The sequence below is a fragment of the Xenopus tropicalis genome, chromosome 2 (assembly GCF_000004195.4).
Source record: "Xenopus tropicalis strain Nigerian chromosome 2, UCB_Xtro_10.0, whole genome shotgun sequence".
Lineage (NCBI taxonomy): Eukaryota > Metazoa > Chordata > Amphibia > Anura > Pipidae > Xenopus > Xenopus tropicalis.
Genome location: NC_030678.2, coordinates 142060615 through 142121987, shown reverse-complemented (window position 1 = coordinate 142121987; position 61373 = coordinate 142060615). Strand labels below are relative to the sequence as shown.

Sequence of the window (61373 nt, the reverse complement as noted above, 5' to 3'; positions counted from 1 at the left end):
ATAATATTACATTTTAACTACATCAGAGAAAACTGAGTAAAGCAATAGTGTTGAAAAAGTTGACTGATAGGTAGATCCACAACTATTGTGCTATTTCCATATTTCTTCTTTAGCAGGGAGTAACAATATAAACCTCAGACCTAGTGGCTGCCGGGGCCTGAGTATAGGACTGACATACAGTTTTTTTGGCAATGAGAGGGGGGGGGGGCTAGAAACCTCTACTTATGTCCCTGCTATTCAGATCTCTTTAAGGCATTCATGTACTAAAGTTCAGAAAAACTGTTTATAACTCATTGCCTTAATGCTGCTAATTGTTAGATAATTAGATGATCCTGTATAGCCTTTAATTTAAGTTTTTGATTTTTTTTTTTACTTGATTTACACGTTTAATTTGCTAAAATACTATACAGTAAAGCTGTGCATGGTGTCTTGCTCCCCTGCAAAAACATATTGCGGGGTGGGAAAAAATTGAACCAGTTGGGAGGAAAAAAATTAATATATGCCTCCCCTACCTCTTGCACACAAAAAGATATAGGGCTTATTTACATCCAATATTAGCGGAGAGGGGAAATTAGAAAGGGAATTTTTAAAATTTCGTATAGTTGTGCTCTCTGCTGCTTAGTCCGTTTTGCCACCTCCAGACCAGAGGTAGCTCTGCGTCAATATGTGCTGCACGCTTGCACTAAAGAAGCAGGAGCATGGGTTACTTTTGTGCCAAACACTGGAAATGACGCCAAATAGACTAGCAAATCGTCAGCCAAATTGCGTTTGATTGACCGGAAAGCGTGAGCACAATTGTGGTAATTTTGAAGTATCAGCCACATTTTCATTAAGGGCAACCCCTCTGGTGACCACATCAATGCTGGAATTTGGGGCAAAATGCTATATAATGAGAAAAAACATAGCTCTTGGGCTCCAAATTGCACTTTGCTCACTGCATATAAATGCCCCCTATAGTTCTACTACTTATGTAGTACTCTGTGACTTTAAATGTGATTAAGAATGTGCAAGCCTGGCGTTTTAATAAACATAGATGTTCTACATCTGTATCAGCTTTTAAATGTATTTTTAATTGGTTTTCCACCTTACTTTTTCGCTTAACTTAGGCAAATTCCTTTTTGCTTGCACAATATCTAAAATTAATTTCCAATTAATTTTAAGAGAAATGACACTTTTACAATATGTTTCTCTAGAATAATCACTTTAGTGTGTTTACACAGTTTCCATTGGCTTCTTAGTGATGCTTTAAAATCTAGGGAACTATGGCAGCCAATGAAATCCAAACTGAGAAGCTCTTATTAAATTGGACATTGGACATATATGCATTCTCCCCCAATCTCATTCAGACCTTTTCACTGAATTTCCCCAGTCAATGCTGCAGGCTACATTGAAGAATATCAAGGACAATGAGAGAGAAAGTTAAACAATCATAGTTGCCATCAGATGGCAGGACTGCTTCCAGCTTAACTTCCTAGCACCAAGAAGAACTAAATTAAATTTTTCAGACCTGTACTTTTCTAAGTTCTCATTGAGACCCAATAAAATGAAAAGCTTGTTATGACGAGGTGCAAGCTACATGTAGAAACACTCGGACTGCTAAGGTAGTAATATAGGAAGTGGATCAACAAAGGTAGAGTCAACTAATCTAATTGCATCATATTCATCTTCGGCACATTGATTTTTCTGCTCATCATGTAGTACTCTGTGACTAAGAATGTGCAAGCTTGGCGTTTTAATAAACCTAGATGTTCTACATATGTAACTCAGCATTTAAGGTGTATCAGTTGGGCACATTTTAAATGTAGTTCAAATGGTTTTTCCACCTTACTTTTTCCCTTAACGTAAGCAAATTCCTTTATGCCTTCACAATATATATATATGTATACTGTATATATATATATATATATATATAATTAATTTTCCATTTATTTGAAAAGAAATGCCACTTTTACAATGTCTCTCTATTTACTGGAAAAATCACTTTATTGTGTTTACACAGTTTCTATTGGCTTCTCAGTGATGCTTTAAATTCTCTGGAACAATGCCAACCAATGAAACCCAAACTTAGAAACTCTTATCTAATCAGGGCAGCCACTTTAATGGTGAAATAGTGGCACAGTACCAAAGACGATTCAAAACTTGAAGATGGAAGGCAAGAAATCTGAGCCTGATCCGTGTGAGCTTTAGTGAAAACACACTTATTTCAGTAAAAAGGGTATAGCAGCCCTTTACATAGACCATAATGTGCACATTTTTCTGGGTAACCCATAGAGAAAGAATATTGAAGCAATCAGTGATTGTATAACTTAAATGCAATCTTACCCCTGTGAAAATATTCTAGGTCTTTTTCTTGAGGACAGGGTCTGACTGTCCTGCCAGACCAGAGATTTTACAGTGGGCACCAGCCCTAAGGGGAGTTGAAAAAGTTGAGTGGATAGCCTGAATCTAAGAAAAGCGGTGCCATATTTTTGGTTCTGTTGTTTGGATACATGAAGACTGCCAACATTGGCAGTGCCAGTATGTTACTAATCTCACTGATCTTTTTTGGGGAATTTATTTTAATATACTGGTAAAAGACTGATAAAAGTCTATAGAGCTGTAAGCCCATGGGTCCACAGAGATTTTGCTCCGCCTTGCTCAGCATGCGGTTTTTTTCTGCAGGCTGAGAAAATCAGATCTGCTCCCTTCTGCACTTGTGTATATGCACTTGAAAGTCCAGCTTCCTCTTGAGTATAGGTATGTGGAGAGAAGGTCCGCCCTAAAATGCCTGCAGTTCACGGTTCAAGCTTGAATTTTCTCTTTCTTGCTTTTTAACACTTATACTTCATCTCAGTTAAGCAGAGATTAATACTGTAAATTATATAAAAAAAAAACAAAATGACAATAGTTCTGGCAACAAAATGGCTGTGCTTCAGGCAAGTCTTATTAATTTGCAAATGTAGGGATCCCCAGATTTGGGCCCTTAGGTGGGTTCCCGTTTAGACAGGCACTAGAGGGTGGCCTTATGTGCTTTGGACACCTAAAGGTGGTCCTAGATGTTTATGTGCTAAAAGAGAGTTTCCCTGCAAGTTAACAGCAACCACTAGATGGCGCTGTGCTAAAAGTATAAAAAGGGGATGCAGCCATGTGCTGTCAAGTCTTTTTGCCTGGGACCCCTTCTGGACAGAGGTGTTTTAACAGACCTGAGTGTTAGATAGCAGGTTTAAGTCATAGGTCACTCTAGGAGCGACATATAGGAGTATTTAGAAAGGGCAGACATAGCCCCACCAGGAGTGAGAGGGGTTAAGACCCCCCAGCAATCAATCTGCTGGAGATCAGGCCCCAAAGTGTCTAGTCAGGTGGATTAATCCACTGCCAGAAGGAGGGGTGCTGAGGGTGCTGAGGCGTAAGTATCGGGGTGAGTCCTTGGTGAGGGTCCGCCTGGCGTGAGTACCGGGGAGAGCCTTAAGAGAGGGTCTTCCGGCAAGAGTACTGGGGGGAGCTCCTATATAGGATCACTTGGTGGGAGTACCACGGGTAACCCAACAGGAGAGAGGTTCTCTAAGAGTGAAGTAAGGAGAAGTGTGCCCTGATTCATGTGTCTCACTCCTGGGTGCTGTCTGTCCTCAATAAAGCTGATTCAACAGGTTTGTTACAATCATCAGTGTCCTGTCTCTTCATCATAAAGGATCCCCAGCTGCCTGGTAAGCAAATACCCCTGGAAGGAAAAAGGGTGCCGGGAGTTGCAGGGAGACCTTAACCAAGAAGCACAGTACAGTATACAGTTTCCCAGGGAAGGGAGTTATAGTTCAACCTGTCCCTGACCCTGGGTGGAGGCACGCCAAATATCAGAGAAGTGTACCTGTCCCCCATAGTAAGCGGGGCTCAGGGCTCCTGTTAGCGCCAACAGCATCAGCAGGAGAAGCACTGTCTAAAAAGTGAGCTACACAAGTCAATTGGATATGTAGGAGCAGCCAGTTGAGGGGGATCACATTCAGGTTAAGGCTGGTGTTAATGCCACAATTGCCCTGTGTTCCTTTATCTGAGCAGGCTATACCAGTGCAATTGAATTACTAAATAGCATGTCAAACACACTTAAAGGGAAACTATACCCCTAAACAGTGCAGAGCTCTATAAAATATATTACATAAAACAGCACATATTAAAAACACTGCTTCATCTAAAAAGACCATTTTCATAAAAATATACTTTTCTAGTAGTATGTGGCACAAATGATCCTCTATGCTGTTGTCTATCATTATTGTTTTGTCCAGATAGACCAGCCCTGTGCTTCATCAATTGCCATGTTTTGTAAAGGGTATTTTTAGATGATGTGCCAATGCAACATACTCATTTAAATACACCAATCTCTCATTTGCATGGGGCCATTTCTAATGATAATGAGAGTGAAACCAGCATCATATAGTATTCATTATTGCTTATAGGATTGGAGACATTTTATTTTATGCAATATCTCCTTTATATATCTTTAATATATTCCTTATTAGATGAGAGATCATACTAATGGTTAATTTTAACTACTGAACTACCTAGTGATCAATGTCACCATGGCTACTGCCCCTCTGACATATACAGTACTTTTGTTATAATGCTTAAAGGTAAATCTATATGATGCTTTAAAATGATGATTGTATGGGAATGGAAAGCAGCGCAAAGATAAGATGCAGGGCCAGAACCAGGGGTAGCAGAAGAGGCACCAGCCTAGGGCACAACAATGTGGTGGGGGGGCGGGTTGATGGGCAGGTACCTCTTCTGTCTACTGATACTAAACTGCGCTGTCCTTCCTGTGCCACACAATGTCATTGCGCATGCACGCATTTCTCCACGCACATACATGTATTGCGCTCGTTTATCCACGCAAGTGCATGGTCTGAGATGACTGGCCTGTCCCTGACGATATGATTGTACGTTGGCTAGAGAAAGTTCAGATTGGCTGGACTAACACACCAATAGAAATGTGAACATGTTTGAAATTCTGTATAAAGAATTATATTTGGTGTATTTTAGGCACTAGAGAATTAGCTGACCAGTTTTTGTAATCAGTACTTTCGCTTCTTCTTTCTACGTTTTCTACGGTACCTAGGGTTTGTGGTTAGACAGTTCTTCTTATTAAAGGGATAGGGAAGATAATTGTTAAAACCACAGCCCTAAGCGTACGGCCTTCTCCATCTTTTTTAAAAAGCAGATTTTTGGGGGATATCTCCACTAATCTATCCAATTTTCCTTTTCACAAGTTATCACTAAAGTTCTTGCCACTTTAGAATTTTTAAATGTATACATTTTTCAATACATGACTAATTGAATCTATTTTAATCAGATTCATTGATTCACTGTATCCCCAATTGTTATCAGAAACTGATTGGGGTTTTTTAGTATTTTGTATTTTCACACTACTGGATGTGGTTTTTGAACTTCCTCCAATTAACTGTTGCAGATTACTAATATTATGGGTGCTGATGATAATATTGAGCACCAGGCCTAGACTGGCACTCTGTGGATTCTGGCAAATGCCAGAGGGGCTGCTGTAAGATGCCACAAACAGTCACTTTTTATTGGGCTGGTGGGAGCTTTTTGAGCCTCTGTGTACTTGTAATGCCAGGGCCTATTTTGAATCCCTGTCCAGACCTGTAGAGCGCACTTTAATTACAGATTTGGCAAACCTGGTTTAAGCAGACTCTAGTGTAAAGAGATTTTCAGATTACTTTGCTGGCAACTGATTCTGTAGGCTTCATTGTTGTAGAATAATAACGTCAGTACTGGCATTATAGTTTCAATTTATAAAAACATCAAAGGATTGTCTTTTTTGTTTGACTAGACCAATGAATGGACAGAGCTGTATTGCTCCCACACATAATTTAAACACATAATTTTCTTCAATTCTGCATATTTTAGGACTTTGCACTTGAGTTCAGATAAGCCTTTATATACTCTTTATACTCATGTATTGCTCCTCTCAAATGCAGGCATCAGTACTCGGGCTTTCCACTGCACTAACCAGTGCTCTAGACTCTAGAATCTGCCCATCACACTACTGCTCATCAAGTTTACATCAGGATATCAATGTTTGTTCCCCTTTGATCAAGTATCATACTACTCTCACTTACAAAACTATTGCAGAGACAAGACACAATCAAGAGGCATTTGGCCACAAAAGCAATAGGGTAGTTGGGCACTGGTGGGGATCAGGCCTGGTTCGCTAGGGTGATTCTGGATCCAATGCTGCCTAAAGACACATTCTTTGTCACCTACACTTTTATCTCTCAGACGGTGTGAAGAGGGGGCTGCATTGTGTGAAGAGAGTGCAATTGTGCCCTTTGCAATAGAAGAGATGGATTTCCAGATAAAAAACCTTAAATTTTGGTTCTTAAAGTTACCATGGCAGGTTTTTTTTTACCCCTGGTAACCTGCTACACACTGCTATGTGATACAAGGTTCTCAACTTGCCTTGTCGCAGGAGTGGCCATGTTGTCTCACAGTCAGTGTTCCAAATCATCCCGCAGATGTTGAGTTGGATTAAGTTCTGCAAGAATGTCATTTTCTTACTAAGAAATGTAATTTTGTAATCGTAATGACATTGGGGGTAACAATATGTTGGGGACTTCCAGTATATTAAATCTTTTTTCCTCCTGACTGGGGAAATATAAATGTATCTGGTACAGATATATTTATAGTATTTCCAATGGCACCCTTGAAGCTTGCGCAGTATAGCAGAAAATTGTAATAATGTGTCTAGGAGTCTGAAGAAATCCAAAGGGAGCCTAGGGAAATATAGGTAAGATAGTAAAAATAGATCCTCAGATTGTACTTAATGATGATGTAAGTGCCAATTTACTTTATTTTATCTGTTTTTTCCTTTGTTTATTTTTTTTTTTCCCAATAAAATTTTTATTGATTTTAATAACAAGAGGGGAAGGGAACAGAAAAAAGAAGGGGGGATGTACATATATAGGTAATTTGCATACAATATTTTCAAGTTGTACATTAATGAACTTATTACTGTAAGGGTGAGGGGGGGGAAGGAGGTGGGGGGGGGGGATCCCTCTAGCGCTTTGTTTATTTTTGTTTGTTTGAAAATGCAAAATAAAAACCTTTAAAAAAAAAAATAGATCCTCAGACCAGGCCCGTCTTTATGGGCAGGCCACAAAGACCCAAAGATCTGGGGGCGGCGTGCTGGCCGCATATAAACTGGGGACTGGTAGGGAGATTTTGACAGTTGTTGAACCTCCCACCCAGTCTTCGGTGCCAGCCATCAGAAAAAGCAGTTTGCAAATGCAGGTTATGCCAGGGGGGCAGGGTTGCAAGTAGGGAGGTGTGTGCAAGGGGCAGAGGTTGTGAGTGGCCTAGGGGCACCCTGTCTTTAAATATGGCCCTGTCTCAGGCCTTTACACTGGTCCATAAAAAAAGTTAGCAAATTGTGACCCCACCCCTCAATGTATAACCCTTTACTTTAAGATTTGCTTTTAATGGAATCATTAGCCCTTTATTTATCCTCCTTTTATTTATCTATGTATGTATGTATGTATATCCTTATATATAAAGCAATACTTATGTACGCAGCACTGTACAGTAAAACAATAAATTAATACACAAAGAGGGGATAATTACAATAATAGATAAATACAAAGTATGATAATAAATACTTAGGCATGTAGAGATCTCCTGACATCTGCTAAACCCAGACTTTTCTAATATATTCAGTTGGTGATATGTCATTAATCACTGCACAGTATGTGCTCCCTCTGCTCAAGAGTCCAGTAGCTGTGACCTTCATACCCCTCCAGCCAACACTTGGAATTGCACATGGTGATGTTAGGTTGGTTTGCCCTGATCTTTAATAAGGCAGATTGGAATGCAGCAGGAAGTGTTGCAAAAAAGAAAATGTAATTTTACTTGGAGTACCATCATTACAGTAAGAGGTTTATGTAATTCAGTATGAATAAGAACTGTAACTCGGGGTAGAAGGGTATAGGTTTAAGTTTCTTAATATATATATATGGCAGGGGTCTCAAACTCGCGGCCCGCGGGCCATTTGCGGCCCTCAGTACAATATTTTGTGGCCCGCACCAACGCCTTCGCAAAAGCAATGAATGGATCACGATTTTTATTGCGATTCAAGGGATAATGCAAGCCTTCATGGACTTTTTTTTGTGAAATCCCTTATGCGGCCCAGCCTCATCCTGACTTTGCCTCCTGCGGCCCCCAGGTAAATTGAGTTTGAGCCCCCTGATATATGGGGAAATGATGGGACAATTTTATTTTATTATGTAACAGGATAACAATTCTGTCATCTGAAAATAAAAATAAAATATTTTATTTTCAGAAAATGCAACTGCCACATTCTTTCCAATGATAGTTTATGTGGGTGAGAGCATAGCTTGTCCTGCAGTAGAAGAAGTTATTGCTTCAGCTACCTTTAGAAGTAAGTTTACAAGATTATTATAGAGGCACTCGCATGCAATAGGCAGGCAGTGCCACCCTGCTGTTTCAGCTATGTAAAAACGCCACCGGCTTTTCGGAGAATGTGTACCTGGTAACCCCACTGTTAAATAATAAAAAAAATTGTGCTATCATAAGTCTGGGTCCAGCATGGAAACTGCTTCCATTTTTCTGACTCAACCCTGATAAAAAGTAGGGGGCAGGGCGGAGTCCAGCATGGAACGCACGGCCACCGTGGAGATGCCTGTGAGACATTGAGTAAGGTTCCTGCTGGCAGCAGCTTCTGGCCTTTGAGAGGAGCTCTTTGTAAGAATTTCACATATGATCTGTGAAAGAAAGGAAGCCGTTTTGCGAGAGGTACCTGAGGGGGCACACTACTGAATAAGCAACAACAGACCTGGCTTATTTATTTATGTCAGTTCTCTGATACAAATCTTGCAGGAGCGACAGGCACAGTCAAAGCTGAATCAAGAGAACATAGAATCAACTGTGCATGCTTCTGAAAGATTTGTGTCGGTGAACTAACAGATTACAATACTTACCGTGCCTTTGTGTTACTCTTGCTGAATTTCTAATAATAAATTCAAGGAAATGTTTTTCTATACACACTTCCAGCATGTCTTATACTTGAGTTATTACAAGTGTAATCTTCATTAACTTTTGGACTTCATGACAGCACATTCTCTTATCGTTGGCATTGGATTGCAGTTTCCACATAAGCACCATGCTGTGCTGTGTTTCCAAGCGTAGGATGTTGGCGTTGTTCCATCCTTTTTTCTCTTTGTCCCGGAGGCCACACTGGGTCATCTGGGAACCAGTAATCACTCACAGAATGTCCCAAGGATTGCTGAAGCCATATAACCAGTTCATCACACTGCATAAGAAAAATTTTAAAGAACTCAGGTACTATACATGTAGTATGTTTAAAAATTCTTAGTACTGTATTAAAATATATATATACTCACCTGTGAGTTTGGTATCAAGGGACACTGAGGATTCAGACTAGTTTGAGACTCTGATCCACTAATCTCCATCTCCTAAGAACAAAAGCACACAAACATTACATATATAATATATAAGTCTGAACGTTCAAAAACATTAAACCTGGGTGCTATCCAAGCTCAGCAATACACAAAATCAAAATATAGATGCACACCAGGTATTATTAGTAAGAAAAAAAACTTAACTTTTAATTAGCATCATTAAAAAGAAAACAGGCTGACGTTTTGGTCCCCATCTTTGACCTTTCTCAAGACCAATATATATATCTCAAAACATCAGCTACACACATAAGCATTAGAAGCATGCACTACATTTTGCAGGCAGCAGGTGTGACTGGAGCAGGAAAATTAGCCCTAGGTTGTCTAGGATTTGTAATATCATGCTTGCTAATATCTACAGGGACAGCTGTTGGGTTTTGTACATAAAGATAGACATTTTGCTTTGTTTCACACACAGATTAAATCAGTAGAGAGCGATTATACTCTGTTTTAATATTCCTGAGGTTTCAAATAAAAAAAGATTTATGTGAAAATTAAATCTGTTATACATGATAAGATTAAAATGGCAAGAATACATAAAATATAAGTGTTTACCTTTGTAAGTGAGCCACAAGCAACAACTCCAAAATAAAGATCAGGCAGCAGCGCAGGACAGCTATGTGCAGACTGGGAACAAATACAGGCAGGGAGGTGGGAGGGGCTTCCCTACAGCACAGTGCAGCCTGTCAGTCAGTGCTGTGACCATTTCCTGTGAGAATGAAGAGACACTCTCACCTCTCATTTCAGCTTGGCTCCATAAGAGTGACGATCTCTCTGCAGCTCTGATATAAAAACACTTGTAGCAGGTAAAATGCATTCAAATCGGTTTTTTTCTGCTTCATTACATAGGTTGAGAAAAGATGAATCATATAACTGAATATGAAGGTTATATGAAATGTCTCCCTTAAGGGAACTTGTGTGACAGTATGTTATATGCAAGAGGGCAAAGGGGTTCTGTCAGATATTTGCCTGGGGGTGTTTTTAAGGCAGTTTGTTACACGTGGTTTTATTGAATTTAAGGATTTGACTGTATGTAAGGTTTGCTCAGCTTCAACCCCTTACACATTACTGATATAAATGTGTTTATAGAATACTTTCTTTTCTGCCCTGGTTTTGTTGGAAGCTCAAGAGTCATAAAAGTCTTAATTTTTCTAAAGTATTTATCACTGCTAGAAGCCTCGTAGTTATAGGTAATTATTGAACAGCACAGCATTCAGATACTTGTTTGCTGCTGAAATACTTCTATATGTATTTGTACAGCCCGGCAGTGTCATTGGTACAAATGGTACAAAATAGGTCCAGTGCCTTCTCTTGAGGGAGGGTGACAGCCAGGTGCTATTATAAAGAGATGATGTTTTAGGCTCTTACACTTCAGGACATTTGAAACAGGATGTCGCTTAAAATCTAATCTTTATCTAATCCATTAAAAACAACACCTATAGTATAAAAGAAACAAACTTTGCACTTGTCCAGAGGTGACCAGTAAATGCAACAGGTTGCTATGGGTTACTAGACCTGATGCAGAATGGCCTATTCTAAGCAACTTTCAATTTGTCTTCATTATTTACTTTTTATAGTTTTTGCCTTCTTCTTCCAAGTCTTTGCAGCTTTCAAATTGGGGTCAATTTTTATTGTTCTATTGTTATTGCTACTGTTTATAACTTGTTTTTCTATTGAGGCCCTCTCCTATTCATATATCAGTCACTCATTCAAACCACTTCCTGGTTACTAAGGAAATTTGGACCTTAGCAACCAGATTGCTGAACTAAAAGTGACATAACCAAAAATAATCAAAAATTGTCTCGAAATATTACTCTCTATATCATACTAAAAATAAATTTAAAGGTGAGCAACCCCTTTAAAAATTGCTGCTTGTGTGCTGTGTCTAACTCCTAGTTACACTATGTGTTACACTATGAAGCAATGATGTGACAGGGCAGAGAATTACAGAGCAGGTTACATATTTGAAAAGTTACAATGTGCTGTGGTCTGGTGCAGGTTCATTTGTTGTTACCCTTTCTTCCATAGTTACTATATAGGTTAAGCATCTCTATGGACCCCGTTATTTGTCTCTGCTCATGCCTCAGCCTTTGGTAATATTTTTGGCTTTCCTCTTGCATGTGGTCACATATGTGCAGTACAGTTCTGCACATTAACATTTCCTTCTCATTTATGCAATGCCGCTGTTGCAAACTCTTGGTCAGTGTGTAAATATCTGAGCCCTTTGTTTCTTTGCCCAAGCTGTTACACTTTGTCTTGGCATTTGCCTGCCTACAAAAAGTATTGCTTATTACAAATAAGAAATCTTGCTGCTCTTTTTCTATTACCGTAAGTTCTCCCAGTTAAATGGGTGATCTGTTATGCTTAACTGTATCCTTTCCCTGTACACCTCACTATAATATTACTTTGCTTCCATAATAATAGCCAGCATGCTTGTATTTTTGTACAGCCTTTTCTTGCTTAGCAATTGGTCTCTTATCTATTTGTACTTTTGGCTTAATGTTTTGCACACCTATCAACAATGCAGGGTGTCCTATAAGATGACTGAACTCTGCATTAGTAGGTAAAGAAAAAAAAATCAAATCACACCATAATTTTCATTTGTTGGATTGGTATGTGGAAGTAAGCACCCATGGATTACCACCCCTAGGACATGTCAAAGGACAGAAATAACTCTTCCTCTTCCATATCCCAGTGTTCTCCATACAGTTCCTGAGTCATATACATCTGATGTTCATCTGATAGGTGCCTCATTTTTCCTGATTGCAATGTTTCAGTTCAAAAAAAGAAAATTCCAGCAAGTGTGATATAAATTTTCTATTTCTCCGGACTGACCATGTGCCAGTGGGCACCCAGGGGATATAGCTTGGCAGGAGCAACAAAAAGGAATATGTTTGTTGATCTGAAAAGAAGGACCTTAAAGTGGCCATACATATGCAGATTTAAGCTTCAAAAAGGGCCCTTCAGGCTGGCTCGGCAGTTTATCTGCTTGTGTATTGGGCACTGTGACTGTTTAATTCTCCTGTTAGATCCAAGACCACATTGGCCTGTTGATGTGGTCCTCATCCTGACGGCCTGTATCCCTGTTGTTATTTAGCCATAGGGCGAAACTATCGGATCAGCCTGATATTGCCCACCTTATGCCAAAAAAGCAGGTCTTATAATGTATGGCCAGCTTTAGGTTCCCAACATCCTAAGAAAATTATAAGGGTGCTGCAGACCAACTCTGGGATAATCTGGGGTTTTGCCTTAAAATTCCCAACCCGGGGGCACTTTTCAACCTAAAAATACTTACAAGTCTATTTTTGGACTGAAAAATACTGGTACTGGTGCCTTTTTTGTGTTCGCCTTTCAAATACATAGGAGCAGAGATGACGTGCACTGAAAAGAGCCACGTGTGCCATGAGCCTAAGGCTTGTGACCGTTGTTGCTAAAGAATCAGGATATTTGTTCTTAAGCTATATAAATTGTTGTTTACACAAGTTTTCATGGAATAAAAACTCCATTCTTCTCAGATCTTTTCCCATTGTTTGTTTTTATTACAGCTGAAAGATATTTTTATTGGTGTAAATACAAACCTGACATAGAACTAAAGATTGAAAAAGCTGAAAATATTGGTAACTATACAGGTGTAGGAATTATTATTTCTTTAATGTTTTTAGAAGCTTTAAGGAAACCTCACATACTCATACATTCCATATGTGTCTGCACTATACCAATGAAGGATACATAATAATACTACCTGCAGCCATTAAGCAGTTATTTGGACCGCTTCACAGTTTTTTCATGTTTTAGTCATTTCTAAGTCTTTCTTCATATTTGCCGTTGTTAATCTAACAGAAAAACTAGCAGTTCTTCTAACGAATGCTGTGTGTCCGTGAAAGATAAAATGAAATTTATCAGTAGGTGTAACCATTGAGCCATTACTGTTACTGTCTGGCTACAGGAATTCAATCATACATCAATGAACACATCCACACCCAGATGGGCACTTGGGCGCTAAATGGGGGCTCTTAGTGGAGTTATGTGACTCTTAGAGGGGTGGTTCACCTTTAAGTTAACTTTTAGTATGCCAGACAATGGTCTTTTCTTAGAAATGTTTCAATTGGTTTTAACTTCTTATTTCTTATAGTTTTTAGAAAGGAGGCCACTGACCCCAGAAGCCAAATAACAATTGCTTTGTGAGGCTACAGTGTTACCGGCCCTCCCCTATTTATATTCCACCTTCTAATTCAAACCACTGCCTTGTTGCTAGGGTTATTTGAACCCTAGCAACCAGATACCTGCTAAAAATCCAAACTGTAGCTGCTGAACAAAAAGCTAAATAATTAAAAAAAAAATAAACCAGATAATAAAAAGTAAAAACCAGTTGCAAATGGTCTCAGAATATCAAGCTATTCATCAAACTAAAAGTTTAATTTAAGCTGAACAACCCCTTTTAAGTATGGAGATGTGTGAATTTGTGAGTGCACAAGGACAGTGAGGCTGTTGTAGATCACTGCTCTCATTACAGTATCTAGTAAAGGAGTTTCTTTAGACTCTCAGATACTGGTTGGTGGAGGCATTGGTTGGGTAGCATAATAAGATTGTTCACACCAGACAGACTCTACACCAGGTGTGAATCTGCCCTTACTTTTAAGTTAGCCCTAACTATTTACTTGTTGTAATATCTTCATAGGTTGGCACCCCAATACCCATGCCTTTAATTATGGTATTAAGGCTTTAAAAACACATAGTTAAAGGGGCATATATGGTGCTTCGGCTCCTCATCTCCCAATGTACTGCCATTCATGCACAGAAAATCGTACAGATATTTGTTTTATATCATTCTTTTTGTGTGCGTGTGGCCAGCATTAGATTTGTTGCTCCCCAAAACACCTTCAACAGATGAGTATGGCTGTGGAGGGATTTAAGTATTTGAAATAGCATCTGGGGAAACAAGCAGATTCTTTTTAAAGAAAACTGTCTGGGTGGCAGGGAAAGTCCTATGTGTCGTGAGAGTGGGTAAACAATTAAGTGAATTCCACAATATGGCTCCTAGGATATCAAATAAAAATTCTTGACTTGCACCATCTTAAGTACTTCCTTTAAGTTTATCTTTTCATACAGTACCTTATTGTTCTACTGTACTGAATAAAAGCAGAGAGTGAAACAGTGGTCAGATGTGAATACCTGACATACCTGAAATACCTGTAAGATTCATTGTAGAGAAGGCTGGCTATCCAAATAAGCAGTCAATTCACTTTTATTTATTTTACATATTAACTGAACTGAAGATAGCTGAATCTGTATGATTTATACTTTCTTAGGAAATAGTGGGCTGAGCAAAGTCTCCATGCTGCCATTCAGCTTCACTTTGTGTTATTTCACCTAATTTCATCATGAGTAGAATTCAGGAGGAAAACTCGGAACAAAATGGGGCAAAGGAATGGAGTAGTCCCAGAGGCAAACAGTTGCTCCTTTGTTGCCAGAGTGCACTTGCATTCATTTTGTCGGTGTGCTGTGATCTCCATTCAGGAATATAAGAATAGAGGGTTTGTAAGAATTGGCTGCAGGCAGGGAAAATGATATGAAGAACGTGATAGCTGGAGAATGCAGTCACCTGCCCGCCTCTTCTCTAGTCTCTCATTAGAATGCATGTGTTCCCTACATCCCATTTTATATCTCAAGTACAAAAGCCATGTTTTTCTACTTTCTCTGCAATGCACCAATATCGCTTTGACTGTTTTAATGGGGTTTTCAGTTGCTGTTTCATTTACAAATAACTTTAAAACCACCAGAATATGCTCGGTTGATTCACATAACAGCTTTGGAAAATCTTTATTAAACAGTCCTGAGTTCCATTGCATGAAAGACAACCTACCAAGGTTTAGTTGAGTAATGACTATGGGTTTACTGTCAGACATATTAATTTTCTGTAGTGCTAAATGCTTGAGGAATAATCTTTGAGTGTCATTGGTGCACAGTTCATTGCAATTTATATAGTAATGGAAGCATTTTACTGAATGGATCCAAGGAGCATTTTTGGGACAAGTTTGTCTTTTGTGTAAGGGAGCTATGGCTTTACTGTGACTGTATTGTATAACCATAAGTGATATAATTCATATATATATATATACTATTTTATTTATTTGTTTTAGTTCATGTGGCCTATACCAAGGATCGTCAGTTGCCTGTAACACCTGCAACAATGTCAGACCAGAATTACCAGCAATTAGATGGTAAGCAGCAGCACGTAAACCTTAACAATAACCTTTATTAAGCATGCTTAGATTGGGTCCCATTTGGCTTCCCATGTTCCCAGTGCACCCTGGAAATCATCACAGTAGCTGAGGTTTCGTGATCTAAGCCTTTTAATCTGTGTTTTTCCAAGTCACACCAGAAATAATCCCTAAACTCATGAGACCATCACTTTATCTCAGAGTGGCTGGCCTTCTGATGGCAGCAGCAACAGGTAAGGAAGGCTGTTACATTTTATTGGGAGATGGGAGTATGGCTGAGCTACTGCAGTCTTGGGAGCTACAAAGAAGGGCTGAGTGTAGCGCAAGTAAGTATTCTTATCAGCATGGGTGCAGACCTTGCAGTAGCAAACAGTGACGGCTAAGCATGGGGCTGTGGTGGGGAAGGTCTGTCTGCCAATGCTCTGCGTCAACAAGATTCTCCTCTATAAAGATTGCAGCACCGCAATTGGTACGAACATTTGATCTTTGTTCTTCTTTAAAAAAAATCTGATAGTGTAAGTCCTGCTTCATGTTTGTACCGTACGTGCATAGTTTGTCACTGTTTACACAGGCTGACGCTCAGTGGATAAATTGCAAATACGTTTGTGTGACAGTGTGTCTCTGCTGGCACTGTTCATAAATATAACTCCCCAATATCCATGCTAGTTCTTTAACTCACATTTTTATTCATAGTTGAATTGCTTGTATTTGCAGTAAATCCAGGGAGAGGGTTTACCCAGAGTTCAAAGAAAATACATATTAAAATGCAAGGTCAGTGATCAGCAGAATTCTTATCTTCCTGCTGACACAAGCCTTGTAGATCACATGCCCCTGGGTTTTGTGAAGCCACCCAAGCAAGTCAGAATCCTGTGTCTGAGCAAAACTATTTACCCCTAAAATTGCAGATGATCAATGAATGTAATACCATTTGCTTGGAGCTGACTAAGCACTGTCCATATCATCTTAGTCAGATGATCTGTTGCTCAGAATTTTAGCTGTAATGCTGCATTCAAGTATTCTGCATCTATATTTATGTGTAGCTTGCACGTGTATAATCTCATAACAAGGGAAGTAACTCACACTTGGACAGACAAAGTTCAGTGATCTTGCTGTTGGGAAACAGGTGGATGGTGCACGTGTCAGACAGAAGTTCTAATGGCGTTGACATTGTAAGGGAGGCCTTATTTGTAGGTTCAGTTGGTAATAAGAACTTCAAATGATTAGATAATTATAGCACATAGGTATTACAAAGTACAGCTTTACATGGCTTTGTATGGAAGACTGAACAGTCCTCCCCTTACACCCGGGAAAACCAAAATCCTGTTTAAATTACTTGTATTTTGAATGATTGATGCACAATGCGGAATATGTTGCCGCTTTATAAGTAAATGTTAATAATAATACTGCATCCAATCTGCATATTTCTTCATAGTTCAAGGGGCGTATATATTATGTTGTGTAAAACTAATTCGCCGAAAAAACGGAGTAAAAAGCTGTGTAAAATAAATGGAAAAAGATCGCCATCTGAACGCCGGATATTACACCATTATTTTCCATAAGTTCCGGTGGAAGAAAAAACGTGTAAAACAATTAAGCCGATTTTACGCCGTTTATACGCCATTTTTACACGGCGAAGCCTGACGATGTGTGGCGAATTTTCTCGCCGTTTTTTACACGGCATAATAAATATGCCCCCAAGTGTGCTATTAATCTTCTAGATTGTTATTCAAACCATTGGTTGATAGGGTAAATTCGACCCTAGCAGCCACATAGTTGCTGGAATTCCTGAAGAACTAATGCACAAAAAGCTAAATTATTTAAAAGCTACCAATAAAATGTTTAAAGTTCTTATCTCTCCAATGCACAAACTGATTTAGGGCAAAGACAAACGGGTTGATTAGTCAACGTGATTTTTAAAAATCCAGATGCCGCAACTAATCTCCACAACGCCTAATTCCATGTACAAGTGGGTGAGTGTGTGAGAAACATGTATGAAGAACAATTCAGCATTGTTTGAGGCACGGTGATTAGACCATGACTAAGTTTTTCAAAATTGCGGCAACTAATCGCCCTGTTTGTCTTCACCCTTACTGTTTGGATTGCGTTAGAGATCCTAACACAGCTTCCTTTTCTCCCTTTTAAGCCATCATTTTAAATAACAAAGTTATCAAAATCAGCCTATTATTTACTGGTGCAAATTTTTTCTGTAAACTTAAATATTTGCTATATACTCATTACCTTTATTTTCTTATAGCTGATGGTTTTTTTTTATTCTATTCCTTAAATCATATTTCATGCCCTGTTCCTTAAGTATGTATGCAGCATTGTACCTATATATTCACAGTGCTTTACATATAAAAATTATACCTATGCTAGCAGCAAAGAACATATGCTTTTTGTTTTTCCCCTTAGAAGATCTGTCAGGTGAAACACTTTCCAAGCAGAACCTCAGTGATACCAGCCCTGAGCCAGCGGTGGAGGTGGAGCCATTTGCCACCTATTTTGATGAGAAGATACCGATTCCAGAGGATGAAACGGTATGTTTACTAAGGAAGTATGGAACACCATAAACTATAAAACAAAGGCATATTTTTTCAATATGTAGTGAATAATGTACCCCTATTAAGAAATTCAAGGATAAATTACCAAAATGTGTTTTGTAGCATCCGTTAACAGTTGATAGAAGCATCTGTGTAATATAGGAGCCATATTTTAATTGTAGCTAATTAAAAGACCGTAAACTCAAAATGCTCATTATAATTAATATTCCGTTGTATTCATGTGTTTTTTCCCCCCCCAGCACTCATGGTTCAGCTTCCGAAAACTCTGGGCCTTCACTGGCCCGGGCTTTCTCATGAGCATAGCATATCTGGATCCAGGAAATATAGAATCTGATCTGCAGTCGGGATCAGTAGCGGGATTTAAGGTTTGTATTCCTTCATTTGTAGAGACACATCTAGAATGGAAAATAACTAGGGGACAGATGCCGTCTGCTGCTCCAGTGTTATGACAATGTCTAAGTTCTTGCCCCCATATGTAATAAAAGTCAATATGTTTGCCCAGGAGCAGTAACCCATAGCAACCAATAAGATGCTTGCTTTTGAATAGGTGACCATTAAATGCTACTTGCTGATTGGTAGTTAGGAGTTACTGCTCCTGGGCAAATTTAGTTCCTTTTATTACATAACCCCATTAGTTTGGTATTGACTGTTGTCGTCTGGTGATTTTCTGTCAGTGCCATAGGGTCAGCTTGTTTCTAAATTTTGCTGCATAGAGTAACTCTGCAACTGTTCTTCATTTTGTTATTGCTGCAGGCATAATAGGGTGTGCATAAATATGCTAGGACTTTAATTTTTTCCTTTTTCTTTTCAGCTATTATGGGTCCTCCTGGCTGCAACCATCATTGGTCTTCTACTGCAGCGCTTGGCAGCCAGGCTAGGAGTGGTGACAGGCCTTCATTTAGCTGAAGTGTGCAACAGACAATATCCAAAGGTATATGAACTTGCACTGCCTCCCCACCTTAGCTCTCACACATCACAGGAGCATATTTCATAGTAAGACATTGTCCAAGGCTCATGAAGCTCCTTTAGTGAGGCTGTGGTAGAGCACATGCTGCCCTCAAGCAGCAGTACCTACTTATACACAAGATATTTTATTCTAATTATTTTAGTTATACAGTAGATATTTCTGTGAGCCAGTGAAACAGTAATTTTAGCTGATTCCCCAACCTAATGTTAGTTTTTGATTTAAAGGGCAAGAGCAGGGTCAGCTGAGGGTAAAAATGAGGTTTACAGCTGCCACCCCTACAAAAATGATTTAACAATTTATTAACAAACCTCTTGATTGATAAATTAATTTTAGGTTTTTGTGTGGAATGTTTACCATGTTTTCCATGTTAGCAACGCAAGAGTAATTTCCTGTTTTTATTTTTATTTTTTGCTAAATATACATGCTTTATAACCAGCTGAGTCAGCTGCACCGAGGCATAACTTTCAGCTGTCTCTCCTAGGTGCCCCGCATTATACTGTGGCTCATGGTAGAGTTAGCCATCATTGGATCTGATATGCAAGAAGTCATAGGCTCAGCCATTGCCTTAAATCTGTTGTCTGCTGGAATGTAAGGACTTTTTATGTTCTTGGTTTTTGTTATTATGATCTTTTAAGAAACTGACTTTACAAAGCCAACTTTTGTGTGTGTGTACGATTTGATTCCTTATATCAGTGTTTTCTTTCTCTCATGACCCAGAATTGGTTAAGAACCTGTTATGCACCACATTTTAAGTGGTATTTTCTCTTTTACATTAATTAATAAAGGGGATCTAGAGGACTCCCATTGAATAGCTTGGGTCCCATTTTTTGTGTCCAAACCCATAGCTTAAGAGCCTCTTCCTTATGCCTCATCTGTAATAATACAGTTTTACTCTGCAGTACCTAATGGAAGTACCCAGACAGAGCAGAGCACTGTTGATTGTACAATGCAAAAAATACTGAAAATATTTTCTGTTTCTGAATTAATTGGTAAAACATAACTTTTGCTTGTGTAATTTCATTTTTGCTAATAGTTTTGTGTAGCTAGATAGATATAGATAAGAAAACACAGGCAATAACAGTCAGCTTCTTGTTTTTGTCCAGTTAGATATTGATAATTTACACTAACATTGTGAATTATATCCAACACCTAACAAACATACAGTATGTTACCCTGTCCAAAATGCCATGTTTACTGTTATGCTTAGGATGATATAGAATACTACAATATTCTGTATTTGCACAGTTTCCTTATATTATTTTTTTTTTACCTATGTGGGAATATGCAGAATAATGGGGAGAGTGGGTGAGAACAGTGATCCATAGCTAACAGTCTTGGGAGCAGATTTATCAAAGTGAAATTAGAGTTCACTACTGAAAAACTCACCCACTTGCTATTCATTCCTATTGGATTTTTAAAAGTGTATTTATCAATGGGTGAAACTTCCTAAAAAGTAGGTGAGTTTGTCTGTAGTGGACTCTAATTTCACACTTTTATAAATCTTGCCCTAAGTGTCAGCTTCTTTCATTTAATTAAATTATATACTTGTAATCTCAAAAATGTTTTTTGTTTTTTTTGTAGAATACCGTTATGGGGAGGAGTGTTGATAACAATTATCGATACATTTTTCTTCCTTTTCCTGGACAAATATGGTAAGAAGGAATTTGCAGATTTCATCTAATGCTGATGCTCACAGGACTGATTCTTGGCCTGCGGGAAAAACGCAGACCAAGAATTGGTTTCTATGCTAGTATCTGCTTTCTTCTTTGCCTGCACCCAGAACCATTGCTTCAGCTGGATGTATGTATAACTTTATTTATAAAGCGCTACAAGGATATGCAGCGCTGTACAGTCTTACAGTATACCCAATTACACACAGGGAAGACAAGTGTTATAATAAATACAAGATGAGAGAGAGCAGTGGGTGTGGATGGTGTAAAAAGACGGAGGTTCTGAGAGGAGCTGAAGAGATGACCAGAAACGTGCTGGGAGACCAGTGAAGAAATGTAGTGAGGAGCAGAGGAGTGAAGGGCTTTAAATGTTAGCAAAAAGATTTTCTATGCTATCCCTTGCTTAACAGACAGCCATGCTAGAGATATTACTTGGGGCTGAAAAGGTTCCCGGATGCAGGCACATGCGGCGGATATCAAATAAAGAATGAAAACGAGTTTACATTTCGGAGCAGATATCTGCCACGTGTACATGTACCAGGGCTTATGCAATGGTTCCAATTTTCTGCAGGCCAACTGTGTAAGGTGGAGGGCCCTTGAGGTCCAATACCCTCTGGGGCCCATGTCCTCCTGCCCAACACTAGCTTGAAATACAGAGCCTGATTGTTTTTGTAAGTGGAATAAGTACCATACTGCAGACCTTAGGTGGCGGGTCTGCCGTACAGTATTCCCCCACACTGAGCCCTGAAGATTATTTACGTGGAGTGCCCAGACCATAGTTATTACCCCGCAGATTTTTTGCATTTGTAATCAGCATTATACTATACTGTACACAAGGTTAAAATCAAACTAATTTGTAAGTAAGTGTTTTGATGTTTTGATGTGTTTTGAAGTAAGGTCTAGCAGTCTGTGTGTGAACAATATAGAGCTTTTCATACGCTACTGTCAGAAGAGATAACAGGTGGCCGCTTGCGTTTTGTCTACCACTGAAACTTCTCTACTTCTTGTTCTGCATCCAGTGGTTTCGTCATATTCTAAAATGATTATCATTATGGGTTGTGAAGCAACAATTTTACACAATACTCTATTTACTTGCAGGTCTGCGCAAACTGGAAGCATTTTTTGGGTTCCTTATTACAATTATGGCACTTACATTTGGGTATGAGGTATGACATTTTGTTATCTTATAAGAGACTTTTACTGCACAGACCAAGTCAAGGCCCAGCCGATCTTACTAGAGAGGTTAGGCTAATGCCACACGGGGCTGATTTTCAACCTGCATGAAAACTGAGGCCGAGAATCAACAACTCCAATGGCATTAGCCTCCTACCTTGCCTGCACCCAGAAGTGTTGTCTCTGCTTGGGTGCAGACAGACGCAGCAGATATTGGCTGTGAAATGCAGCCTCTCACATTTTTTTTGCCAGTATCCGCTGTGTTCTTTGTAAACTGTCTGTAACTTGTTAGCTGCTTAATAGCTTAGTATTGGCCACTGTGATCAACCACTTCAAGCTAAAATAGATAACCACTGCAGTATCTGTCAATAGATTTAGGATTATACTGTAGGTCATGCTTCATTTTAATTGCTGCAGACATGTTTGAGGCCCATATACAGTAGGTAGGACTCATAATAGTCAGAATTCAAATATGCTCAGCCCTGATAAGTTATTGTAACTTGTATATTCTAAATGTTGTTAATAGTATTTTAGTTTTGTTTCTGTGTTTTGTACTTATTTGTCTATTTGATTCTATCTCATAACCCTAATAAAGAGGATGTGAACCCAAAATAACATTTTGCTTAATATAAGGAAATTTAATTCTAAGCAACTTTCCAGTATATATTAATCAAAGGTTGATTTTTAAAGGAGAACTACACCCCCCAGCTATAAAAACCCCCTTAACTGACCTGCCTTGACCCCCCTCACCTGTCGCATATCGCATACTTTGTAACCTAAAAATGCAGAGCAGTGCAGCTGCATACCTGGGCTCCATCTTCTGTTCAATCGTAGAAGCTTCGGGCCTCACTGCCGGCACGCACCCTGCTTGCACATGTGCAGTTGAAGCGGATTTCCTGCTGCCTCCAACTGCGCAAGCAGGTTCGTATCAGCTGAGAGACCTGAAGTGTCTTCAGTTGGTAAGAAGATGTCGGCCAGGTACGCTGCTGCGCTACTCTGCATTTTTAGCTAGCAGTTAGTGATAGGGACAGAGTTTAAACTTAAAAACAATGCGAAAAGGGAGAGATGAGGGAGGTGTAGGCAGTGATAGTTAAGACGGCTTTTTGCGCCCGGGGGATATAGGTCTCCTTTAAAGTTAGACAAATAGTGCTTTCACTAGAATGACATTTTATTTCCTTTTATTTTATGTTTGGGTTTACGTCTCCTTTTAAAGTAGCACAAGAATGCACTTTTTTCATGTCTACACTTGTGGGGCCAACAAGCTCTCTTATCTTTCTTTTAGTATGTTCGGGTTAGCCCCAACCAAGGGGAGCTTCTTAAAGGCATGTTCTTTCCTTACTGTAAAGACTGTGGAGCACCCCAGCTGGAGCAGGCTGTGGGCATCGTGGGAGCTGTCATCATGCCACACAACATGTATCTACATTCGGCTTTGGTTAAGGTATATATATATCATCTATAACAGCTCATTCTCTTCTCTTCATGTGGTTGTATAATGGGAATCTCATTATCTACCTTACAAGGACCAAATATGGAGTAACTTCAATATTGTTGTTTACCCTGTTCAGCTCAAGGAATACATCATAGATTTATGTTCAGCAGGAGGCCAATGGATTGCACATACTTTAAGAAGAGCCTAGAACTAGTTCTAGACTACTAGATCATTCACATGCTTCAGCTCAGTCTCCCCCTACCCTTATATGAAACTTTGAGTAGCTACTGTGCAGTCTAATATGGCATAATCTAAAATACACTATTTTTATTAATATGGGTAAAAAACAGTGCTAAAATGTTCTACAACATTCCAGGTGCTTCAGTTGTATAAATTAAGGTTTTGGGCTTCAATGGAGAATAAAAACTATAATATGTCCACACATAGGTGTGGCAGATTAGTTGTGGACCCAGTTATTAGGTCTTAGGTAGGTATGTTTTGGCCACACATGAATGCCAGATTGCATTCGACTGAAGGAGCATATAGAACTGGTTTGGACTGCTGTATGGAGGTGGTTCCAACCATATGGATGTCATCGGTCAACTTGGTGTTCCACTATTGTACTTAAAACACACAAGAGTTTGATTGGTCACTCATTAAGGCAAGTATACAGAAGTATATGGTAGTCTATTTTGGTCAGGAGGTTTTGACAGTTGGGCACAATGGAAAAAAGAAACTAGGACTGTGAGCAGGTGCATGAATTCTATGTATCTTGTTTGTGAGGTGTAAGGTCTCTCTCTAACTAGTGTCTCTCTTTTTGTGCAGTCCAGGGAGATCAATCGTGCAAACAAGAAAGAAGTCAGAGAGGCCAATAAATACTTTTTCATCGAATCAAGCATTGCTTTATTTATTTCCTTCCTCATTAATGTTTTTGTGGTAGCTGTGTTTGCGGAAGCCTTTTATGGAAAGACAAACCAAGAAGTGGTAAGCCCTACCCCTGACTCACTGATTTTAACCAGTGTGTACTGAATGCATATATACTTATATAGTTATAGTATTTTGGTTTTCCCTGCGATGTTTCAGCTCCGTATCACTGCTACAGGGTTCTCTGTGAAATGTTTCAGGGATACACCCCTTTACCAGACATGTCGGATGAATGGGCATGTCCCTGAAAAGTTACACAATTAAGCAAACACACAGGGGTTACCCCACTCGCATTCAGTCTTGTGTCCTGCTTTTTTTCTAGTTTATGCTGAGGAGGGTACTGATCCCTCATACTGTGCACCAGAGTTTCTTTACCTAAGGGGCCATGGTGTGCTGGTGGATATTTGCTTATAGATTAATCTTAAAATGTAACCATTTTTTAGAATCTGCCAGTAATGATGCCAGTAGTTTCAATGCACAAAATACACAAGGCTTTTAATGCACAACAAACACGATCAGGTATATATGGACACTTCCCCAGAATATCATTACAGGGTGTAAAATACAGCCATAGTGACATGGGGTGGACATGGGCAGTTGCAACGCACTTTTTGGCTCTGGGGGTCAAATGACCAGATCAGCTTGATTTTGCCCACTAATTGGGAGACAAAATGGGATCTTAAAATTACTATGTGCTCTTGTGTATTCTTCAGTGAGGATCATATCTGATAAAATAGTATCAGAGTAAAGGTGGCTGTGCACGGGATCAATTTTATTGCAGACGAAGTGGGAAACTTATTGGTCAATGCATGTGACCCTGCTGGACCTGTTGCTTAAAAAAGGGTTCCTGCTCCCACATAACATTTTACAGCCATGTTGGTGGCTGCTCTGTCTGCATGCTTACACACACACACTACTGTGGTCACTGAGGTAGAGCTTTGGTCCTTATCTAGTCCTAGCTTTCACTGTTCAAGTTCGGTGTTGGCAATAACAGTAGTGTATGTTCTGAGCACATGTGAAGCAGCCATATCTTACCACCATGCCTGCAACTCAGCATTTTGGGCTCAGGTACGTTAGCATTATGCATCTGTTGGTAATAAGGTGTTATAGAGCTGCAGTATTTATTTGTGGTATTCTCTTCCACAGATCTTTTCACTTATCTTGTTCTTTCTTTCCATTTACAGTTTAATGAGTGCCTTAACAAGAGTAGTCCTCAAAGTAACTTATTTCCAAATAATACTGACCCTCTGCAAGTTGACATTTTCAAAGGAGTAAGTATTTTTAAAAGGCAACTTAGTTGAAAGCTGTCTAACAAAATTCCTGTTTGGCTTCTGAATTCTATATGGGTGTAGGAGATAGTGTTAAAAGCCCTCTTTTTAAGCTATACAGGTATGGGATCCATTATCCAGATAGAGCCAAATTATGGGAAAACCATCTCCCATAGACTCCATCATAATCAAATAATTCACATTTTTAAAAATGACTTTCTTTTTCTCAGTAATAATAAAACGGTACCTTGAACTTGATTCCAACTAAGATATAATTAATCCTTATTGGAGGCAAAACAATCCTATTGGGTTTATAATTATGTTGAGATGATTTTTTAGTGGACTTAAAGTTCAAAGATCCATATTATGGAAAGACCCCTTATCCTCTCGAGTAAGTTCAATTTTTGCTTGGTAAACTACCTCTATATAGATCCTCCCTTCCCTTGATAGAAATAGTCACTTTTATCTGGATTCTCTCTAGTTCAGTGTATGACTAGTCATGCTGTATACCGAGGGTCAACCTATGTTTAGATCCCTCACTTATACTACATAGGAAAGCAGGAAATATCTTCTGATCACATTTTCTTTCTGGGGACAGTAGAATCCCAATTTTAAATTTTTCAGGGGACCAGAAAAAAATGGTGGGATTCAGGAAAATGTAAAATCCGGGACAAATGTGTTATGCATTACACATTGGGGAACCACAAGAAATGGTTTAAAATTAGGAAATGTGAAATTGAGGTTTTATTTGTTTATGTGCATATGTGACCTTGTGCAGCAGAGCAAGAGATATGGGCTAATTTATAAAGTATCTGTAAATTTTGCTATTAATAAAAGTTACAGAAAGATATTTTATTCTCTGCTCAGGAACTAATCATACGAGCAAGGAATTTAATTTTCCTATAATTAACACCATTTAATTCAGGGATATTCAGATTGGATTTAGTACCCAGCCATTAAGCAGAATGGTGTTCTGCTTAAAGTAGTTAAGGCTAAAAAAAAATTGCATCAACTGCTTCATCTAAATAGAAGCGTAATTGAAATATACTTCAGTTAGAAAATCCGTACCATTTCTGTAAAAGAGTGACCTTGTACAGCTCAGTTCACTGTTCGTCTTCTCTCAATCTGGAAGCTGCAGGGCGAAATCCTTAGCCAGCCAACTGGTTGAAGTAGTGAGAAACTATCAGCGCTGCTCAGCATTCCAAAGGGTTAGGAAGTAGAGTGTTTCTCGCTACTCCAGCCCGCCGTCAAAGGTTTTCTACATGCAGCTTCCAGTTGGAGAGGAGACGAACGGTGAATTTAGCTACACAAGGTCATTTATTTTATAGAAACAGTACTGATCTTCTAACTGAAGTATATTTAAATTATGCTTCTTTTTAGGCGGATGCAGTTGATGCAATATTGAGTTTATACAAATCTGGTGCACTAAACTGCTACATGTAAGATATACAGATGCAGTATACCCACTGATGTGAGATGGCTGATAAAGATGTGAAACAGCATTTTTTACATCAAATATGTATGCAATCTGTATGTTGTGTAGTCATAGGGTCTCTATGTCCAGTCTGCCATTGGACAGTCAATTCACATTCTTGCCGGTGGGAAGGGATTTTGGGAAGATCGGTCGCCCACGGTACCAAAGATTCATCGCAGGCAACTAATTTTCCCGTGTGCCACCAGCCTAATAGCCTATATTCATAGGCTACAGTGTGCTTCTGAAAGTTTGTGTTTGCAAACACTCCAAAGTGTAACCTTAGGCATTGATAATATGTACCAGTTGGTGTGCCGACTACTGTGGTTTCAAGTACTGCTTTGCTGACGCTCAGTGTAGCAGTTTTGCACTCAAGGAAGAGTACAATTTAGGGGATTGATAATATTGCTCATGTGTGATACGGTTTGTTCATTTTTATCTTACAGGGTGTGGTTCTGGGATGTTTTTTTGGTGCTCCAGCTCTCTACATCTGGGCAGTGGGCATTCTAGCAGCAGGACAGAGTTCCACAATGACTGGCACATACTCTGGGCAGTTTGTAATGGAGGTATGTCTCACACTTTCTCTTTGCATTTGACATGTTATAGGCTGCAGGATATTAGCAGATTCTGCAATAGGGATAACCTTTATTATAATCTAGGTAATTTAGGTAGGTAAATATTGGTAATTTTAGTCTTGCACTTGTGTTCAGTAATCTGATAATACTGGTATCTATTTTGTTCATTAACAGTCACACTGTGGTGCCCCTTGATTACAATGGCAAGTCATTCTTGGCAATTTCTGATATTTGCAGTCACTCTTTTGCCATCTGTGTTGGTCTTTTTTTAAACTTAATTTACTATATGAAATGATGATGAATTAATGGGTGAACTTATAATGACTTTCATTATGCATTAATGTAGACTCAAATGTAGGTGACTGATTAACAAGACAAGCAGTGTTTTAACATGCAGCCAGGGGAAACCTTTGATATTTCCTATGTTATTTTTATAACTCCAGTCTCTCATTTATGTAAAAATATCCAACTGCATGCATTCCTTTCATAAACCTTGTCACCCGGCTCTACATTACCGCCTAACAATAGAATTTTCTCTCTTTAGGGTTTTTTGAACTTGAAATGGTCTCGCTTTGCACGAGTTTTTTTGACCCGATCTATTGCTATTACCCCTACTCTCCTTGTGGCCATTTTTCAAGATGTTCAGCATCTTACAGGAATGAATGATTTTCTAAATGTGCTCCAAAGTTTGCAGGTGAGAGATAATCAGTCTGACAAAGTTTTTTTATTTTTATATTAACAGCTGTTTATAATGCACCAACATACTCCATAGCACTGTACAATTTATTGTTATTATTAACATGTATTTATAAAGCGCCAACATATTCTGCAGCGCTGTACAATAGGTGGGTTACATACATTGGACATGCAGTAACATATAAAGCAATCAATAACCGATACAAGAGGTGCAGAGAGCCCTGCCCTGCTTACAATCTACAAGATAAATGGGTGCATGCATTTAGATCAGTGCTGTACAACTTCTGTGTACCAAGGGAATGTTTCTGACAAGCCAATAATTAAAGCCCACTTAATGCCATGCCCATGTTACCACACCCATTATTATAAAGACCTTAGACATGTGGGGTGAGGCAAAATAAAGACATTATTGAGTCAAAAGTTGCTGATGGGAACTCTTTACCTGGACTCTTTTTTCCAGGGCATATGGTCCTGAAATGGGACGGATGGGTCCCCTATTCTAACATGGCAAAAAGTGCCCAAAATCTTGCACTAATTAGCTCTCATGCTTGGCTTTCAGGAGTATCTAGTAATGCCCATAGGCATTCTGCCCACATATCACTATAAAATTATGGAAAGGGCAGTCCAAGTCGCTATTAGTTTGAAGTGACCTGTGGCAGTCCCCAGCATTAAACAGAATAGTTATTAACCATGCCATAGTGATCACAATTTAAAAAGCTATGAACCCAACTTTAACTTTGTATCTGTATTTTAATGAAGTGTTAATAAACTAATAATATACTAGGAAGAATAGAGTAAACAAAGACAAACAATAATTTAAGTGGGGGCCAGTTTGAAACAAAATGCATTTGGCATAGGACTTCAATAAACATCAGTCTTCAGCTGTGTGTAGAACTATATGACTTAGTCTTTGCTTATATATTATTTGAACTGATTAATTTTGATATTTTAGCTTCCCTTTGCTTTGATACCAATCCTGACATTTACCAGTCTTCCATCTGTGATGAGTGAGTTTGCAAATGGGATGTAAGTATAAACCACTTCATGCTGTGTACAAGGGGGTGGCGGTGTTAGTTTGTTGAAGAAAAGTAATGATATGCCACACTTAGACAAACAGAGAGCCATGCTGGCCATTTGCATTAATCTGAATGACTCTGGGAGTCACTGGTATGGTGTTAAATTTACAACCACACCAACAGGTTTATAATCACACCCACTGATTTAATTACCTGGGGAATAGATTTACCAAATGCAGCTGGAATCTATTCAGTCAGAAGCCAATCGTGTTCACTAATCCTGCACCAAGGAATCTTGTACAGGAAATCCAGAGAAGCTTTAGTGCACATACACTTAAGATTTGTGGAGCACTGTAACCTACATTCTACATGCACTGCATTCACATGCGCCTTAAAGTATGGGAAGGAAGTCCTACTATTTAAAAGTAGGCCAAAGTGTAGGTGTATTGTTAATGGGCTGAAATTAAGTTCCTGCACCAGATGCATTCAGATGTTCAGAATGACACCAGCCGGTGCTGCTGCACTATTTGTAGTGTGTGAGCGCTGGTTCTGTAACTGTTCCCTGTTGTGGCACTGTTAAATACTGTCTGGTATTACCAAGAAAACAGCTGTTATATTTGATAGCTTTCTTTGGAAAGAGAACCATGTAGCTTGGGACTTTGCTAAATCTCATATTTTTGCTAGAATAAATATTTTTGTGGCATTAGGGTAACTGTCTTGCTGCATAAGATTTGGCTTTACTTCAGTGCTCGTGTTCTTCCAGTGGAAGGCGCTGCTTGGTTTACTCCAAAGAAGATCCTTCAGTAAAGCAGTTTGAACACTCTTATCAGAGAACATTAACTCTAGAAACACGGCCAGACAATCCAAGACATTTTTGCTGCCCTCTGCATGCCCAAGAACTCATTAGACCATTTTTTTTTCCTCTGCATGGAAAATCATGTACAACACTGTAACTGTGGGTCACACTAATTTGCTCCACTAAGGAGGCAACGGTCATCTTTTTAGCAAGTTTATTTCTAGCTAGCCAACCATAAGTTATAAGGGCTCATTTACTAATGACACAACTGACACAATTGCATCTGATGCTATAAATCCGTGATCCTCAACCAGTGGCTCTTGAGCAACATGTTGCTCACCAACCCCTTGGATGTTGCTCTCAGTGCCCCCAAACCAGGTAGTTATTTTTGAATTCCTGAATAAAAACAATATTTACTACCAAATAAAGCCCCCTGTAAGCTGATAGTGTGCATAGAGGCTGCCTAATAGCCAATCTTAGCCCTTATTTGGCACCTCCATGAACTTTTATGGTGCTTGTGTTGCTCTTCAAATCTTTTTAAATTTGACTGTGGATCACAAGTAAGAAAGGCTGGGGACCCCTGCTATAAAGTAGCTTTATGAATTTCTGGTTTGCCCTTTTTTGAAAACCTTTCTTTTCTTGAGGTGGTCTGACTGTTTAAAGGTAATTTTGATCATAGTTTCCCAATGATTTTTATTGTAAAGACTGAATTCATGCTGTTGCTCATAAATGTGCCTCAAGTGTTGGGAGTGGAGGCATTTTCACAATTTCACAAAATGACTCAATATACACTTGAGTGTACAAAATCTGACCGTGTATGCCTGCCTTTATTGTAGACATATTTGGCTTTTATAGCACAAAACAGTGCTCAGATAGATATCAAGTCTAATTCTTTTGTTTCCTTTCTTTGTTACAGAGGCTGGAAGATTGCTGGAGGGATCCTGATCCTCATTGTATGCAGCATAAACATGTACTTTGTGGTTGTATATGTCTCTGCACTAGGACACATAGCCTATTATGTGGGAGCAGCGGTGCTGTCGGTTGCGTACTTATGCTTTGTAGCATATTTGGTAAGTAGTACTTGCCTCTTTCAGCATTTATGTACATTCTGTGCCACATGCTTGCGCATATGACTCTGTTCCCAGTTCTGGTCATACTGGGCAAAAACTCCTTACCAATAGAGGAGGTTAACTTCATTTGTCATCTTATGTGGATCACAGACAAGTCAGTTTCTTGTATTTTACTATCACTGTGGCATGACAAAGTAATTTTGTGTTATTCCACATGCGGTGCAGTCATTTATAGAATTAGTGACTACTTTATACATACATACAAGTACACATGGCAGCCTGTGAGCCCTGATTCACTGACAAGAATGGTGTTTTGCTTGTCTTCCAATCCCTTCTTGAGCTAAGCTAATGCCTATATAGCCCCCTTTTGTATACACAAATAATGGTATATGTTCTATAGACATGCTGCAAAATTACATCGTTACCTGTCTGTCTGGGTTAGGGTGAAGACGCATGGAGCTACTAGAAGCAGCTACTTGTCATGGCTACTAAATGCTAGAAAATACCCTGCCATAGAATATACTGAGAATTGCCTCTGTTAAAACACACACATAGAGATAATTATCATTAAATGATCAGCATTGTCTATTTTAGTAGCTATGACAAGTAGCTGTTACTAGTAATTTTACCCTTAAACTGTCCATGGACAAAGCTTATTGAGATAGAACCTTTTGTAGCATTTCTGCAGAACTCTATGATTAATTATTTTTCACATTTATCTGTTTGCTTATACCAAAGCTGCAGATGTATGGAAACATTGCTGTATCAGCAATTCAGATCTAAACAAAAAATTTCTAGGACAATGTTCACCTCAATTTTCACCCCAGACTGGCAGATTTCTGGCAAATGCCAGAGGGGCTGCTGTAAGACAGTCACTATCTATTGGCTGGTGTCGGGGCCACTGTGCAAACAAAATGCCAGGGCCTATTTTGAATCCCAGTCCAGACCTGTTTCACCCTCTATTACCTTTAGGCCTGTCTTAAATGAGCATCTAAGTGAGCTAATAGGCATTTTCACAATTATCGGCCTTTCTAGAAGGGCCAGACCCACATTTTGGGAACTACTGATACAATTGGTTAAACAGTTGAAAGTCATTGAAGCATATTGTAGTATGTGATGAAACTTATAAAGGAACCTGATTATGCCAATATCATACAGCTTTTGGAAGAGCTTTTATGATCGCTTTGTGAATATGATCATATACTCAGAATAGTGGAAAAACAGCACTCTGTAAATCAGTCAGCTCACAGCTAGAGTTACCACCTCACCCCCTTAATACCGGCCACATATAGAATCCACATCCCTAATGACTAATTAGCATTTAATTTAGATGCATGCTGCAGACTAAACTGATTTACGTGCAGCCATGCAGCATGCTAATACTATTACGAACTGCACTGGTGCAACGTAGCACCTTTATTAGTGAGTGAATCTTTGCTCATCTAAAAATTATTAATAATTTATGTACATCTCATGCAATGTAATGAAACTGTATAATATCATAATATGTCTGATTGTATATGTGTTTGTGCTTTTTTCTGTCCTGCAGACATGGCAGTGTTTGGTTGCACTGGGCCTCTCATTCCTTCAATGCGGCCAGACGGTAAGCATCCATCAAATTATGCTTGCCGAAGATCAGCCAAATCTCTCTGTTAATTACTAACAAAGTGTTGTTTGTACGAGTATGGCAAGTAGCCATCAGAGCCTGTGTGTTTCTATGGTTTACTGTGTGAACATATAAATGTATGTGCGGTTAGCACAGAGGATTCCAATCTTGTTGTATAAATTACTGGATGAACTGTATTGCGTAAATGTAGCGATAATGATAATACATTTGTGCTGCCTGTGCTCCCTTTTGAATGACTGGGATGTATTGTTTTCCATGGAAACACATTTTTATTGCCTGTTTTGGGACAGAGAGCTCTCTATCTTTGGTCTCTGGGTGCCTTAATTACCATCTGTGGGTTTCACATGTCTCGAATCGAATTGTAACTGTCGCAATATATAGTGAGCCTCTCGTGTACTGCTTCCTTGATGGTGAGGCTGGTACCATTTCAGATTATTTTCAAGTAACAGCCAGTACTAGAAATGCTGCAGTCTGCAAGCCAAAAAAGAGACTCTTAACAGAAAAATGGCTAGTGATTGCTCATAGAGGTCACATGTTATGTTATACACCCAATGTTACCCTTATGCAAGTCCAGAGAGATGTGTGGCAGAAGTATGGAATTGATTGTTTCTTGATTACACGGGAGACATAGGGAATACAGAAGAAAAGGCACACACCACTTGTTGAGAGCATAGTGCAGCAGAGGCAGAAACAGTCACAATCGGAGGTCACTCCTTTACACACCACTTTTGAAACATGCAGCAGCTTTCTTACAGCACTTAGAAACATTCACACTTTATGGTCGGGGCGATCTCATATGTTGTAAAGCCAGGGCACCAAATGCTTCGCCCTAAGATATTTTTGCAACATTTTTGATCTTGCATAGGGAGAGATTTTGGTCTGCAGACTGGTTTACAGACAACCAGCAGTGGGCTCTCTCCTCCATGAGCAATTTTTTTTTTTTTAAAAAAAATATCCATGTTTCAGGTGAAACTTTGTGACTGTCTATAACAGTGAAGTGATTAGCTGCAAGTTTTACCAGCATTTTCTCTAAAGGCAGCAGCATGTGTCATTTCATGTCATAACAAAATGAAAGAATAACCCTCCTTCTTCCTGCTTATTCCCACTTATTGCAAGGCATCCACTCGCTCCTTTTAAAGGCAGATGAAATGTGTGTATTTCAGGAGTCCAACTGTTCCTACGCAATTTAACAAATGTCAGTTTAGTAAGATTTGTATGGACTAAGGAAGCCAGTGACTGCCGGCAGGGCTGTTACTAAGGGACATTTCCTGTTCCACGTGACGTGGCCATGCTACCCAATCACAGCACAGTTGCTTGGCATTCACTGCTCCTCCCCAGTGTTGTGTTAGAAACAGATTTTGCATAGAATCAAGTGATTATAAAGCTGCCTATTGTGTTGGGCATAGCTGCTAGAGTGTATCATGACCATTTTGCTGCACACCATAAGGAGCACAGAGTGTAGCGGGCACCTTGTTTGTCTTTCTCCATACCATACTGCATCGCAGTAAGGAAAAGTCATATTGTAGCTTGTTTCCAGTAATCACTGTAATTCTTAGGTGACCCACCCTGATCCTTTTTCACAGTTTTTTGAACTATGCAGCTTTTTACATGATTTATATTTAAATAGATTAGTGTATTAGATTGCACATACGGTAACGTTACATGTGCTACAATTATAGTATTCTATACATACTTACTATTATGTGCAGTCTCAGCCGTCCCTAACAAAGTGCTTCCTTCAGACAGAACAACATTTTGAATGTTACTGGGTAACAACTTGGTACCATTGGTTAGCGTCAGGAAAGACGTGACTACTGTAGATTCACTGCCCTGCGGCCCAGGCTGCCAGGCTGAGGGGCAACCAGTCACCCCTATCTTTAACTGAGCATTTGGAGTTTGATCAACCATATGTGCTCTCATTCTTATTGTATTTCTATGACCTGTTGTGGCTGTTGAATGTGTTTGTCATAGTTTTTAACATGACACAATACTATGTGATTTCTATAAAGTAAATTGGCAATAAAGGCCCACCTCCTATATAGAGAAAAGGAAATGGGTTTTAGGATCTTAATGAGATTCCATTATTTGTTCCCATCACAAAATGGCTGGCCAAATGTGACTAGGTTTGCTGGGGGCCCTTTTTAACTAACCTTTGAGTTAGTTAACTATGTTACAAAATGTCCTATTCTTGTTAAATTTGTATTTGGTCAGTTGGTTTCTTATTAGTTGTTTGCCTTTTTCTACCTCACTGACTCCAGCAGTTAATAAGCTATTGCTTTGTTATGCTACAGTTGTATTGTTATTGTTACCCTTTATTCCTTATCTTCCTATTAAGGCCCATTTCTTATTAGTAAACTTGTCTCTCATTTAAACCACTGCCTGGTTGCTAGGGTAAACTGGACTCTAACAATAAGCTGCTAAAATTACACACTGGAGAGCTGCTGAATATAAAGCTACATAATTTAAAAAAAACAAAAGAAATAAAAAATGAAGACCAATTGCAAATCATCTAAAAATATCATCGTCTGCGTCAGGGATCCCCAACCTTTCTTACTCGTGAGCCACAGTCAAATGTAAAAAGACTTGGAGAGCAACACAAGCATCATAAAAGTTCATGGAGGTGCCAAATAAGGGCTAAGATTGGCTATTAGGCAGCCTCTATGCACACTATCAGCTTACAGGGGCTTTATTTGGCAGTAAATCTTGTTTTTATTCAACCAAAACTTGCCTCCAAGTCAGGAATTCAAAAATAACTACCTGGTTTGGGGGCACTGAGAGCAACATCCAAGGGGTTGGTGAGCAACATGTTGCCCCTGAGCCACTGGTTGGGGAACACTCTACGTCATACTAAAATTAATTTAAATGCAAACTTCCCCTTTAACTTAATGTTATACAGTTCCTCGGGTTGTCAGCCTGATTCAATGAAACTATTGCTTTTGGCCTTCCCTGGCTATGGCCAGTTGTGCTGTATCCACCATTCAGCTCACAGTCTGACTGATTCTCAAGGGTTAGTTGGTGTAAGGCAGCCTTTAAAAGTCACTCACCATGATTGCTGCTATATTCTTTGACATTAAATGTAGGGCAGGATTTCTTTTTTTTTTTTTTATTAAAAGTAACACAACTGACACTGGAAAAAATAATTGTGTGCTCAAATAACTGACTTTGCTTGTGCAGCCTTGGGGGGGTTGTTTATAATTTGCACATTTGGGGGGAAATCTTCTGTACACTTATGACATTTTTCTTTTTTGTACTGGAGTTACACCAGCGTGCCAGAAATAGCCATAAAATCAAGCGCATACCCCATCTACATCATGCACCAAGCTACGCTTTGGTTTTTAAAGGTAGAATAAATGTATAAGATAACAAGTCCACTAAAATGGAAATTAAATGGATACCAGTGCATAACAGGACACCAATTGGTTTTCTGTGCATTACATGTCCCTGGTTTTGTTTGGAAATGCAGTTGATGTCACACAGTAAGCTAGGCAAAATGTAGATGGTATAGAACTAGGTTATATGCATGTAGATTACACTGAATGATCCCAATCTGATAGGCTTGAGAGCCTCTATGCATTCTAACCAATCAGCTGATATCACATGAACAAGCTGTAACCTTCACAGACATTCCAATGGCATTCTCAGTATGGATTAGGGGAAATAATTCAAACCCATGCAAATGTGTGTCGTCTAACTGAACCCAATCCATCTTTTAATAAAATTATTCATTTAAATCAGATGGTCTCAGTGTGTCTTCTTTCAATAAAGATGGATTCACTTTGTCTGATTGCAGAACCTAGCACCCAGAATAACACCATCTATTAAATGGGCCACATTAGCAAGCACCCTGATAAGTCAAAGTCATTATATTTTGGACCACAATATCTCAGACACACACATCAATATTAAATAAAAACCCTCAGAGCAAACCATGACCGTGCCAGCCGGCCTCACAGTGGATTCCAGTCACCATATATATAATATATATATATATATATATATATATGTTTCTTTTTTTCCATTCATTGTTAGTGGAAGTGTTCGGAATTTAGGTGCAAATTGTGGCACTGATGCCCTATGTTAATGCATACAGCTTTACCCAGGTCTGCATTGAGAATCTGCATTTCAACCACATACAAAAGCACAAATGATAAAACTTGTGCTTTTGTATGATAAAACTTCTGTTCTGTTTTCTCAGCCTCAGTTCACACTGGGTAATAAATCAAAGCTTGAAGGAACTGTAAACCTTTGAAACAAATGAATGTAATATTGCTCAGAATGCTTTTCTCAGACCTTCTGTGACTGGCATTTGTTTTAGTCTGTAAGATATTAGGAGTCTTTATGATCCTAATATAATGACACTGAAACAGCCCTACCTGCTGTTCATTTCAGCCAACTGGACCCAATTGGTAGAAAATTTCTACCGTGTCCAGTTGGGCAAAATGAACAGCAGGTGGTGCTGTTTAAAAGTCATTGTATCAGTAGGTCGGAATTTTTCCGACCTACGTGGTGGAGGGCCGATAATGGAAGCCAGTTTTAACCACTCCCCTTTTTGAAACCGCACACCCACTTGAAACCACACCCGTGTTATCACATGACCATACCCATATTAATGGTGGTAGCACAGCAAAAACCTGCCATACTCTGCCTGTGTGTGCCATACTCTGCTTGCCCTACGCTGCCTGTGTGTGCCATACTCTGCCTTCCCTACCCTGCCTGTGTGTGCCATACTCTGCTTGCCCTACGCTGCCTGTGTGTGCCATACTCTGCCTGCCCTACCCTGCCTGTGTGTGCCATACTCTGCCTGCCCTACGCTGATTGTGTGTGCCATACTCTGCTTGCCCTACGCTGCCTGTGTGTGCCATACTCTGCCTTCCCTACCCTGCCTGTGTGTGCCATACTCTGCCTGTCCTACGCTGCCTGTGTGTGCCATACTCTGCCTGCCCTACGCTGCCTGTGTGTGCCATACTCTGCCTTCCCTACCCTGCCTGTGTGCCATACTCTACCTTCCCTACCCTGCCTGTGTGCCATACTCTACCTTCCCTACCCTGCCTGTGTGTGCCATACTCTGCCTGCCCTACCCTGCCTGTGTGTGCTATACTCTGCCTGCCCTATGCTGCCTGTGTGTGCCATACTCTGCCTTCCCTACCCTGCCTGCGTGTGCCATACTTTGACTGTGTGTGCCATTCTTGGCTGGTTTGTGCCATACTTGGCCTGTGTGTGCCATACTGTGCCTGCCCTGCCTGCCTGCCGCCAGTTGGACAGAACTGCTCTAAGTAATTGCACATTTGTTTGTTTTGAGGGTTTATATTTCCTTTAAAGAGATACTGACACCAGAAATGAAACCCTTTTTACATTTTTCATAACACTTTTGCATGATATTGTAATTTATAGTGTTTGCCCGGTGCTTTTACATTACCCTTCTAATCACCCATGTCCCTCTATGAGGGGGCGGCCATATTTGAGCAGCAGGAGGCCATTAGCATTAGAAGCTATAACTGACAGGCTGAGAAGGAGACAGTCAGGTTTGGGAACTTCAAGTAACAATTACTTACAAAAGCAGCTCTATCAGCGACAACAATGAGTAGTTTTTAGTGCCAATATCACATTAAGCTTAAAGGAACAGTAACACCAAAAAATGAAAGAGCTTTAAAGTAATAAAAATATAATGCAGTGTTGCCCTGCACTGGTAAAACTGGTGTGTTTGCTACAGTAACACTACTATAATTTATATAATAAGCTGCTGTGTAGCCACGGGGGCAGCCATTCAAGCTGGAAAAAAGGAGAAAAGGCACAGGTTACATAGCAGATAACAGATAAGTTCTGTAGAATACAATAGTGTTTTATCTGTTATCTGCTATGTGCCTGTGCCTTTTCTCCTTTGAATGGCTGCCCCCATGGCTACACAGCAGCTTATTTATATAAATTATAGTAGACTTTCTGAAGTAAACACACAACTTTTACCAGTGCAGGGCAGCAGCACATTATATTTTAGTTACTTTTATACACTTTCATTTTTTGGTGTTACTGTTCCTTTAAAACCTTCATACAGCACCTACCTTAAACCTAAATATTTAGGGGCGACCTGTTAGATATTAAATATTAACCTGTGTCATCATTAGTTGTGATTGAAGAAAAGTGTAAGGCTTTTTATACACGGGAAACATCCCAAAGCAAAGTGGCATGAACAGTGCATGGCTGGAATGCTCTGGTACCTCTATAGCACCACCCCTGTGTGTCTGGGCAAGAAACTTGAGGAAAGTGGGAGTGAGAGTTATTACATATGCAAGCTTTGATCCAAATGTGTGGCGTGGCCAGGCTAGATCCCTAGCACATACCTATTTGGTCAACCAAATGACGCTGATTGGCCCTCGGACCAATGATTGGATGATTGCAGAAACATGACTTAGTTCTGTGTTATCCCCAGTCGCACAAGACTAAATTTGCCACCAGAATTGTACCATGAATAACCATCTTTTTTAATAGATAAACTTTATTTACTTAAAACTTTGTTTTCATTAAAAAATAAAAAACATGAAATAAATTGGATTATCCAGGTCACACAGCAATTCAAGATCATAAGCAGAACATAGAGTGTATATAATTAGTGAGACAGCGCTAGATACCTTTAGTCCTCGGTTCCGAGGGACTCACCTCAAGGGTCCCATTGTATTTCAGTCACACAGAGAGAGCAGACCCAGCAAGGGAAGGAGTTGTACTAGGTCAAGCAACTAAGGGATTCCCCGTTAATCTAATTCACACCATGGACCCCGTACCTTATCCAATTTAGTGTTTGAACATCTGTTTTCATATGATGGGAGCACACTATTTACTGGCTGCTGATTTTTGGCATAAGTATTCTAAAGGAATTTCAAAGGGATAATATAATCCATAACTTCCAGTAGGCAGTAGCAGGAGCAACAAACATAGGAAAAACCAAAGTATTTGGTAGGAAATAGACAGAATCTGGGGACAGGACTGACTCTGGTTAGCTGGGGTGTCATTGAAGTAAACTATGTTTGAAAGGCATGCCTCAGTAGTAAACACTGCTGTGCATTATGTAATCCAACGTGCTCCCAGCTAGAGTGTAAGAGCATTCCCAGTATATAAGTGTGAGAAACAGAGATTTTAGTACATCCCTAATATAAATAATAATAATATAAAAGTGACACACAGTATTTGGTACAATCCCAATATATGAGAGTAAAACAAAGAATTTGGCACATCCCAAATATATAAGAGCGTATGTGGTACATTCCCAATATATGACAATGTAACCATGAAAGGAATATCAGAATAAACAAATGAAAAACTAAATGCTGTTTGATGAATAGCAAAAATAATTGGAATTTAGGGTGTCAACAATAAATAACTGCTTCTCACACACATCTGCCCCCTCAAAGTAAGGACTGTCTCTTGGAAATGTCATTGAATTTGGATGATATAAGTGCAGCACTTAAGATGGGGGGCAGATACAGAAAGGGGTACCAAGCACTATACAATGCTGATGTTTAGATTTTCAGGAACAACAACCAATGCAAATAGTTACAATCATTATTCAGAATCTAGGGTGTGGTACTTGTGGGTCTGGGGAATATCACTAAGAAATACAGAACAGCAAAACAGCAGTTTATCAGCTTATCAACAGTGTATGCAGTGCTGTACAAGGTGTATAAATATCATACATTAGACTATATACAGTACATAAGTGCTGGGAGTGAGCTCCCTGCCCCAGAATGCATGAGGTAGTAAAACCAGCGCACACAACCAAGTCCCAAGCCTGCAAAAAACCTTGTGTTCCATTTAGCATCTCAATTCGCAAACAAATGTACTCCAGGCCACTAAAGGGTTAACAGGCATTACTGCTTATACATAGAAAGTAACTGGTTCTTCTGCTCACTTATTCATTATTACCCTTATAAAAACCTATATTCCAGGTAGTACTGCCACAATTAGGCTGGGACGAGTGGGGATAGCGGGTATAGGGGAGATGCTTTTCTCTGAGCAAATGATTATTTTTAAAAATCTTTTCCATTCTTCCACTGCTTTTAATGGATATGGAAGTGTAAGTACATGTCTTATTCAGTTGCATGCTGCCTGTTGTTATGGGAGTCATAAGAACTTACTGGGCAGGCTACTTCATTTGAAACTTAAAGGGGACCTGTCACCCTAATTATTTTCTATTGTACTAGTCTGGCAAAATGAACTTTATATAAGCTACATAGATCATACACATCTTGTTTGAATCAGTCTTGAAATTCACAGCAAGCAGGTAGGTGCCATTATGTGGGCATTACTTATAGCAAGCTTATTACTTACAACAAGCTTTGTATCACCCCAAAATCTTGTTTATGTGCCAGAGTGAGGGGCCTGATGCCCATACACGGGATACACTATTATTGCGAGGGCGGGGGGCTCGCACCCCTGAAGTTACGCCCCTCAGTACCTGCACCCAGTTTAAGGAGCCATACATGGACTGATCTGTTATCCCCTCAGAGTGTAAGGAAACTTGCACAGAGAGCATAAGATGGGGCCACACATCCCTTTTCTATTGTTTGAGTTATTGGACGATCAGAACCACAGGAAGTGAGCTGTGGCTCTAGGCACTGGCTAACATGGTGCATCGACAGGTGAAATTTTAAAACTTTGCCAAGAACTAACCGACATCCATATTACATAGATATTTGTCCTAATGGTCAAGCCCCCATTCATGCACAGATATACATGTTATGATTGTATCTGTGTGTGGCTATTTTATTGGCTGAGGGTAGTGGAACCACAATAAGAATAATGGAAGGTACAGCTGGGCCAATGGTTGGGGACCTGATTTGTGCTGTAAGCAGCTGGTGCCAAAGGACATTTGTAGTCATGTAATCTAGTAATAACTAGCAATTGAAATCTGCCACCTTGTTTTTGTCAATGATCAAAAAAGTGGCATTTTATTATCACCATTCCAATTAATGTACCCCTCTCTCTTTTCCAGTATCACCTTGGTCTGACTGGCTATCCTGAGCTTTTCCTCCTTCACAACATGGAGAATGAAAACACGGCTTCCCCTCGGTGATGTTGGGATCACGCAGCACCCTCGCAGGCTGCCGGCTTCCAGCTTTGTCTGTTACTGAGTAACTTGGAGGTGCTGTGCTAATCTTAGCCAAAGACACACATACAATGTATGAAAAAAAGAGGACCGGGTGATGGTGGCAACATAGCCAGGTCTACTCGTACAACCAAAACACTGAAATACCAGCTTATTCCTAATTTGTCCAATTCTAATTGGATCAACTGGAACAGACCTGGTAATTTTGCAATTGCAGATTTGTTATTGGGTAATATATTGGGGTAATATTGGGCAATATTGACAATAATGTCAAGTCATATGCAACAATAACAGACCAGTGTGTGACTGGTTTTAGTGCTCTTACATGGGGGTGTTTTAGTTTGTGTTCCAGTGCAGTGGCTTTCTTATGTGTTCTCCATTAACATGTGCGTTCCTGCGCACTTGACGCCTAAGAAAGTCTCTGCACAGAGAGACATATTAAAATGCCCATGTGTAAGCGCCCTGAGGAATTCATTGCACTACCTCTGAGAGTGGCTCAACACAAATGCCAAGTGGAAGGTACATTGATTGGTGCTTAATCAGAAAACCAGGGATGCACCGAATCCAGAATTTAAAGGTTTGACCAGATCCCAAACCAAATTTGAACCCAATTTTGCATATGTAAATTATTTTGAACCAAAGATGAAAATTGTGGTTGAAAGTCGTGATATTTAGGGTTCAGATTTTGTTTGGCTGAATCTGGCAATAAGAGGCTGGGAATCTGGGATCCGGTGCCTCCCTACAGAAACACTGCATAGAGACATATGGGTTGTTCTCTGTGGTTTTAGCCTTAATACAGCTTGCTGCGGCCTACTGATGGGGCAAATTTATAGCGTACGACACAGCATCCACCCCAAAGGGGTGCAGCAAATATCTGTTTAAATGGATGGCAATGGGGGACATGACATGTGACTGTAGCAGTATGATGGAGCTCCCTTGTCTTTACGGCAGGGGTGGGGTTGGGACAGGCAGCATAATACAAGGTTATGGGTGGAAGCATGATATGCACAGTGCAGCCCACTCACAGAATGCACTCACATTTAAGGAACTGCTGGGCACACTAATTGCTGCAGAGATAGAATGTAGCTCTTCTAGAACAAGGGTGTTTGGCTCTAGAAGTAAGTGATTATTATCCAAATTTTTATATCAATAGTTTCTTTACAAACAGGCTTCAGAAGCTTGTCTCAGCCATATTATAGTGGTAACCCCTATCCACAAAGCTTGGCAGGCTCACCCAAAGTGGCCACACTGGCTCAGATTTGGTTGTGTAGTTTAGCCAATGGTCTGGGCACAGGGCTGCCATCAGAAACCACGGGGCCCCGAACAACCAAATTATCAGGGCCCCCCAGAGGCCTAATGGTTAAAAACCAGAACACATATTGGTGGCCAGGGGAAGCGTGTAACCAACAAGAGGGAGACGTAGCAACAGCAGTGCTAATGGTTATGGCACAAGGGGAGACTGGGGGAACCGTGTAACCAACAAGAGGGAGACGTGGCAACAGCAGTGCTAATGTTTATGGCACAAGAGGAGACTGGAGGAACTGTTTGCTACATATGCGACAAATCTCACGAAAACACCTCTCCCTTCTTACACATATTTCAGCGATTATGCTGTATTGCCACAAGGAAGGTGTTTATATGCTGTGAGGTGTATGTTAGTGAAGGGAGTGGTATTTTCAGAAGATCTGTCGCTCTATTGAAATTACAATAACTAAATAGGTTGGTTTTAAAAATGAAATTGAATTGTTTTTTTTTTTTTAATATACTGAAGCCAGCAGAGATGTCTATGCCTATTCAATTATCCAATGTGTATTAAAAGGTAAGGAGCAGCAATCTGTAACAAAAAAATATATATATTTTTCAAGGAATTAAGAATAACAGGACAGGGCCCACTGCAGTTTCTCTCCTGACATTATATGCAGCTCGGTGTGTACATGTGCATAGGATGGTTTTATTTTTCATTTAAGGAACCCCAATATAAACATTGCTTCACTAAGAAATGCACAGTAAGTTACTACTTTCCAGTAGAGGTATATCAGAAGCAGAAGCCCAGTTCTTTGTCCAAATTTCACCCACACCCTCAACTCTGCTACCTTTCCTCACTTCTTTGGCTTTCTATACTCTTCCTTTCTTTTTCTCCCAATCTCTTCACTCCCATTTAACATACTATTCTGCTCAAAACTTTCTTACCTCTGCCTTGTTTTTCTATCTTTTTCTCTATGGCAGAGAGCTGGGCCAATCCAGGTTGGGGGAAGGCTGGGCTAGTCTGGGCTGGACCAATCCGGGCTGGGGCTGGTTGGGCCAATCGGGTTGTAGATGGGCTAATCCAATCGGGTTGTGGGTGGGCTAAACCAATCGGGTTGTGGGTGGGCTAAGCCAATTGGATTGGGGGTGGGCTGGGCCAAGCAGTGCAGCAAGCTTGGTAAAAAAAAAATATCCGAGCTTTAGGTGCTGACAGCAAGGGGCCCGGCTAATAAAAGTAAGTGCAGCACAGCCGGGCCCCCCTTAAGAGCCAAAACTCAGCGGGCCCGGTACGATTGTCCCCCCTGTACCCCCCTGATGGCGGCCCTGTCTGGGCATATGCGGCACCTCTGGGGAGCAGATTTGACAGACATTCCTAGAGTTCTGTATGACCTTACTTGCTGATGTGCTTTCTTGTTGTGTCCATGGGACACTGTTCTATTAAATCCATGCATGTTGGTAGGGTGGCACCCCACTGTCAATGTAATAATTTTTTCTCTGGGCTGATGTCCCTTTTAGGAAAAAAATGCACCAGGCTGGGCAAATAACACAGGTTAGTGCCATCTTTTTAATCACCTTTCCCAGGCATCCTTAGTGCAGACCTAGACTCACGCATGTAGAGTAAGTTCTGCAATTTCTACTGTACTGTACATGCATTAATGATATCTGTAAGGGGTCAGTGATGCCTCGGGTACGTTGGTTTTATCAGTAAGGGGTCAGTGATGCCTCGGGTACGTTGGTTTTATCAGTAAGGGGTCAGTGATGCCTCGGGTACGTTGGTTTTATCAGTAAGGGGTCAGTGATGCCTCGGGTACGTTAGTTTTATCAATAAGGGGTCAGTGATGCCTCGGGTACGTTGGTTTTATCAGTAAGGGGTCAGTGATGCCTCGGGTACGTTAGTTTTATCTGTAAGGGGTCAGTGATGCCTCGGGAATGTTAGTTTTATCAATAAGGGGTCAGTGATGCCTCGGGTACGTTGGTTTTATCTGTAAGGGGTCAGTGATGCCTCGGGTACGTTGGTTTTATCTGTAAGGGGTCAGTGATGCCTCGGGTACGTTGGTTTTATCAGTAAGGGGTCAGTGATGCCTCGGGAACGTTAGTGATATCTGTAAGGGGTCAGTGATGCCTCGGGAACGTTAGTGATATCAGTAAGGGGTCAGTGATGCCTCGGGAACGTTAGTGATATCTGTAAGGGGTCAGTGATGCCTCGGGAACGTTAGTGATATCAGTAAGGGGTCAGTGATGCCTCTGGTACGTTAGTGATATCAGTAAGGGGTCAGTGATGCCTCGGGTACATTCGTTTTATCTGTAAGGGGTCAGTGATGCCTCGGGTATGTTAGTGATATCAGTAAGGGGTCAGTGATGCCTCGGGTATGGTAGTGATATCAGTAAGGGGTCAGTGATGCCTCGGGTATGGTAGTGATATCAGTAAGGGGTCAGTGATGCCTCGGGTACCTTAGTTTTATCTGTAAGGGGTCAGTGATGCCTCGGGTACGTTAGTTTTATCAGTAAGGGGTCAGTGATGCCTCGGGTACGTTAGTGATATCAGTAAGGGGTCAGTGATGCCTCGGGTACGTTAGTTTTATCTGTAAGGGGTCAGTGATGCCTCGGGTACATTAGTTTTATCAGTAAGGGGTCAGTGATGCCTCGGGTATGTTAGTGATATCAGTAAAGGGGTCAGTGATGCCTTGGGTACATTAGTGATATCAGTAAAGGGTCAGTGATGCCTCGGGTACGTTAGTTTTATCTGTAAGGGGTCAGTGATGCCTCGGGTACATTAGTTTTATCAGTAAGGGGTCAGTGATGCCTCGGGTACGTTAGTTTTATCTGTAAGGGGTCAGTGATGCCTCGGGTACGTTAGTGATATTAGTAAGGGGTCAGCGATGCCTCGGGTACATTAGTGATATCAGTAAGGGGTCAGTGATGCCTCGGGTACGTTAGTGATATCAGTAAGGGGTCAGTGATGCCTTGGTTACATTAGTGATATCAGTAAGGGGTCAGTGATGCCTCGGGTACATTAGTGATATCAGTAAGGGGTCAGTGATGCCTCGGGTACATTAGTGATATCAGTAAGGGGTCAGTGATGCCTCGGGTACGTTAGTGATATCAGTAAGGGGTCAGTGATGCCTCGGGTACATTAGTGATATCAGTAAGGGGTCAGTGATACCTCGGGTACATTAGTGATATCAGTAAGGGGTCAGTGATGCCTCGGGTACATTAGTGATATCAGTAAGGGGTCAGTGATACCTCGGGTACATTAGTGATATCAGTAAGGGGTCAGTGATGCCTCGGGTACATTAGTGATATCAGTAAGGGGTCAGTGATACCTCGGGTACATTAGTGATATCAGTAAGGGGTCAGTGATGCCTCGGGTACATTAGTGATATCAGTAAGGGGTCAGTGATGCCTCGGGTACATTAGTGATATCAGTAAGGGGTCAGTGATGCCTCGGGTTTTTAGGTTTAGAGGTGATATCTGCGAGAGCTTACTGGCTTCCCAGTTGGGGACTGTCACTGTAATGCTGCTTTTTATATAGGGGTGGCCTGTACTAAACAGATAAATCTTCGGGGTAGTTTGATGGCAGGAATAGACAGAGCAGGACCTGCCATACTAGATGAGCCAGTGTTATCTTTTAGCTCCTATCTCTCTGCATGATGTTCAATAAGAGACCGATACAGAGCACAAAGTATTTCAATATTTTGTATTTATTTCAAAACTGCACCTTAAATATGTATAATGGAGCTGAAAAAACGAAGGGTGAGCAATTTTGTGTATTTATAAATGTCTGCAGCAAAGGAACAAGCCAGATACCGTCCATTCCTTTGTTTCCATTGGGCAGAAATCCTGCAAGGCTGCACAGGATTCCATCAGGGAACCAACTCATATAGTAATGAGCATTTATTCATCTTTATTTATTGATTGGTAAAGTCCTTTCCGTGTTACTCTGGTGCCTAAATATCACATGAACAGATCCCTAAACCTAGAACCCCAAATTAGGATTGGCACCTTTGGCCAAGTCAACTGTGCATTTAGGGGGAGGTAAATGTGGTTCTAGGGGGGAAAATTATTTTTTTAAACATTTTGTAGTGAAAAAAGGATTTTCTTTTTTTTCTATTTCATTGTTCCATCAACAAAAATTTCTTTGCAAAAGATTACGAGTATTTTGCCTTAAAGTGACATAAAAACAAATATTTTCATGTAATTGAAACACTAGTGGAAATGTTTTGAGTAAAGCCTGAAATAAAGTTGATTTTCTATTGTTTTAAGTTTTGTTCTATTTATGAAATTCATTTCAGGGCACACGGGGGAAGGGAACATGGGTTCATTCACACTTTAGTTTGCAATGTTTTTATTGAACTTGTACATAGACAGGTATTGTGTTATAGGTTATAAAGTATAGAAAAGGAAACGTCCAATGAATTCTCTGCTCACTAACTTCATTTTCTAAGCAGAGCAACATCACAAGACCTTTTTATACTCATGAGCTGACTGTAACCAAATGCAGTACATAGCTGAATAAAACTGCCAATATTCTGAAAACTAGATTTAGATTAAAAATGTAAATGTTAAGTGCTTATAAGAGGGCTCGGAGCAATGTGACATTCATTTTTACCATTTATACCATTTGAAACGTATCAGTTTTTAGCCATCCTCTAGCTAAGACTCCAAGCTAATGCCTTGTACGTCGGGTCAGGTTGGTTCTGGTCGACCAATTGTACCCAAAAGGAGGCTGAGTGTCACCACCTGGCTGCTTCCTGAGCTCACATGGCAGCACTTACTGATATACTCACACTCACCCCAGCACCTCCGGTGACATCAGAGATGAAGCCAGTTGGGAAAGGGTTTATAAATCAGCATGTTGAGCCAGGTCAGGTATGGGTCCATGAGGCGCGGGTTAGGGTCACGAGCAGATTGAAATATTTTTGATCTGTGCATCAATATTGTGTCATTAATAGTCATGAAAAGCAGAATAACAAGTATTGGAGGAAATAAATTCTTGGGAAGAAAATCATTGATGGGAATAGCAAAGTACAGCCAGATATTGCTTTTAATAGCAATAATAACATTTAGGTTTCACATGGTGTGTCGATGTTCTCCTGTGCATGAAGCAACATGTACCCAAATATCTGTGAGTGAGTGTGTGTGTGGCCAACTTTGAAGGTAGAACCTAGAACAACCTGCAAGCTAAATGGAGCATCTATGGACCTACTGCTGCGTTGGACTCAGCAACAAAATAATACAGAGTCAGAGTCAAGAGCAGCACCATATAGTGTCCCTATCGGCAAGGTAGGCTCTGTGAGTGAATGAGAGTTACTGTGAAGAGATCTCTGAACTACTTTTCTCTGCACTAGCACCCTATGCATGATTTATATATACTAATTTATTTCGTGTCTGTCCTTTGGTACCTGCACCATATATTTTAGTGCTCTCCCTATACCTCCAGCTTGTCTCTCTGTGCAGCAACACCTAAGTCTGTCGGTCTATGTTGTTACATTTCTATATGGCTCCATTCTCTCTGCTCTCCTTCTCCAGCATGGCACCGTGCAATAGGAACATCCTCATCTCTACTTTGTGCCTCACTCTTTGTTCCACATGCGTTTTCTATGTTGTAATGTGGGAGGGGGGTCATGTCCTGTTCTTTGAGAAGTTACATAGTCCAGCCTTATGTCTATCTTGAATATTACCTGAGCCAATTCCTTTCATGACGGCTGGTTTTTAGACATCTTAGCAGAAGCAATATTACATGTACGCATAGCTCCTCACCCAACAACACTGTGGCCGTAGACATGAAAACACAGTTACCAAAAGACTAATTTTGTTCTCTCTGTGTAAGAACACTATTTAAAAGCACACAGAATACATGCTACACCTACAATATACTCAAAACTGGCAGCCTGAAATAATAATAAGTACAATGTGACAAGACTCCTAGAGGAACAAGACTACAAATATATATATTAAACTAACTTCTCTATTCTCTATTGTATCGGTGCTTGCACAGTTCCATAGCCCCTCCAGTGCAGAAGGGATAAGGGATATAAAGAAGTATCTCCAATGAGTGGCTTTCCAGCTGTTGGTGCCGGCAGCCCTCAGACTGGCTGACAAGCAGTGCGGGGTGCATCTCACTCGACACTAAAAGGGGTTACAGGCAGCAGATACTGGGGTGAGCAACAACAGATGACAAAGTAAAGTGCCTGGAGTTTTGTTATAGTGCTGTTGCAGTTTATTTGGCCACTATGAAGTTATTTTCTTCAATTATATTCATATAGATACATCTATATTTAATCTATATAAAAGGACCCCAAAGTGCACCCCCTGCTATTATTAGTATGGGCATAGCATATCTAAATTCAACAATATATAAACCTGATGGCTGTAAACATTCAGTTTCTTCCCTACTGCCCACTGTCCCGAGCTTTGGTTGCTACAGGAGAGCTGCTTATGGAAAGACCTATTTGACGAGACCCTTAGTACTAATGGGTAACAAATCCAACTGAAACTGCATGGGGTAGGGATAGGGGTATGAGAAACAAAGCTATACCAGCATTAGCAGACCCGCCCAAGCCTAGTGCTACAGTGGTTGCTTTAATATGTTGTACTTACTAAATGTGATACAAGAAACCTAAGCTTATGGCACACAGTTTTTTTTTTTTGTAGCTGCAACTGCCACCAATTGCTTCCAAGGTGTGATGCATTGCACTGATTGGCCACGGCCATACACTCTCTTATTATTCAGAGTCATCATCATCATTTATTTATATAGTGCACTTTACATTCATTTATAACAAACAGGGGTCATACAACAATTTAACAAACGAAGGTTACAGGATAAAAATAGGATCAGAGGGCCCGTCTCCCAAGAGCTTACAATCTAAGGGCAATTTTCAAAATAAAAGTTGCAGCTACAAAGTGCTGGCAAATCTCCTAGTGTGACATTAGTCTTACTAAAATAAAACTGATCGCTTTCCCACACATAAGGCAGCTTTACATCATCATTTGGGATGGAGCAGTGAGTTACTTTAAACAAGGAAATATTTGTTCTAAAAATTTGGGGAATTTGTTTAAAAGCACAACATTACTACCTAGTAGGAATGCACAGAATCCAAAAGGTTTGTGTTTGCTGAATGCTGAATGTTTAACGAAAGATCTGACCACATACTGAATCTAAACCCTAAATTGCACTCACGATTGAGCAAAATGGCATCATCCCATGAACAAACGTCATCAGTTGCTAAATGCTCACTTAGGCAAAGGGTTGGGGTTCAGCTAAATTCTAAGGATTCAGACAGATCCAACCCAAGTGTGGATTAGGTGCATCCCTACTAGTTACAGTGCGATTCAATTTTGTTCTGTGGCACTAGTGGCAGGCAGCGCCAAACTGAAGACGTCTGATCTTGGGAACACCTTGTGGTCATTACACTGGAGAAGTCACTTCTCTTACTCATCGCTGAAACGCGGTTTGATGTATTCTTTATACATGGAATATATTACACCTAAGAAACAGGAATGGTTAAATGGCTTAGCACATTTACAGTACTTATTCTACAAGTCAGTGATGCTGGGGTTCAGAGTTTGATTTCAGCCAGGGCATAAGCTGGAAGGTTAATTTGTTCCTAATTTAATGGATCATTTTGTGGGAATGTGATAGGGACCTTAATATGTAAAATGAGCTCAATGACAGCAGTTGCTAATGTTTAGTGAATAATGGATAATGTTGGTCAAGTGCTCTGGGCTTTTTATAGCGAATCATTTACAACTTCACTGCCATCACCTGCCATAGTACAGTGTTGGTAAGGTAACAGATCAGACCACATTGCCACCCTGGGTATCAGCTAAGTGAATATAATCACTGGGAGAAGGGGTGACTAATATTTGGCACCCCTTAAGTGATTTAACCTTTTGTTCTACTTTAAGCTGGTATGTATGAAGGAGGTATCTTACTGGTCAGTCATAGGACATTCTGCTACACAATCAAGAAAAGGCGATTTCACCTGAATTCCATTGCATGCAGTTTCCCTTGGATTATAGTGTCTGTTTTTGGAGTTATACATGCACTTTCACTATAATATTTTTGCACAGTTAACTGTTTGTATGCTGGGACTCTTAAAAAGATATCCTTCTCTTTTTCCTAAAATCTGACATACTGCACTAGGTGTGGTATTTGTTTTCCCTTTCTCTGTAGCCTTTGGTGCTGATCACTGTTATCTGAAAGTGGTCAGTCATAAGAGTCTGCCTCTTCTTTCTCTTTTCTGTGGGATTAACCCTTCTGATCATGTGCTGCCTAAGGATACTTGCAGAATTGGGGATTTATTTTACTCACAGATAAATCCTTTTGTTGGCATTCCATCATGGCAGAACACAGAGTCCCATCCTGGTTCTAATTCATAAATACCTGTACTTCCTGGTGATGCTAGTGTGAAATATTGTGCAAAGGGTTAATGCAGGGAAGAGGAGGGCCCTGGCTGGCAGAGCCACATTACCAACATTTCACCCAAAGGGGAGAAAGCATGAACCCTTCTGCCATGATGGGACTCAATGTAATCTGTAAATCAAATCCCCTTTTGCATAAGAGATACTCTGCAAATAAAACCCACTTTAACAGACTCCTGTACAATACAAAATGTTCCTTGCTCAGCTTGGTGATTTCAATTTATTACCATAATCACACTGAATCTTACCAAAGGTCATAGCGCCAACCACGAATCCCTGAGCGGCGACTCTTGTGTGAATAATATGCACGGACATCTTCTGCTGGCCTCTGCTGCGAATCCTGTACACGCCATAGGCCACTGTAGCCAGAAACCCAGCCATTCCTGCAAGGGGAGAGCCATTCTGTTACATAGCAGCACACATGTGGATCTTTACAAAAAATACTCTATCTACCAGTTTTCACTTTATTAGTTTACCTATGAAAAAGACCAAATCTAACCATAAGTAATCCCCTTGTATAAAAGATTGAAATACTTACAGGGCAGCCTGGCAAGGGATTCTGGACCTAGATCTCCAGGGGCTTCTGGAACTGAGTGTGAGTTTTAAGCCATTTTATACTAAAGGGCAAATTTATCCCAGTTTTATTCTGATCAATATGGAAGTAAATTACCTATTGGGACAAAGGGAGATTCCTTAGTCTTCTTAAGCAGTTTTGAGGATACAGTGTCCCCCTTCTCAGGTTCAAAATCATCTGAAGACATGCTGATTTTTATTTCTGCATGGAGAGAAAGAGAAATAAATACATGAGTTTAGCTTTAGTGTATAATACAGTTACATAAAATACATTGGACCTTGTGCACCCAGTTGTTTCCAGGCTGGGCTGCAGTGAGGAAAAGCTTATTGGGGGCTTCTACAAAAAAAGACCTTTTAAAACAGCAGAAAAGTTCAGTGTTATAATCATGATCATAAAAGGGAACTATACTCTCAATATAACAAGACAATATTTCACATAATACAGTCCATATTTAATAATTTCATATAAATAGAGCCATTTGGAAAAAAATATATTTTTCTAATAATATGTGCTATTGGGTTAGCACTGCCATGCATTTTGAGACTCCTATGAGCCACCGGGCCCACAAACAATACAAGGGCACAGATACAGGTTACTGCAGTGTTTTACCCACACAATTCTTCCTGTTACAGTCAGAATCCACTTCTTGCCCTTTGCAACCGAGTGTACTGACACAAACTGACTTTAAAAATAAACCCCTGCTTTTAGGCCACTGGGAGCAACATCCAAGGGACTGGTGAGCAACATGTTGCTCATGGGCCACTGGTTGGGGATCACTGGTTTTATGCATATACAGTAACACACAGGCCTCTACATCGAGAGGCCTGGGTGAAAACACATGAAGTAAATTTTAGTATAAAAATGCACACTTGCTTTTTTCTGTTCTGGAACTACACAGGCCAACGCAGTGCCTCTAGCTGCAAAGGCCAGCGAATCTGCTAATTCTCTGCTGAACCAGCCCAGTCTGCATGGAGCCTTAACCTAAAGTAGAACTATTCAACATTCCTTGTTTGCGAGGTAGAGATTAGAGGCAGAACAGCACAGTATAATCTCATAGCTCTCTGTTTGGTATGCCAGCCATGCACTGCTTGTGACTGGGAGCCTCAAATGACCCTTCTATTTACTGGCTCACTGCTTAGTACCTGCTGAGAGCCCAATAGGAAAGATGGTGTTAAAATGGAATGTAGTTTTGACATATTATTTGTATAATATATGTATATATACTAAACTTAAAGACTACCTTTTGGAGCACTCACCCAGCACCTGATCTGGGAATCAGCACTTCTATTGTAATGTCACCCACTGTGACCTACAGCACTTATATTTGCCTATTTGTATATGTAAGTTACCCTCCCTCTTGTATTTATTGTTATACTTTGTATTTATCTATTATTATCTTAATAACCCCCTGTAATGCATTAATGTATTCTACTGTACAGTGCTGTGTACATAAGTAGCGCTTTATAAATAAACATATACATACATACATACATACATATATGTAGTTTTGGCATACTATTTGTATAATATATGTATATACATATATGTAGTTTTGGCATATTATTTGCCATATTTTTCTATGCAGGGAACAAACCACTTAGTAATATAGATATTTGATTGTATCCATAATTCCTTTAACGTGCCCACAGTTGTGTATACAACACCGTATAATTCGACAGAATGCTTGCCAATCTTACTAGTAAAAGGGCTCTCCTGATTGGAGCACTGCTGAACATCAGGGTGATGTGGGTTGCACTAATTGTGAATGAATTATTAACATGGTATATAAAAAAAAATATTTATATTTGTAGGGTTTTTTTTCCCTGCACAGAAAAAGTCTCTAGTCAGTTTGTTTCAGTCTTTACTTTAACATTGAGAGGGGTTATTAAAATGAAAAGAAAATGTAAAATCTCCCCAGCCAAGCAAACCATTAACCAAGTGCTGCGCTGCTATTTTATTTCTTTGCCCTCTGCGTTCCCGTAACGACTTCTAGCAGGGGGCGCATGCACAGTACAGACATTTTTTAAAAAGTTCTGTATTGTGAATTTGCTCAGTCAGACAGGGATGCCTGGAAGACCGGAGGATGCTGGTGGATGCACAGTGAACAGTATCCCTGGCTGAAGAGGAGGAGGAGAACCCACCCAGGTTAACAAGTGAGCAAGGAAAACAACTTTCTTCAGCTATCCCCAGTGGTGCTCCCTTTCCTTCTCCATTCTCATTCCCCATTCAGCAAGCAACTGGAATTCTGCTTTCACTAGCCTTACTGCAACTAATGGATCAGAGCTAATATATGATTGGCTGCAATCCATGTGCAAATATATAGAAGCAGAATTTCTTGGTGTTTTTCTTTAACTTTGGGTAGAAGATTTGTAGTTAGCTATTGCTAAATTATTAGGTAAACAAAGGTGATAATAGCACAGAATTCTCATGGAAAAACAATACCAGCTGGGGCAAAATACCCTCAACAAACAATTTGTGCTCTGGTTTGGAACCCAAGGCAAAATTTGATAAGTTGGTCTCACTCTAAAAAGCAGCACCAGAATCCAAATAATCCAAATAATCAGCAGGGTTTCCTGGTCCAGTAATTCCTAGAAGCCAGCCATTAGTTAGCACATCCTATTGCCATAGTTTACTGGACTTGTTGCCAATGTCACTATATAACCCCAAGTAAGATGTTTAATTTAGGTATGGGATCCATTATCTGGAAACCTAGGGGCTGATTTACTAACCCACGAATCCGACCCGAATTGGAAAAGTTCCGACTTGAAAACGAACATTTTGCGACTTTTTCGTATTTGTTGCGATTTTTTCGGCTTCTTTACGAATTTTTCGTTACCAATACGATTTTTGCGTAAAAACGCGAGTTTTTCGTAGCCATTACGAAAGTCTGGCGATTTTTCGTAGCGTTAAAACTTGCGCAAAAAGTTGCGCTTTTTTCGTAGCGTTAAAACTTACGTGAAACTTTGCACCTTTTAAGTTTTAACGCTACGAAAAAGGCGCAACTTTTTACGCAACTTTCGTAATGGCTACGAAAAACTCGCGTTTTTACGCAAAAATCGTATTGGTAACGAAAAATTCGTAAAGAAGCCGAAAAAATCGCAACAAATACGAAAAAATCGCAAAATACCGATCATTACGAAAAAAACACAATCGGACTCATTTCGACCCGTTCGTGGGTTAGTAAATGTGCCCCCTAGTAAATCTTTGTTTTTATTCAACCAAAACTTGCCCCCAAGTCAGGAATTCAAAAATAATTACCTGGTTTGGGGGCACTGGGAGCCACATCCAAGGGGTTTGTGCCCCCGAGCCACTGGTTGGGGATCACTGTTTTAAGGTAGAGAGATCCACTGTATGATGGGTGTAATTAGACACCTATAGCAACCAGTAGAATAGCCCAATGGTATTAGAATAACAAAAGCATCACCTGTAGTTACAGCCACAAAAAAACATAATCACCCCCCCCTCCCCACCACCACCAGCAATAAAATGCCTGGACACTTCACTTGTCCTCAGCAGTTGCATTTCTACAACTTCTTTCAAGAAGCAATGCAGTCTGCAGCAGGACTCTGAACTGATCATTGGGCCCAGCTCAACAGGGTAATTATGGAAACAGTGTGTCAATGGTTTTTAAATTGGGGCTTTTATGTGATAGCCAATATAGGTATCATTTCTACAATACTCTTGTATTTGTGTTTTGTTGTTTTTTTTATTATGGGCTTTTAAGTAAAAATTCTAAAATTTGATCACAAGTAAAAGCCTGCACAAACTTGAATTCTTACAGCTATTGACTTCCTTAATCAGAGCTGCATGTTCTTGAGACAGATTTACATTTATATAAGAGTTAATCATTAACCATTTAGCCTTCACACAATAAATCTTTTATGCATGATATGTGCAAAGGCTCCCATGTAGCAGCTGTGTAGCTCACTACTAATTTCTACATTTATTCTAAGAAATGACTGTAACCTTGATAGCCTTTGCCTTTAGCCTTGTCACAGGGCACTCCCCTTCTCTACATCTCAAGATTTAAGATCTTGATTTTTTTCTTGATTCCTTACAGAATGTGAACTGTGGGGTCTCTATTAATCTGCTCCCCATTACCAGCAGGAAAAGGTTTTGCCAGTAACAGCAAGTAGCCCATACCATGAATACAATACAGCAGTCATACCATTAATATAATAAAGTAGCCCATACCATGAATACAATACAGCAGTCATATCATTCATATAATAAAGTAGCCCATACCATTAATAGAACATCGTAGCCCATACCATTACTATATTATAGCAGCCCATACGTCTATAATAATATAGCAGTGTATGATAGCACTGATATAATACTGCACTAGTGAATGGGCATCAGCAGGGCCACAGACACAACTGTAAAATGACAAGACTGAATATTTCTCATTTCCTTCTGGCGTGTGTAAGAGAAATGCCCGAATCCTCTCAGTTCCAATGTGACACAGCTGCCTGCATCCCCACACGTATATGAATGTACAAGCCCCTATGTCTATTTATCCCGCCAACTCTCATCTGTACGGCCAGCGGCTCCGGCGAGAAGGCAATTCCCAGGGGCACCCCCAGACTAACCTGCCAGTGGTACCTTCCCTCTCTCAGGTGCGTCCGTGACACTGAACACAACTACATACCAGGCCCTCCCCTAGCTGTCACAACAACATGACGTCACCGGGCCGTCCAGCGAATCAGCGCCAGCGGCTGGGACATTAACCAATCACTGGTGCCGCGGTTCCGAGACATCAGCCAGGAAGGGCGTCAGTGTGTGTCGCGTTGCTCTCCGGCCACGCCTATTCATGTGTTACAGCCAATGGCGTTGAGCGGTCCAAGTTTCTGAGTAAATAGCGCATGTGGGTGGTTTGGGCCAAGTCTGTAAGAGAGAGTAGGGCTTTCAGATGGACAGTCCCGCTTTCTCTAGCACAACCCACTGTCCCGGATAGTTGCTTGTTTGTCCCGCAATGCTTCCCGAGATAAGACGTCACGACAAATCTAGTTAAAGAATGCAGCCTGAAGGTTTTAGCAGCCATTTGTTTTGCACAGTAGTCCCTTAGTGAAGTCACAACATGTTCAGATTTTATTCACCTTACAACAAACATTTGGATATCAAGAATACGTTTTAATGCATCAATCGAAAACAACCATTCAGATTTACAATGTAGGATTTAAGTTGGAAAAACGAAATCAGACAATGTTGTGCCCATTATTTGACAGACAACAACTGTATGAGTTGTGTCACAGAAATGGTATTCCTCCCAACATTTAGAAAACTGAAAGAGGGACAACATTTTTTGACCACGCCCACTTTTGCAACCACACCCCCTAAATACCACTCCCATTTGACTAAATTTGGCAGGTTATTTAAAGTTTGAACACATTTCTAGGGGTTTTGGGGTCCTGTTTGTGTTATTACAGTTTTGCTGAAAAAGGTGAAATTTCCCTTTAAGCTGCAAGTCTCCGTTCCCCCAAGAGACCTGTTTAGCTTAGTAGTTACAATTGTATCTCAGTGCGGGGGAAGGGGGGGGGGCTGTTTACCTTTCTGGGCCCTCTGCCAAAAGCCCAGTTATTTAATTAAATGTGAGAAACTTTGTATCTAAGTGCAGGTGAAGCTTGATAAGATTTCTGGGCTCTAAAGCTTTAAATGGTATCAGTACTGAGATTAACTGGCCCCCTGCATGGTTCTCACCTCAGATTCAGGCTGTAAACCCTCTGTATTGTTTAAATATGTAATCCCCTGTGTTATTCACACCTTTTAATCCCTAAATTGTTCACCCTCTGCAGTGTTCACACCTCAGGCTCAGACTCTAATCACCCACATTGTTCCCCTGTTCACACCTCAGTAGGAGCAGTAGAAAGCCACAAATAAACCCTGCACACTACAAAAAGAACATATACTGAAGTGGTTCTGTGATTAAAACGTTTTTTAATATGTAGTTTTTGTGCAGACTATAGGAGCAGTGCCAGCACACAGCCAGCATAGGGCAGGCAGAGTATGGCACACACAGGCAGCATAGGGCAGGCAGAGTATGACACACACAGGCAGCATAGGGCAGGCAGAGTATGGCACACACAGGCAGCATAGGGCAGGCAGAGTATGGCACACACAGGCAGCGTAGGGAAGGCAGAGTATGGCACACACAGGCAGGGTAAGGCAGGCAGAGTATGGCGCACAGGCAGCATAGGGCAGGCAGAGTATGGCACACACAGGCAGGGTAGGGCAGGCAGAGTATGGCACACACAGGCAGGGTAGGGAAGGCAGAGTATGGCACACACAGGCAGCGTAGGGAAGGCAGAGTATGGCACACACAGGCAGGGTAGGGAAGGCAGAGTATGGCACACAGGCAGCATAAGGCAGGCAGAGTATGGCACACACAGGCAGGGTAGGGCAGGCAGAGTATGGCACACACAGGCAGGGTAGGGCAGGCAGAGTATGGCACACACAGGCAGCATAGGGCAGGCAGAGTATGGTACACACAGGCAGAGTAGGGCAGGCAGAGTATATCACACACAGGCAAGGTAGGGCAGGCAGAGTATGGCACACACAGGCAGGGTAGAGCAGGAAGAGTATGGCACACACACAGGCAGCATAGGGAAGGCAGAGTATGGCACACACAGGCAGGGTAAGGCAGGCAGAGTATGGCGCACAGGCAGCATAGGGCAGGCAGAGTATGGCACACACAGGCAGGGTAGGGCAGGCAGAGTATGGCACACACAGGCAGGGTAGGGAAGGCAGAGTATGGCACACACAGGCAGTGTAGGGAAGGCAGAGTATGGCACACACAGGCAGGGTAGGGAAGGCAGAGTATGGCACACAGGCAGCATAGGGCAGGCAGAGTATGGCACACACAGGCAGGGTAGGGCAGGCAGAGTATGGCACACACAGGCAGGGTAGGGAAGGCAGAGTATGGCACACACAGGCAGCGTAGGGCAGGCAGAGTATGGCACACACATAGGCAGGGTAGGGCAGGCAGAGTATGGCACACACACAGGCAGCATAGGGCAGGCAGAGTATGGCACACACAGGCAGGGTAGGGCAGGCAGAGTATGGCACACACAGGCAGGGTAGGGCAGGCAGAGTATGGCACACACAGGCAGCATAGGGCAGGCAGAGTATGGCACACACAGGCAACATAGGTCAGGCAGAGTATGGCACACACACAGGCAGGGTAGGGAAGGCAGTGTATGGCACACACACAGGCAGCATAGGGCAGGCAGAGTATGGTACACACAGGCAGCATAGGGCAGGCAGAGTATATCACACACAGGCAAGGTAGGGCAGGCAGAGTATGGCACACACAGGCAGGGTACAGCAGGAATAGTATGGCACACACACAGGCAGGGTAGGGAAGGCAGTGTATGGCACACACACAGGCACCATAGGGCAGGCAGAGTATGGCACACACACAGGCAGCATAGGGCAGGCAGAGTATGGCACACACAGGCAAGGTAGGGCAGGCAGAGTATGGCACACACAGGCAGGGTAGAGCAGGAAGAGTATGGCACACACACAGGCAGCATAGGGCAGGCAGAGTATGGTACACACACAGGCAGGGTAGGACAGGCAGAGTATGGCACACACAGGCAGGGTAGGGGAGGCAGAGTATGGCACACACAGGCAGCATAGGGCAGGCAGAGTATGGCACACACACAGGCAGGGTAGGGAAGGCAGTGTATGGCACACACACAGGCAGCATAGGGCAGGCAGAGTATGGTACACACAGGCAGAGTAGGGCAGGCAGAGTATATCACACACAGGCAGCATAGAACAGGCAGAGTATGGCACACACAGGCAGCATAGGGCAGGCAGAGTATATCACACACAGGCAGCATAGGGCAGGCAGAGTATGGCACACACAGGCAGCATAGAACAGGCAGAGTATGGCACACACAGGCAGCATAGGGCAGGCAGAGTATGGCACACACAGGCAGCATAGGGCAGGCAGAGTATGGCACACACAGGCAGGGTAGGGCAGGCACAGTATGGCACACACAGGCAGGGTAGGGAAGGCAGAGTGTGGCACACACATAGGCAGGGTAGGGCAGGCAGAGTATGGCACACACACAGGCAGCATAGGGCAGGCAGAGTATGGCACACACACAGGCAGGGTAGGACAGGCAGAGTATGGCACACACACAGGCAGCATAGGGCAGGCAGAGTATGGCACACACAGGCAAGGTAGGGCAGGCAGAGTATGGCACACACAGGCAGGGTAGAGCAGGAAGAGTATGGCACACACACAGGCAGCATAGGGCAGGCAGAGTATGGCACACACACAGGCAGGGTAGGGCAGGCAGAGTATGGCACACACAGGCAGGGTAGGGCAGGCAGAGTATGGCACACACAGGCAGCATAGGGCAGGCAGAGTATGACACACAGGCAGCATAGGTCAGGCAGAGTATGGCACACACACAGGCAGGGTAGGGCAGGCAGAGTATGGCACACACACAGGCAGCATAGGGCAGGCAGAGTATGGTACACACAGGCAGAGTAGGGCAGGCAGAGTATATCACACAGGCAGCATAGAACAGGCAGAGTATGGCACACACAGGCAGCATAGGGCAGGCAGAGTATATCACACACAGGTAGCATAGGGCAGGCAGAGTATGGCACACACAGGCAGCATAGAACAGGCAGAGTATGGCACACACAGGCAGGGTAGGGCAGGCAGAGTATGGCACACACAGGCAGCATAGGGCAGGCAGAGTATGGCACACACAGGCAGGGTAGGGCAGGCAGAGTATGGCACACACAGGCAGCATAGGGCAGGCAGAGTATGGCACACACAGGCAGGGTAGGGCAGGCAGAGTTTGGCAAACACAGGCAGCATAGGGCAGGCAGAGTATTGCACACACAGGCAGGGTAGGGCAGGCAGAGTATGGCACACACAGGCAGGGTAGGGCAGGCAGAGTATGGCACACAAAGGCAGCATAAGGCAGGTAAAGTATGGCACACACAAGCAGGGTAGGGCAAGCTGAGTATGGCACACAAAGGCAGCATAGGGCAGGTAGAGTATGGCAGGTTTTTGCTTTACTACCACCATTAATATGGGTATGGTCATGTGATAACATGGGTGTGGTT

The 61373-nt window shown here is 41.0% G+C and overlaps 2 protein-coding genes across 6 annotated transcripts; one reads left to right on the top strand and one right to left on the bottom strand.

Annotated features, from left to right (window-relative positions):
* The first annotated feature begins 9277 nt into the window (after positions 1-9277).
* On the top strand, positions 9278-43006 carry slc11a2 (solute carrier family 11 member 2). 4 transcript variants are annotated; one of them, XM_012956416.3, is made up of 17 exons: positions 10157-10282; positions 15617-15697; positions 18113-18234; positions 18498-18623; positions 19070-19189; positions 19707-19813; positions 20807-20877; positions 21994-22061; positions 23351-23506; positions 24323-24481; positions 25606-25692; positions 27607-27726; positions 28280-28429; positions 29384-29457; positions 31160-31313; positions 32863-32916; positions 41921-43006. In XM_012956416.3, exons 2-17 carry the CDS (start codon positions 15667-15669, stop codon positions 41999-42001), a joined length of 1680 nt encoding a protein of 559 aa, XP_012811870.1. In that variant the 5' UTR covers positions 10157-10282; positions 15617-15666; the 3' UTR covers positions 42002-43006. The 4 variants fall into 4 exon arrangements, with proteins under 4 accessions (NP_001116938.1, XP_012811870.1, XP_012811868.1 ...); XM_012956414.3 differs by having other exon boundaries at positions 18110-18234; XM_031895671.1 differs by lacking the exon at positions 10157-10282 and adding an exon at positions 12949-13093 and having other exon boundaries at positions 18110-18234.
* A 6998-nt stretch (positions 43007-50004) lies between these two features.
* higd1c (HIG1 hypoxia inducible domain family member 1C) lies at positions 50005-56943 on the bottom strand. 2 transcript variants are annotated; one of them, XM_012956863.3, is made up of 4 exons: positions 56526-56549; positions 52377-52481; positions 51955-52089; positions 50005-50769 (listed from the first exon to the last, which is right to left on the bottom strand). In XM_012956863.3, exons 2-4 carry the CDS (start codon positions 52465-52467, stop codon positions 50714-50716), a joined length of 282 nt encoding a protein of 93 aa, XP_012812317.1. In that variant the 5' UTR covers positions 52468-52481; positions 56526-56549; the 3' UTR covers positions 50005-50713.
* Positions 56944-61373: the final 4430 nt, after the last annotated feature.

Bases quoted from the DNA above. Each gene is read 5' to 3' on its own strand.
- higd1c (XM_012956863.3), bottom strand. From the start codon at position 52,467: ATGTCTTCAGATGATTTTGAACCTGAGAAGGGGGACACTGTATCCTCA. The intron at 52,090-52,376 runs GTAATTTACTTC...CTCCCCTTGCAG, and splicing joins ATCTCCCTTTGTCCCAATAG to GAATGGCTGGGTTTCTGGCT. The intron at 50,770-51,954 runs GTAAGATTCAGT...CCTGTTTCTTAG, and splicing joins GGTTGGCGCTATGACCTTTG to GTGTAATATATTCCATGTAT.
- slc11a2 (XM_012956414.3), top strand. From the start codon at position 15,667: ATGTCAGACCAGAATTACCAGCAATTAGATG. The intron at 15,698-18,109 runs GTAAGCAGCAGC...TTTTCCCCTTAG, and splicing joins GAATTACCAGCAATTAGATG to AAGATCTGTCAGGTGAAACA. The intron at 25,693-27,606 runs GTAAGTATTTTT...TTTATCTTACAG, and splicing joins AAGTTGACATTTTCAAAGGA to GGTGTGGTTCTGGGATGTTT.